The sequence below is a fragment of the Cicer arietinum genome, chromosome 7, assembly GCF_000331145.2.
Source record: "Cicer arietinum cultivar CDC Frontier isolate Library 1 chromosome 7, Cicar.CDCFrontier_v2.0, whole genome shotgun sequence".
Taxonomy (NCBI): Eukaryota; Viridiplantae; Streptophyta; class Magnoliopsida; order Fabales; family Fabaceae; genus Cicer; species Cicer arietinum.
Genome location: NC_021166.2, coordinates 975,741 through 1,030,776, shown reverse-complemented (window position 1 = coordinate 1,030,776; position 55,036 = coordinate 975,741). Strand labels below are relative to the sequence as shown.

The 55,036-nt window shown below is 29.5% G+C and overlaps 5 protein-coding genes and 2 long non-coding RNA genes across 9 annotated transcripts; 2 read left to right on the top strand and 5 right to left on the bottom strand.

Moving 5' to 3' along the window:
• Window positions 1-759: 759 nt before the first annotated feature.
• LOC101494623 (aspartic proteinase-like) lies at window positions 760-6,215 on the bottom strand. Of its 3 annotated transcripts, none has more exons than XM_004507614.4 (14): window positions 6,096-6,215; window positions 5,009-5,338; window positions 4,847-4,907; window positions 4,213-4,307; window positions 3,993-4,105; window positions 3,738-3,906; window positions 3,621-3,660; window positions 3,437-3,501; window positions 2,982-3,095; window positions 2,787-2,851; window positions 2,500-2,656; window positions 2,298-2,417; window positions 1,536-1,624; window positions 760-1,135 (listed from the first exon to the last, which is right to left on the bottom strand). In XM_004507614.4, the coding sequence occupies exons 2-14, from the start codon at window positions 5,330-5,332 to the stop codon at window positions 1,051-1,053; spliced, it is 1,497 nt and encodes a 498-aa protein (XP_004507671.1). In that variant the 5' UTR covers window positions 5,333-5,338; window positions 6,096-6,215; the 3' UTR covers window positions 760-1,050. The 3 variants fall into 3 exon arrangements, with proteins under 3 accessions (XP_004507671.1, XP_004507672.1, XP_004507673.1); XM_004507615.4 differs by having other exon boundaries at window positions 6,113-6,210; XM_004507616.4 differs by having other exon boundaries at window positions 6,006-6,125.
• Window positions 6,216-17,061: 10,846 nt separating this feature from the next.
• On the bottom strand, window positions 17,062-27,607 carry LOC140918944 (uncharacterized). The gene is made up of 4 exons (XR_012161442.1): window positions 19,832-27,607; window positions 19,668-19,740; window positions 17,481-17,630; window positions 17,062-17,402 (listed from the first exon to the last, which is right to left on the bottom strand). It is a non-coding gene; the product is annotated as an uncharacterized lncRNA (long non-coding RNA).
• Window positions 27,608-30,489: 2,882 nt separating this feature from the next.
• LOC105852452 (uncharacterized) lies at window positions 30,490-31,970 on the bottom strand. Its single transcript, XR_001144304.3, has 3 exons — window positions 31,597-31,970; window positions 31,123-31,179; window positions 30,490-30,903 (listed from the first exon to the last, which is right to left on the bottom strand). It is a non-coding gene; the product is annotated as an uncharacterized lncRNA (long non-coding RNA).
• A 3,273-nt stretch (window positions 31,971-35,243) lies between these two features.
• LOC101494311 (probable WRKY transcription factor 31) lies at window positions 35,244-37,739 on the bottom strand. The gene is made up of 4 exons (XM_004507613.4): window positions 37,416-37,739; window positions 36,757-36,855; window positions 36,486-36,647; window positions 35,244-36,408 (listed from the first exon to the last, which is right to left on the bottom strand). The coding sequence occupies exons 1-4, from the start codon at window positions 37,623-37,625 to the stop codon at window positions 35,467-35,469; spliced, it is 1,413 nt and encodes a 470-aa protein (XP_004507670.1). The 5' UTR covers window positions 37,626-37,739; the 3' UTR covers window positions 35,244-35,466.
• A 4,739-nt stretch (window positions 37,740-42,478) lies between these two features.
• Window positions 42,479-44,226, top strand: LOC101493670 (wall-associated receptor kinase 2). Its single transcript, XM_004507611.4, has 3 exons — window positions 42,479-43,404; window positions 43,728-43,772; window positions 43,873-44,226. The coding sequence occupies exons 1-3, from the start codon at window positions 42,570-42,572 to the stop codon at window positions 43,998-44,000; spliced, it is 1,008 nt and encodes a 335-aa protein (XP_004507668.1). The 5' UTR covers window positions 42,479-42,569; the 3' UTR covers window positions 44,001-44,226.
• A 133-nt stretch (window positions 44,227-44,359) lies between these two features.
• LOC101493988 (putative pectate lyase 2) lies at window positions 44,360-46,206 on the bottom strand. The gene is made up of 4 exons (XM_004507612.4): window positions 45,485-46,206; window positions 45,270-45,373; window positions 44,779-44,917; window positions 44,360-44,691 (listed from the first exon to the last, which is right to left on the bottom strand). Exons 1-4 carry the CDS (start codon window positions 46,178-46,180, stop codon window positions 44,473-44,475), a joined length of 1,158 nt encoding a protein of 385 aa, XP_004507669.1. The 5' UTR covers window positions 46,181-46,206; the 3' UTR covers window positions 44,360-44,472.
• Window positions 46,207-51,146: 4,940 nt separating this feature from the next.
• On the top strand, window positions 51,147-53,202 carry LOC101493351 (peroxidase 29). Its single transcript, XM_004507610.4, has 3 exons — window positions 51,147-51,442; window positions 51,695-52,052; window positions 52,578-53,202. The coding sequence occupies exons 1-3, from the start codon at window positions 51,221-51,223 to the stop codon at window positions 52,973-52,975; spliced, it is 978 nt and encodes a 325-aa protein (XP_004507667.1). The 5' UTR covers window positions 51,147-51,220; the 3' UTR covers window positions 52,976-53,202.
• Window positions 53,203-55,036: the final 1,834 nt, after the last annotated feature.

The window sequence follows — 55,036 nt, the reverse complement described above, 5'->3', positions numbered from 1 at the left end:
CCTACAAAATTTTAACTTTAATATGTAAAAATATAACAACAAACTTTCATTTTTTATGTAAACTAAAATTTAACAACATTTCAACTTACCTGTATATACTGGAATTTATGTGAATTTTATTGTTATTTATCTTTATAGAATTAATGGCACTTTGAATCGTTACGAAATCTCCTTTTCCCACTTGTTGGTCAGCATTAATAGTATTTTGAACTTGATTACCACCGCAATCTACGGCTCTACTGAGATGAAAACAAAAACTAATAAACATGGTTAGAAAGAAAAACATTGGTGGTGAAGGAAGCAACCCCATGGTATTTGACCTTGAGTGAATAATTCTAATGCAAACTTCTTATTGTTTCTTATATAAATACACTTGAAAACTTGTAGGAGTATGTCTCTTATCAATAATTTATAATGAAAATATATATATAACCTTCAATAATAATTTTAAATAGTAATTATTTGTTAATTTTTGTATGCTAATTTTTTTAATTATGTATTGGTCCAAATATATAGGAAGCTTGTCTATTAAGCATGTAATCCTATAATTAAAATCCCAGAATTCATTAAAATAAGAGTAATTATTTTTCACCTTAGATGTCTCTAGCCTTGAAAGTTAACATGACTTTTTTAGTAAAAATATATATAGTCGAACTCTTTGATTAAAATATATAACTGAATTTAAAATTCATATTCAATTATAGTTTGCATTAATTTATAATCCATTTTTTACATGAATTAATGAGGTAAACTATGCAATCACTCGAATTCGTGATGTTATTTTGTTGGCTATAACAAGACATTTGATAATGTTTGGTTTGCAAGATATACCATTGTCATACTAAAACGGCATACTAAATAATCTAGGGACCCAATACGGCCATAGTCCCACATAAATCTGTGAAGCTGTTTTGTCCGGACAGCCCTTAGTTTTCTTTTTTTGGTGCAAAGACAACCCTTAGATTATATACATAATTTAGGGTGCATTATGATTGCCAGCATACGCAAATAGATAGCAAATAAGACTGGTCTTTGAGACGAGATCATTCTCTATGCTGCTTCAGCAAATCCAACTCTTGATTTACCAAAATCAAATACTGTGTGGTAACGCCCCATGAAGATATCTCCAAGGATCCTGCATTAAGGTAGATGTGATCAGCTGAGAAATGATAATTAAGTCAGAATTCAGATGCATCATGATCCAAATACAGTACATTAATGGTCATTTTACAACCGTCCATGAGAATTAGAAGGTCAAACTGTTACCACTGAAATAGAGGCAAGTGCCATAATGTGTGGATCTAAATCACTTGTCCCTCAATATATCCTATTCATTTCTATGTTCTTCTAGTGATAAAAAAAATGTCTTCTAAGAAAGAATTTCGGGGAATAATGAAGTATTATGTCTTTTAAAATGAAAGATTATATTTAAGGAAACATGAAAAGGTGATAAGGAGGGAAAGGGTCGTGAGTTTAAGAAGATATCAATTATGCAGGTAAATGTCTCAAAGAAATGGATTATATTCAATCTATACCAGATAGGGCCACGTGGAGGAGCAATGTCTATAGCAGTAAAGCCACTAATGCACTGAGCTGCAGGACCTTCGCCCACCTTGAGTATGTACTGAAAAAACCAAACAGAAAACTGAATGAGGATTGAGTTGAGAATAATAGTGTACAAAACAGTCAAGTTCAAATTATACAACTGCAAACTGTATACTGCTACTGCATAACATTACTCCCTCAATAAAAAATTGAAAACCAGTCAAGTTGAAACTACTTTAGATTAGTATCATGTTTGGATCCACGTTATGTTCGATTTTTTTGCACCCGTGTTTTCTAGATGTGGTTTATACAGAAGCTGGAAACCATAGAATAAGTGCACCAGGCTTCTTCCATTTACCAAACACAGGCTGGATCAAATGGTAAAAATAAGAAAATCAATATGAAAAGACAAGCTCACATAATCACATTTAACCAAATACCAATCTGATTTTGACCACTTAAACTACTTAACCATTATGTGAGTTAAGCATTACCCTACGAATAGGCTCCTATAGGATAAGGCCTTATATGATTGACTTGCATTCACAAAGACATTGGAAACCTTTTTTTCAGCTAATGTAATTAGTTTTTATCTTCAAGTCTGTTTTTCTCTCTCTTCACAATACCAACTTCTCCTATCTACAGAATTATAATTTCCATCCGTCCGCATGAACTTTATTATTATCTTGACATTAAAAAATGTTGTGACTAGCCATTGCAAAAGCAACCAATCAGGAATCGGGACATCATACCTCCTCCGGAGCAAGGTCAAAAGTTCTTCCACCAATTGTGAAGGAAACTACAGGCAACGAAGAGATATCCTCACAGTCAACAGATGATTCTCCCATTGGACTAGGCATTTTATCACAAAGCTGCAACATCATAATGAAGCTGAGAACCAAGAGGTGGTGAAGCAGGAGACTACAAATAGCAAGACAAAAACAACTAACTCACGTTATTGATATAGGTTAGTATCTGATCTTGGGTCTTATTCTGGCTCAGCTGGTTCTGCATCCAAACAACTGCCATCTCACAAGCAGAACAAGAAGCACCATGAAGACCGCCAGAAGATTTTCTTTCACTCTCATCCACCACACTCTCAATAGCCAAACTGGAAGTGCAAAAAAATGAAACAGGTAAAATGTTAACCACAGTGCAATAGTGCGTAAAATGTATTATAATATTTTAGTTTTAATTCAACGACCAAAGATTCAAAGGGTAAAAATATAATTGGGTCTTACTTAACACCATGAGTCCCGTCAAAAGTGCATAATCCAATTTCAGAACAGATCTTCTTTGGCTGTGCCTAAAAGGAGTAATGTGAAAAGCATATAAAAAGTCATTCTAAAAGAACTTTTCTTCTAACATACCACTCGTGGCCATAGGTAATCTAATAAGCCAATATATGCCAAGAACAAATTACAAATGGTACTCACTTCAGCTAAAAGCAAGTTCATTATTGTTTGTCCATACTCTGCAACAATGGTCTTGCACTCTTTGCTTACAACGCCTGATGCTCCAATTGCTTGGTTTATCATGGTAATTACAGTCTACAAAAATAAACCACATTATCATAGAAACAAGCTAGTCAAAAGCATTTCCAAAGACCTTTTTCAGTTGGATATTTAAACAATACAACACAAATTTTCAATATCTAAAGGCCCCAACTAAGCGACAGTGTCTCATCGAAGAACCAATAGAGTGCTGGATATAGTATAACATGTTAAAATTGTGTACAATCTAAAAGTAAAATAGAAAGGAGTAACCACTATCCCATGTGACAGTTGATTTACAATTAACATCAGTGCCAAATCTACCAATCTATCAAATTCCACAGTCAAGAAAAGAAAAGGTTAAATATCAATCTATATCTACAAGCATTTATTCATACCGTTGGACCTGCCAACAAAGAAGTCCCTGAGTCTGCAATGGCCGAACAGCCATCAGCACAATATCCTGAATGACAATAAGAACAGGTCAAACCAATGAAATTTATACTAAGAACTATTTATGAAAATGCTATCATATACTAGGAAAATAGATTGGCATTTCTGCTGACAGTAATCTACACATACCAGTGGATTTACCATCAATAATTACATCTCCCATATCAAACTGAAAAAAAAAACCAGATGAAAAGGTAAAAAAAAACAATATTAAGTACTAACAAATTATATTTGCTGATTAATAACCTGCCAATATCCTTTTCTTGTCACAGGAACATAAGTGTGCTCTCCCTTGTAGTGAGCAGGATCAACACCACCAAAAACAATCTCGCCCCCTTCCTCTTCCTCTGGTTTACGGTTAAGCCAAAATGAAAATACTGGTTCCTGAATAAGACCTTGTTCAACCATATTGTACCTGTGTCACGTGAAATCTGGTGATGACAAGGGGATTCAATAAAATCCTTACAAAATGATGAGCCAAAATTTAAAATGTAAGCATACCACACTGGAACAGCATATCCAACTGATATCTCTTGAAACCCAAGTCCCAATATACCATCAAACTTGGCCACCAGAAAAGTAACACCAGGCTCCTTAGTTGCTTCAATAAATTCCTGATAGGGGTCAAAACTTGCTCTGTGAACTAATAATCGAACATACTATGAAAGAAACAAAGTTGCACCTTTATTGACACAAAAGAGAGACAAATGATCAGCATTACCTGGTTCTTTACAACTATGTCACCAACTTTGACACTGTCATAACTAAAGAAACCAGAAATTGCTCCAGTGCCATATTGAATTGCAGCAGCAGTCCCTAGATAACAGCAAGCCAAGAAAAATCTTACTATAAACAAAGACAGGATTCCCTCTACATGTGCAAAATATTAAGTGGCCCAAAGTAAAATAATATAATAAGAACAAATATGAGTAATAAGTAGATAGAAATATGCCAAAACAAATTAGAATATGTCAAAAACTAGGAATTGGCAGTAACCAAAGGGTAGATGGTGGAATTTCAAACTAATGGTAAAAGCATATGATGTTAAGACCTCACCCTGTTTCACTCTTTGGGAAAAAAAAAATACACGATTGTTCCTATTCAGACACCACAGAGACTGGGAAAAAAAAAGACAATACTTTCAAACTATTCTGATTAATGAAAAAAGAACACTATAGAGAATCAGTTTTTTAATTCATGAAGAGAGGACATTTCATATTTTCAGTTGATCAAAAGAATAAAAGGCTTCCTACAAAGTATTGTCAAATCAAATCAAACAAACTGTAAAAGCTCAACAGACTACAAAAATCTGAGTTAACTATTAAGCCCAATAAGAATATACAAGAAAGACAAACCATTTTTCCTATAAGTATTTGATTGCCTGGACTTGTACTTGGCGTGGAAGTAGCATGCAACCTGCACCAAATTAAAATGTTAAATGACATGAATAAATATGATACACACTCATAAATCACATTAATAGACAAGCATATATATATACTAACTAAAAAGCTCACCGAGAAGGTACATTTAGAGGATGGAACCCACAAATTAGAGCTACCAGTGTCGAAAATGACAGTAAACTTTTGAGGAGAGTTTCCAATTGCTATTTCACCATAGTACTGAGCATCCAAGTAATTCTTTAACGCAACAATATCAGTTTCTTCAGTTTCAACCAGCTTGTTGGATCTGATTCCAGCAGCAAGCTTGTTGTTACGATCCAATTTAATCTTTTTGAGTCCAATTCTTCGCAGTCCATCATTGGATGCAAAAGAAACCGCACAAACCAAAAGAGTTGACAACAACAAACACAACACCACTGCATGAAATTTGTTCCCCATGTTTTCCTGTTCATCCAAATTTATAAGTTCAATTTTAGATACCCAAAATAATTCTAATAGTTGTTGAGAAACATGGTAGAGTCCAACAAAAAGAGAAATAATTGAGAGAAAGATAGAATTATTTGAAATTGATTCAATGAAAAAAGTTGATTACAATATGAGCATGAAACACTTTATACATTCATCCTAATTATACTTACAAATCTTAACTAATTTGTAACTAATACTAATCAACTTAACAAACTTCAACAACATATAACTAACTTAACAATATTAACAACCTAACAATAGGAATAATAATAATAATTATAAAGCAAATGCACCAAACAAAGATAATTAAACCACAATCTCAATTCCACCAAACAAATGCGGACAAAACATTGAAAATTGGATTTATCGACAATATATAGAAGCGAAGTAAAATATTCATATATCCATATATAGCTAAGAAGAATTACGCTCGATTATAGTAATAAGGATGACTAAAATAGAAAAATAAAATGAAATTGATATATAGATGCATTCATTCATAAAAATTGAGTCCTAAAGTATAGGGATCATTTTCATGATCCAAAAATAAAAACAAAAAAGTTAAAATGATCTAAGCAGTTAATGAAAGAAAGAAATGTAGTTTAAATGAAAATGTGGAGAAATGCAATTGCAGGAACAAAACCTTGGCAATAGAGAGGGTAGTAAAGTAGAAGAATGCGTGAATATACAAAAAGAAAGAAAGTAGAATGGAGGTTAAGAAGAAATAACTAACACAACACACTGTCACACCTTCCGTTCCTTCCTTCAGTTCCTACGGCCCTACCTCCTCAACTCAACTGTTATTTATTCCTTTCTTCGTGTTGAGTCTAATAACAACGCAAGCCCAATTTTTGTTATTTATTTTGAGGCGGTTTAACTTTTAATCTATACCGTCCATTTACGACATCTCACCCGTTGATCTAAATGGATGAGTCCACAGGCCCCCCACGTCTTCCCGAATCGCGCCTTTTTGATGTATTTGTTCTAACCGTATGATCCACGTAATGGGATATATAATAATAAATATAAATATAAACAAATATTTTATAAATGTTTCAATATAAATATTAATTTCTGAACATTTTCATTTTATTTTAAATTTTTGTAGATATACATTTTTATTTTTATTGTTTTGTTTAGGTGAGAAAAAATTTCATAAAGTCATTGCAAAGTAGGGATGGACAGCAGGTTAGGTCGGGTCCAAAAACTTGATCTGGCCCAAACTGTGCATGGCCCAATGCCCAATTATGTCCAATTTTAAATTCGGTTCTGACGAGGTGGAATTGGGTGGATCACACTTGAACAAGACGAGATGTGATTATCCAGTATGTGGCAATACTATTTTTTTTTTAATAATATCAATGAAGTAAGAAAGATTTGACTTTCCATTTAATACACAGTCATTTGTGTTATCAAAAAAGTAAATTTTTCGCATTTCAATAAAGCAATCAAATTCTTTGAAATAAGACAAACTAAACTAAGTAAACAAATTTAAACTAAAAATATTCGAAATTATAGAAAATATAATTAATTTATTCTATAAAGAAATACATGTTGGAGACTTAAGTTATTGAGTAGCATCACGTACATGCATGGACTGACCGAACTAATTTTCCTATTTCAATAATTATATAAAAAATTGTTTAGAATTTTCAGAATTGGTATTCTGAATTTTACTGTTTTAAAAATTCAGAAGTTACAACTTTTTTATTTTAAATATTTTTAATTAAATATCAGAATAATAATCATGTTATAATTTTAATAGATTTATAGTGGTGGGAATACTAGGTGTTAGAACGGGAAGTAGATTCTCCTAAGGTTAATGGTTTGATATCATGTTTAGGCCCAATAACATTTTGATAATTTTTTTGAAAAATTGTTCATTTTATACAATTTGGACCAATATATTTGAAGATTCATTATTGAAAATTTTAGCCTCTACTCCTATATCTATACTCTTATTTTCACATTTTCTACAAACTATCTAGTTTACTTTAAAAAGAAATACAAATTATTCTACTAAATTTAATCAAAGTTCGAAAAAACTTTTCTTTTTTCAAATTTTTTGAAACACATATATTTTTTTTTAAAATTGAACTTTATACTATAATTTTTTTTTGAAGTTTTATGTTACACAAAGGTTAGGGTAAACTATACTAAAACACATTTGTGTACCGAATTTTTTTTGGAAAAAAAAAAGAAGTATATTTCTGTGTCGGAAAACTTTTTTCAAGTTTTCCAATACACAATCAGAAACTTTTTTTATGTTTTTCGGTACAAAGTTTATTTATTTTTTTTTAAAAACATATATTTCTTGAAATTTTTTAAAAAGTTTTTCGGAACTCCAATTAAATTTAGTAGAGTAAATTTTTTTTAAAAATAAATAAATAAATAAAGATAAAATAAATAATTTATATAAAAAATATAGAATAAAAATATAAATGTAAGGTTAGAGCGTAAAATTTTCTTCATTGTTTTTCACATCTAAACATACAAATTGGGTCATTATTTCTATTGTTTTACTTACTCTCAGTTGCAGAAATCAAACATCAATAATTATTTTACACAGGCCCAAATCACATAAATTGAAAATGTAGGGGACCGTATTTATTGTAAAAATATTTTATGTGCGTTTACTATCTTGACGAGTGATCCTTGAAGTAAATTACTATAATGAAAATAAAATAAAATACTAATTAATAAAGATACATTTTTAAAACTATTTTAAAAATTGTAGATAATTGTTCACTTTAAAAAGCTCTTAACTCTTTATTAACAAATAAATTTAATACAAACTTTTTAAAATAAAAATAGAAAATATTTTCACAAAATAAACATTCAATATTTTGTAATTTACTATTCCTTCTAAAAAAAAACATTCAATATTTTTGAATTAAAATATAACCGTTCATCAAGTATCAATGGTTTTGATAATGTTGAAACTTAAACTATCAAACCCAATCCAAATAACTCAGATAAAACTATCCACACAATTTTGAATGATATCCATATTAAAACTACAAATGAGAACCAATTTTTGGTTCATATGGCCTTGCACATGGAAAAAAAATATAAATAATTAGAAATTAAACAAATTAAGGTTGAAACAGATTAATTAAGGTTGAGAAAGTTAAAGGAAAACTTTTGTGATTGAACCTCCCAAAAAAATCAATACAACAGCACCTAAGTTTGCTCCAAACCTTTCTAACCCAAACCAATTTTGCAGGTCTGTTAAAAAAATCCTCCTACTTCCACCAAATTCTGCAGCAACCTTCAATTAGTTCCAACAAGTACTTCAAATCATGACTTTAAGCTCATCTATCTCCAATGCACCCCTCCTTGGAACTGCTTTGCATTTTTCTCAAAAACTATCTATTCTACTCTTTGTGCTTACATATAAGACATTAGTACCGCAATAGAGAACCTAAAATCACCAAAAGCCATTCTCCGTCATAAATTAGTAGCAATCACCATCTAACAGAAGGCATGTGTAGAATCACAAAAACAACTAAGCTACAAATTTGTAGCAGACAATCCTTGCTTCAAAACAAACCTAAAGGTCTAAAACATTCAACAACAAGGCAAATCAGCTACAAATTTTACTGAAACTTAAAATAAGGTAGCATAAAATTTATGCAAGCAAAATTTTCTCCTAAAATTTCACATAAAACACGTGTCTAATTATCTTGTTTTAAAAAAATACTAGGAACAGATTCTGTTTCAGGAACTAAAAATGAAAAAAGCCATTGGTAAAGGAGGGTTGTTACTCATGCATGCTTCAAATATACACATATGGGGTCATATAAACCTCACTCTAACCAGTGTGATGTTTTTACATTGGCTTGACTTGGATGTTATCATGGTTAACATTACTGATAGTATTAAGAAGTTTCATGTTTCTGTTATTGAATTGAAAATGATGAGCTCAAGAGCTCTATGATGGTGGAAATGATAAACCAAAGTCAAAGGAATCCCAACCACAGGACAGTGGCTCCTATCCAGAGAATCCCACCACCTAGCCTCACTCCTTCATATATTCTGCCAAATCCTTATGTTCTGGATATGGAGCTCTGTAATCCATGTGAATCAAATAGTAATTCTTTGGATAATACAACACTCTCAGGGACCTTTTGAGCTTCACAATATCTCCTTTGGATGTAAGATCAAGTATCATCACAATCTATCATATTTAAAATCATCTAGATTCAAATATCAGATTTTGCATCCAATGTCATTGAAGCGCAACACCATTATCCTAATTTTAGGAATTTAGGATCACCTAGGGTCAACTATCAAATTTCATATCCAAGATCATCAAGGCACAATACTATCTTCTCAATTTATCAAATATAGGATCATTTAGGCTCAAATATCATATTTGGCTTCCATTGTCACCAAGGCACAAAACCATCATCTCAATTTATCAAGTTAAGGTAACTTAAGTTCAAATATCAAATTAAAGATCCAATATCTTCAATGCATACTATCATAATCCCAATTTATTAATTTTTTTTATCATGTAAGCGTAAAAGTCGAATTCACATCTAATATCGTCTAGGCACAAAACTATCATCACAATTTATTACATTTAGACTCATTTAAGCTCAAATATCATATTTTGCATCTAATGTCATCGAGGCGCAATGTCGTCGTTCTAATTTATCAAATATAGGACCATCTAAATCAAAAATCAAATTTTGCATACAACTTTATCGAGACAATTCAATATCATAGCAATTTATTGAATTTAAGAGCATCTAGACTCATATCAATTTTGTATTCGAAGTCATCGAGACACAACTATGTCATTCTAAATGATTGAATTTAGAACCATCTTGGCACAAGTATCAATGTCATCAAAGTACAATACCATTACTCTAACTCATCGCATTTATGCTCTAAATATAAAATTTTGCATCAAAAGGGCAACATCGTCATCCCAATTTTTCGAATTTAGGATCATATATGTTCATATATAAATTTTCCATCCAAGTTTATCACGGCAAAATATCATCATCCTAATCAAAGTTCACATCTAAGGTGATCGAAGAACAATATCATCATTTTGACTTATCGAAGACAATCTACTAGTCTCAAATATCAAATTTAGCATCCATGGTCGTCAAGGGGTAAAATAGTCATTCCAATTTATCGAATTTAGGGTCATTTAAGCTCAAATGTCAACTTTGACGTCTAAAATCATCAAAGCTCAATACTATCATCCAAGGAAAACTTGCTATTGTCATTCCATTTTGGGTCATCATTACATGCATGCCATTTCAAATTACGAATAAATATTCGTATTGAAGTTGCGTTTAGATCATCAATTGATATCCATATTATCCTAATTTCATATGAATAAATGATTCATATTGCAAGCAACATTTTGGGTCAAGTGTCATTCTCATGGTTAAATTTAGATTCATCCAAACATACTATCCAAATTCATATGATTACAAAATTCATATAGCAAAGCCACATTTTGGGTCAAAAATTCACCATCTCGTGATTAAATTTAAGGTCATCCAAGCATATTATCGCAATTTCATATGAATACAAAATCCATATATCAAGCCACATTTTGAGTCAAGAATCCATCATCTCATGATTAAATTTAGGGTCATCCAAGCTTACTATCACAATTTAATATGAATACACAATCCATATATCAAGCCACATTTTGAATCAAGAATGCATCTCGTGATTGAATTTAGGGTTGTCCAACCATACAATCTCAATTTCATATGAATAAAAAACTCATTGCAAACCACATTTTGAGTCTAGAATTCATCTCGTGATTAACTTTAGGGTCATCCAAGCATAGCCTTCCAATTTCATATTAATAAAAATTCATATTTCAAATTTTTTGGGTCATTAGTCCATCTTGGTATGAAATTTAGGGTCGTCCAAGCATACAATCCCAATTTTATATGAATAAAAAACTCATTGCAAACCACATTTTGAGTCTAGAATTCATCTCGTGATTAACTTGAGGGTCATGCAAGCATACCATTCCAATTTCATATGAATAAAAATTCATTTAGGTCAATAATCTATCTCCCGATTAAATTAGAGTCATCCAAGCATAATATCTCAATTTCATATGAATATACAATTCATATTACAAGCCTAATTGTATGCCAAAAGTCTATGTCGTGAATAAGTTTAGGGTCAACCAATTCCACTACCCCAATTTCATATGAAAAAAAAAAAATTCTTATAGCTAACCATATTTTTTATCAAGAATCCATCTTGTGACTAAATTTAGGGCACAACTCTGTCATTCTAAATGATTGAATTAAGAACCATCTTGGCACAATTATCAATGTCATCAAAGTACAATACCATTACTCTAATTCATCGAATTTATGCTCTAAATATAAAATTTTGCATCAAAAGGGCAACATCGTAATCCCAATTTTTCGAATTTAGGATCATATATGTTCATATATAAATTTTCCATCCAAGTTTATCAAGGCAAAATATCACCGTCCTAATCAAAGTTCACATCTAAGGTGATCGAAGAACAATATCATCATTTTGACTTATCGAAGACAATCTACTAGTCTCAAATAGCAAATTTAGCATCCATGGTCGTCAAGGGGCAAAATAGTCATCCCAATTTATCGAATTTAGGGTCATCTAAGCTCAAATGTCAACTTTGACGTCTAAAATCATCAAAGCTCAATACTATCATCCAAGGCAAACTTGCTATTGTCATTCCATTTTGGGTCATCATTACATGCATGCCATTTCAAATTACAAATAAATATTCGTATTGAAGTTGCGTTTAGATCATCAATTGATATCCATATTATCCTAATTTCATATGAATAAATGATTCATATTTCAAGCAACATTTTGGGTCAAGAGTCATTCTCGTGGTTAAATTTAGATTCATCCAAACATACTATCCAAATTCATATGATTACAAAATTCATATAGCAAAGCCACATTTTGGGTCAAGAATTCACCATCTCGTGATTAAATTTAAGGTCATCCAAGCATATTATTGCAATTTCATATGAATACAAAATCCATATATCAAGCCACATTTTGAGTCAAGAATCCACCATCTCATGATTAAATTTAGGGTCATCCAAGCTTACTATCACAATTTCATATGAATACACAATCCATATATCAAACCACATTTTGAGTCAAGAATGCATCTCGTGATTGAATTTAGGGTCGTCCAACCATACAATCCCAATTTCATATGAATAAAAAACTCATTGCAAACCACATTTTGAGTCAAGAATGCATCTCGTGATTGAATTTAGGGTCGTCCAACCATACAATCCCAATTTCATATGAATAAAAAACTCATTGCAAACCACATTTTGAGTCTAGAATTCATCCCGTGATTAACTTTAGGGTCATCCAAGCATAACCTTCCAATTTCATATTAATAAAAATTCATATTTCAAATTTTTTGGGTCAATAGTCCATCTTGTTATGAAATTTAGGGTCGTCCAAGCATACAATCCCAATTTTATATGAATAAAAAACTCATTGCAAGCCACATTTTGGGTCAAGAGTTTATCTCGTGATTAACTTGAGGGTCATGCAAGCATACCATTCCAATTTCATATGAATAAAAATTCATATTTCAATTTTTTTTAGGTCAATAATCTATCTCTCGATTAAATTAGAGTAATCCAAGTATAATATCCCAATTTCATATGAATATACAATTCATATTGCAAGCCACATTGTATGCCAAAAGTCTATGTCGTGAATAAGTTTAGGGTCAACCAAGTCCACTACCCCAATTTCATATGAAAAAAAAAATTCTTATAGCAAACCATATTTTTTATCAAGAATCCATCTTGTGACTAAATTTAGGGCACAACTCTGTCATTCTAAATGATTGAATTTAGAACCATCTTGGCACAAGTATCAATGTCATCAAAGTACAATACTATTACTCTAATTCATCGCATTTATGCTCTAAATATAAAATTTTGCATCAAAAGGGCAACATCATCATCCCAATTATTCGCATTTAGGATCATATATGTTCATATATAAATTTTCCATCCAAGTTTATCAAGGCAAAATATCACCGTCCTAATCAAAGTTCACATCTAAGGTGGTCGAAGAACAATATCATCATTTTCACTTATCGAAGACAATCTACTAGTCTCAAATAGCAAATTTAGCATCCATGGTCGTCAAGGGGCAAAATAGTCATCCCAATTTATCGAATTTAGGGTCATCTAAGCTCAAATGTCAACTTTGACGTCTAAAATCATCAAAGCTCAATACTATCATCCAAGACAAACTTGTTATTGTCATTCCATTTTGGGTCATCATTACATGCATGTCATTTCAAATTACAAATAAATATTCGTATTGAAGTTGCGTTTAGATCATCAATTGATATCCATATTATCCTAATTTCATATGAATAAATGATTCATATTGCAAACAACATTTTGAGTCAAGAGTCATTCTCGTTGTTAAATTTAGATTCATCCAAACATACTATCCAAATTCATATGATTACAAAATTCATATAGCAAAGCAACATTTTGGGTCAAGAATTCACCATCTCGTGATTAAATTTAAGGTCATCCAAGCATATTATCGCAATTTCATATGAATACAAAATCCATATATCAAGCCACATTTTGAGTCAAGAATCCACCATCTCATGATTAAATTTAGGGTCATCCAAGCTTACTATCACAATTTCATATGAATACACAATCCATATATCAAGCCACATTTTGAGTCAAAAATGCATCTCGTGATTGAATTTAGGGTCGTCCAACCATACAATCCCAATTTCATATGAATAAAAAACTCATTGCAAACCACATTTTGAGTCTAGAATTCTTCTCGTGATTAACTTTAGGGTCATCCAAGCATAGCCTCCCAACTTCATATTAATAAAATTCATATTTCAAATTTTTTGGGTCAATAGTCCATCTTGTTATGAAATTTAGGGTCGTCCAAGCATACAATCCCAATTTCATATGAATAAAAAACTCATTGCAAACCACATTTTGAGTCTAGAATTCTTCTCGTGATTAACTTGAGGGTCATGCAAGCATACCATTCCAATTTCATATGAATAAAACTTCATATTTCAATTTTTTTTAGGTCAATAATCTATCTCCCGATTAAATTAGAGTCATCCAAGCATAATATCTCAATTTTATATGAATATACAATTCATATTGCAAGCCACATTGTATGCCAAAAGTCTATGTCGTGAATAAGTTTAGGGTCAACCAAGTCCACTACCCCAATTTCATATGAAAAAAAAAAAATCTTATAGCAAACCATATTTTTTATCAAGAATCCATCTTGTGACTAAATTTAGGGCACAACTCTGTCATTCTAAATGATTGAATTTAGAACCATCTTGGCACAAGTATCAATGTCATCAAAGTACAATACCATTACTCAAATTCATCGCATTTATGCTCTAAATATAAAATTTTGCATCAAAAGGGCAACATCGTCATCCCAATTTTTCGAATTTAGGATCATATATGTTCATATATAAATTTTCCATCCAAGTTTATCAAGGCAAAATATCACCGTCCTAATCAAAGTTCACATCTAAGGTGATCGAAGAACAATATCATCATTTTGACTCATCGAAGACAATCTACTAGTCTCAAATAGCAAATTTAGCATCCATGGTCGTCAAGGGGCAAAATAGTCATCCCAATTTATCGAATTTAGGGTCATCTAAGCTCAAATGTCAACTTTGACGTCTAAAATCATCAAAGCTCAATACTATCATCCAAGGCAAACTTGTTATTGTCATTCCATTTTGGGTCATCATTACATGCATGCCATTTCAAATTACAAATAAATATTCGTATTGAAGTTGTGTTTAGATCATCAATTGATATCCATATTATCCTAATTTCATATGAATAAATGATTTATATTGGAAACAACATTTTGGGTCAAGGGTCATTCTCGTGGTTAAATTTAGATTCATCCAAACATACTATCCAAATTCATATGATTAAAAAATTCATATAGCAAAGCCACATTTTGGGTCAAGAATTCACCATTTCGTAATTAAATTTAAGGTCATCCAAGCATATTATCGCAATTTCATATGAATACAAAATCCATATATCAAGCCACATTTTGAGTCAAGAATCCACCATCTCATGATTAAATTTAGGGTCATCCAAGCTTACTATCACAATTTCATATGAATACACAATCCATATATCAAGCCACATTTTGAGTCAAAAATGCATCTCGTGATTGAATTTAGGGTCGTCCAACTATACAATCCCAATTTCATATGAATAAAAAACTCATTGCAAACCACATTTTGAGTCTAGAATTCATCTCGTGATTAACTTTAGGGTCATCCAAGCATAGCCTTCCAATTTCATATTAATAAAAATTCATATTTCAAATTTTTTGGGTCTATAGTCCATCTTGTTATGAAATTTAGGGTCGTCCAAGCATACAATCCCAATTTTATATGAATAAAAAACTCATTGCAAACCACATTTTGAGTCTAGAATTCATCTCGTGATTAACTTGAGGGTCATGCAAGCATACCATTCCAATTTCATATGAATAAAAATTCATATTTCAATTTTTTTAGGTCAATAATCTATCTCCCGATTAAATTAGAGTCATCCAAGCATAATATCTCAATTTCATATGAATATACAATTCATATTGCAAGCCACATTGTATGCCAAAAGTCTACGTCGTTAATAAGTTTAGGGTCAACCAATTCCACTACCCCAATTTCATATGAAAAAAATAATCTTATAGCAAACCATATTTTTTATCAAGAATCCATCTTGTGACTAAATTTAGGGCCAACCGAATACACTGTCCCAATTTCATATTGATTAAAATTCATATTACAAGTCACATTTTGATTTCGGATCTAGAATCCATCAAATACTAAATTTAGGATCATCTAGACTTATGATTCCAATTTTATATGAATAAAATATTGATATTGCAAACCACTTTTTTGTCAAGAATCTATCTTTGTTCGACACCATCTCAAATCAAAATTATAATATCTTAGTTTTAACCCTTATTTTTACTCAAATTAAAACATCTTCCAAAAACTCCTTAACATTATAGATAGTAATCAATGTCCAAAAAACATCGGAAAACAAAATGATAGTAACACACCTTCAACAATTTTATGATTCATTTTTGGTTTAGGAGTTCTGTCGTATCCCAATTCATCACCAAAATCATCCACAACACCATCAATCGACTTTTGGCAACGAGCCCATCTTTCCTTTGGTGAGCTTCCATCCTCTGGTGCTTTGTGGCGGCTACAAGGTATAAATTCAAAGTGCTCTAGCAACCCTAAAAATCTAATTTGAAATGGTGCCAAAATAGATTACCGAAAGAGATGAATTATAAATATTTAAGATTCATGTAGTTGAACGTTCTTAGTTGAATTTTAAGAACGAGATGTCACTGTGGCAAACAAAAGAAAAAAATTGCCCCAAAACATTGACACCAAACAAGAAGTTGAAACAATCATAAATAATTTGATTCAAAATTCACTTTAAAATTTATACTATTTTCTGTCAAAAAAAGAATATTTATACTATTTTTTGAAACGAAGTATTAAATTTTTTTAGGTGAAAAGTATTATAATATTTTATTGAATACAAAAATAAATGTATATTTTAATTATTATTTTATAGTATATTATAATTTATGTCACCTATTATATACTCTTTCTATTTTATTTTTATTCATATATTTTATAGTCACATAAACTGATTCGAAAAAAGAAAAACATAACATAAAAGGTAGGAAAACATGCCTGTAATGAAAGGAACAAGAGGAAGCACTATGCGTGTAATGAAAGGAACAAGAGGAAGCACTTGCAAACACATACTACATTAGCAAAATCCAGAATAAGGTGAGAGATTGAAGGGAAATAAAACCTGTGTAGAGTTGAAAAGATGTAGCCAAACTCCAATGCCTAATGACCCACCAAATCCTTGATTTATCGAGGCTATAAAGTCCAGGGTCTACAATCATTGGCTTCCCTCTCTTATTCCTGAAATAAAATAAAATTGGATATAAAAAAGATCATAATAAAGGTCAGAAAATCACGTGATGTAACAATTCCACTCACAGTTTCCAACCCAAGCGACTATTGTGTAGTATGAAATTGATATCCCTTGGCACCTTAGTTCATACCAATTTGAGTCAATCATTAACAAAATCAATCACCATAATCCAGGATCAGAGCCGCTACATTAAGAGTTTTTATGTTTCTGCAATGCTATAACAAATTGAAACTATAATTTTTGTGTTCTAAGAGCTACGATGGTGGAATCATAAACCATGGTAGAATTCTAATTGGAGTTATTTTGTTATATAAAAAAAATATTAATATCATCAATAAAAGAAAGAAAAGTTAGTAATATTTATTTTAAAACTATATCCCAACAAAAGTCACATAAAAAAAATATATATTTATAGTCACTAAAAGAGAGGTTGCATAGTCCCACATGGGAATCTTTGTCAGGTAAGTCAACTACAAATATACAAAGGTAAGTTGGCTTGGAGTAATCAATGAGTAAAGCTTTTATAGGGACTACTGTAAAATTTGTTAATAAACTTAGTGAATAATAGTTTCTAAGGCAGCTTAAAATGTCGCAGAATAATTGTCATTTTGATTATTTTACATACATTAAAAATATATATATATATAAAATATTAATTAGTTAGTTAAAAGATACGGTCGGAAGTTAAAAAATTAATATTGATTAATTATTTATGTGATGAAGGAAGTAGTTTTTACACTTATTTACTGTGCTATCTGAATGTTCAATTAACTAAGATCGTCCAATGCGTGGATTTCTAAGAATTATGTAAGAATTTATGCGAACCAGTACTTAACACTACAAGAAAAGAAGGAATTTGTGAGGGCTAAAAGCTCTCACAAAGGGCAAATAGCAGCCACAAATGGGCTATTTGTGGCGGCCTTAGACATCCACAAATAAGTTGGTCACAAACTTTTGTAAGGCTTTTGCAGCCACAAAGTTTGTAAAACACGTTGCCATTTGTGAGGCCTTTGCGGCCACAAATGGCTGCCTTTGTGAGGGCCTTTGCAGCCATAAAAACCCGCCTTTGTGAGGTCACAGGCCGCCACAAAGGACATACTGATTTTAAAAAATTCAGCCTTTGTGAGGGTTCAGGCCGCCACAAATACTTCCCTTTGTGAGGGTTTAGGCCGCCACAAAGGATCATCCATATTAAAAAATTAATATTTTGTGAGGGCTTAGGCCGCCGCAAAATATTAAGTATATTAAAAAATTAATTTTTTAAATTCAAAATTAATACTTTATTATAATATTATATAATAAATTAATATGAATATATATTGAAAATTTAAATTTAAATTACAATTAAATTAACATTTAAATTAAATTTAAAATATAATATCAATATAAAATAAATTTAATATATAATAAACTAATCTGAATATAAATTAAACATTTAAATTAAAAATATAATATTACAATTTAATTATCATTTAAATTAAATTTAAAATATAATATCAATATAAAATAAATTTAATATATAATAAACTAATCTGAATATAAATTAAACATTTAAATTAAAAATATAATATTACAATTTAATTATCATTTAAATTAAATTTAAAATATAATATTTAAATTATAATTATAATTAAAGATTAATTTAAATTAAAAATAAATTAAAATTAAATTTAAATTTAAAAATTAAAATATGTATTATATATAAAAATATAATTTAATAATAATTAAAGTAATTACTACCAACCCAAATAAATTAAAATCAATAAAGTAATATAGTTTTAAAAAAAATAGTTATATTAAAATCAATAAATTTTACTTTATATGTCAATTAGGGGAGCATTAATTAATTTGCAAACAATATAATAAATTAGTATCAAGACTAGTATAATTATATAAACCGAAATAAAATTTTAAATGATGTTTTTTTAATAATCAAGACTAACAAAAAATATCAAGACTAACAATCAATAAATTATATTAATATGTATCAAGACTTATAACCAAAAATAATAATATCATCAATTTTAATAATGTTTTTTAAAAAATAGTTATATTAAAATCAATAAGTTTTACATGTATTTGAAACTTTTATTTATCATATATTATGTTAACAACATAATTTCTATTTTTTTTTTATAAATAAATCTATAATAACACATATTACTAATCTATATTTTAAAAATAATATAAATATATTTATAATATCACATATATATTTACTAATCTAAATTTAAAATGTATAAAATACTAACTTGATGTCGGATAGTGTCTGGCTTGAAGCTTTCACGTGTAGAGCTTAGAACTCTTCGAAGTAATTAATAACCACTGTTAAAATAAAAATTCAATAATATTAATTACATAAATAACTTCAAATCAAAAATAAAAAAACTAAATATATAATATAATATAAACTTACCAAAATTGAAGCAACGTTGGAGGAATATTTTTTGTAGAGAGAAGGTGGAGAGAAAATTTAGAAGGGAGGTTTAAAGAGAAGTTAGAAGTGAAAAATGATGAGAGGAGTGAAATAATATATATAGGATTTGGTTGATCCTTTGTGGCGGGCAAAGCAGACAGGTATAAAATTTTGTGGCAGCCTGGGCGGCCAAAAAATGTCACGTAACTTTATTTTTTTGTGGCGGCCTTTGCAGCCACAAAATGCAAAGGCTCAGGCTTTTGTGGCGACCGCCACAAAGTGTAATGTCCCTTCAGGCATTTGTGGCGGCCTTTTTACCCTCACAAAATTTAGATTTTGTGGCTGTAAGTGATTTTGTGAGGGCTTAGGCAACCACAAAATCCACCTAAATTTTTAAACATTTGTGAGGGCTTTTTCAGCCACAAATAAAAGACCACTTTCAATTTTTGTATTTGTGAGGGCTTTTTCGGTCACTAATTTGTGAGGGTTTTTTTCGACCACAAAATATTTGTAAAATTGGCCACAAATTAAGGTTTTTCTTGTAGTGTAAATAGTACTGCGAATCGGTACTTGTGAAACAATTCACAGTTTTCTAGAGAAAGCAACAAATTATGTTACTATATCGGAACATTCCCAATTTAATCAAACATAGAATCATTAGTCACATATTCTTCCAAATCCTTATGTTATGCATTTGGAGCTTCATAATCCACGTGAATCAAATAGTAATTCCTAGGGTGATACAACACTCTCAGAAGCTTCACAACATCTCATTTGGATGCAAGATCAAGTATCATTCTAATTTATCATTTAGGACCATATAGACTCAAATATCAAGTTTTACATTTGATGTCATTGAGGTGCAACACTGTTGTCCTAATTTTACGAATTTAGGATCTCCAAGGCTCAAATATCAAATTTCATATCTAAAATCAACGAGGCAGAATACCATTATCTCAATTCATCAGATATAGGATCATTTATGCTCAAATATCATATTTGGCCACCACCACGGTCATTGAGGCATAAAACCATCATCCCAACTTATCTAATAGTTTGGGTAATTTAGGTTCTAGTATTATACTACACATCCAATATTGTCGAGACATAATATCATCATCCCAATTTATTAAATTTCATATTATTAAGGTTCAAAAGTAAAATTCACAATAAATGTCATATAAGAACAAAACCATCATCAAATTTTTCAAATGTAGACTCATTTAAGCTCAAATATCATATTTTGCATCTAATGCCATCGAGGCGCAACCTTGCCATTCTAATTTATCGATTATAGCACCATCTAACTCAAATATGAAAATTTTCATCCAACTTTATCAACACAATGCACCATCATCACAATTAATTGAATTTATGAGCATTTAGGCTCAAATCAATTTTGTATCCAAAGTCTTCAAGCCACAACACTGTCACCCTAATTTAGGAACATCTATGTTCAATTATCAATGTCGTCAAGGTACAATAACATCACTCTAATTTATCGAATTTAGGACCCTTTATACTCTAAATATTAAATTTTACATCTAAGGGACAATACCATCATCTCAAATTTTGGTTTTAAGATCACATGTTCATCAAGGTCCACCATCATCATCACAAGATCAAATTTCAAATCTAAGGTGATTGAAACACAATATCATCATCTTGATTTATCGAAGGCAATCTACTAGTCTCGAATATCAAATTTAACATCCATGGCTATTGAGGCATAATATTGTCAACTTAATTTATTGTATTTAGGGTCATCTAAACTCAAATGTCAAATTTTACATCCAAAATTATCAAAGCACAATTATGTCGTCCAAAGCAAGCTTGTCGTTGTCATTCAATACAAATAAATATTCATATTGAAGTTGCACTTAGAGTGTTTATTGCCATCCATACTATCCCAATTTTATATGAATAAATTATTCATATTGCAAACACATTTTGGGTCAAGAGAGTCATTCTCGTGGTTAAATTTAAGGACATCCAAACATACTATCCAAATTCATACATTTACAAAATCCGTATTGCAACGTCATATTTTGGGTCAAGAATCCACCATCTCATGATTAAACTTAAGGACATCCAAGCATACCATCACAATTTCATATGAATATAAAATTCATATACCAAGCCACATTTTGCGTCAAGAATCCATCCCGTGATTAATTTCAGGGTCGTCGTCAAACATGCTATCCCAATTTCATGTGAATAAAAACTCATTGCAAGCAATATTTTGGGTCAATAATCTATCTCGTGATTAACTTGAGGGTCATCCAAGCATACTATATCAATTTCATATGAATAAAAATTCATATTGCAAAATTTTTTGGGTTAATAATCCATCTCGTGATTAAATATAGAGTCATCCAAGCATATTATCTCAATTTCATATGAATATAAAACTCATATTGTAACCCACATTATGTGTCAAGAGTCTATCTTGTGAATAAATTTAAGGTGTCATCGAAGCCCACTATCTCAATTTCATATGTATAAAAAATCAGCCACACTTTTTTGTAAAAACTTCATTATGTGACTAAAATTAAGATCATCCAAGCATACTATCTCAATTTCATATAGATAAGAATTTCTTATTACAAGCTACATTTTAGTTCAAAAGTTCATCTCGTAACTAAATCTAAGGTCATCAAACATAATATTCCAATTTTATATGAATAAAAAATTCATGTTACAAGCCAATTTTATTTTGTTAAGACAACTACCAAATAAAAAAATTTGATCACCAACACCAAAACCACTAACTGGTCACATTAGTAACCAAATTTTATTCAATTTATCATGAATTCCCATGATGTCCTGCCCGCACACAACGCCTTGACAAGAAACACCCAAAAGTCCCACAAGCTCATCAAGCAGCATTTACCATTTTCACAAAGATGCTCTCCATAAGATCAAAGCTATCAAATTTTTACTCTTGATGAATAAACATTACCAACATATAGATTTCTAATGATACATTTGCATGCATAAAGAAGCATAGCCAACAAGGTGTAAAAAAGTAGGCTTATATTCTTCGTGTCACTTTATTACAAAGACAATAGAACATGGTAAAACTATATATAATTTGAAACATCTAAGTTCAATTATCAATGTCGTCAAAGTACAATACATCACTCTAATCTATCGAATTTAAGACCATTTATGCTCTAAATATTAAATTTTGCATCCAAGGGACAATACCAACGTCTCAATCTTTTACTTTAAGATCATATGTTCATCAAGGTCCAATATCACCATCACAAGATCAAATTTCAAATCTAAGGTGATTGAAACACAATATCATCATCTTCATTTATCGAAGGCAATCTACTAGTCTCAAATATCAAATTTAAAATCAATGGTTATTGAGGCACAATATTATCAACTCAATTTATTGTATTTCAGATCATCTAAGCTCAAATGTCAAATTTGACATCCAAAATCATCGAAGCACAATACTTTCTTCTAAAGGAAAGCTTGCCATTGTCTTTCAATACAAATAAATATTCATATTGAAGTTGCATTTAGAATTTATTGCCATCCATACTATCCCAATTTCATACGAATAAATTATTCATATTGCAAGACACGTTTTGGGTCAAGAGTCGTTCTCATGGTTAAATTTAAGGACATCCAAGCATACTGTTCAAATTCACATGATTACAAAATTCATATTGCAAAGCCACACTTTAGGTCAAGAATCCACCATCTATGATTAAATTTAGGGTCATCCAAGCATACCATCACAATTTCATATGAATATAAAATTCATATATCAAGCCACATTTTGGGTCTAGAATCCATCCCGTGATTAAATTCAGGGTCGTCCAAGCATGCTATCCCAATTTCATATGAATAAAAACTCATTGCAAGCGACATTTTTTGGTCAATCATCTATCTTCTGATTAACTTGAAGGTTATCCAAACATACTATACCAATTTCATATGAATAAAACTCATATTGCAAAATTTTTTTGAGGTCAATAATTCATCTCGTGATTAAATTTAGAGTCATCCAAACCTATTATCTCAATTTCATATAAATATAAAATTCATATTGCAAGCCACATTATGTGTCAAGAGTCTATCTTGTGAATAAATTTAGAGTGTCATTGAAGCTCACTATCCCAATTTCATATGTATAAAAACTATGTCACATGAAATTCACATGATTACAAAATTCATATTGCAAAGCCACACTTTAGGTCAAGAATCCACCATCTATGATTAAATTTAGGGTCATCCAAACATACCATCACAATTTCATATGAATATAAAATTCATATATCAAGCCACATTTTGGGTCTAGAATCCATCCCGTGATTAAACTCAGGGTCGTCCAAGCATGCTATCCCAATTTCATATGAATAAAAACTCATTGCAAGCGACATTTTTTTGTCAATCATCTATCTTGTGATTAACTTGAGGGTTATCCAAACATACTATACCAATTTCATATGAATAAAATTCATATTGCAAAATTTTTATGAGGTCAATAATCTATCTCGTGATTAAATTTAGAGTCATCCAAACCTATTATCTCAATTTCATATAAATATAAAATTCATATTGCAAGCCACATTATGTGTCAAGAGTCTATCTTGTGAATAAATTTAGAGTGTTATTGAGGCTCACTATCCCAATTTCATATGTATAAAAAGTATGTCACATGAAATTCACATGATTACAAAATTCATATTGCAAAACCACACTTTAGGTCAAGAATCCATCATCTATGATTAAATTTAGGGTCATCCAAGCATACCATCACAATTTCATATGAATATAAAATTCATATATCAAGCCACATTTTGGGTCTAGAATCCATCCCGTGATTAAACTCAGGGTTGTCCAAGCATGCTATCCCAATTTCATATGAATAAAAACTCATTGCAAGCGACATTTTTTGGTCAATCATCTATCTTGTGATTAATTTGAGGGTTATCCAAACATACTATACCAATTTCATATGAATAAAATTCATATTGCAAATTTTGTTTGAGGTCAATAATCCATCTCGAGATTAAATTTAGAGTCATCCAAACCTATTATCTCAATTTCATATAAATATAAAATTCATATTGCAAGCCACATTATGTGTCAAGAGTCTATCTTGTGAATAAATTTAGAGTGTCATTGAGGCTCACTATCCCAATTTCATATGTATAAAAACTATGTCACATGAAATTCACATGATTACAAAATTCATATTACAAAACCACACTTTAGGTCAAGAATCCACCATTTATGATTAAATTTAGGGTCATCCAAGCATACCATCACAATTTCATATGAATATAAAATTCATATATCAAGCCACATTTTGGGTCTAGAATCCATCCCGTGATTAAACTCAGGGTTGTCCAAGCATGCTATCCCAATTTCATATGAATAAAAACTCATTGCAAGCGACATTTTTTGGTCAATCATCTATCTTGTGATTAATTTGAGGGTTATCCAAACATACTATACCAATTTCATATGAATAAAATTCATATTGCAAATTTTGTTTGAGGTCAATAATCCATCTCGAGATTAAATTTAGAGTCATCCAAACCTATTATCTCAATTTCATATAAATATAAAATTCATATTGCAAGCCACATTATGTGTCAAGAGTCTATCTTGTGAATAAATTTAGAGTGTCATTGAGGCTCACTATCCCAATTTCATATGTATAAAAACTATGTCACATGAAATTCACATGATTACAAAATTCATATTACAAAACCACACTTTAGGTCAAGAATCCACCATTTATGATTAAATTTAGGGTCATCCAAGCATACCATCACAATTTCATATGAATATAAAATTCATATATCAAGCCACATTTTGGGTCTAGAATCCATCCCGTGATTAAATTCAGGGTTGTCCAAGCATGCTATCCCAATTTCATATGAATAAAAACTCATTGCAAGCGACATTTTTTGGTCAATCATCTATCTTGGGATTAACTTGAGGGTTATCCAAACATACTATACCAATTTCATATCAATAAAATTCATATTGCAAAATTTTTTTGAGGTCAATAATCCATCTCGGGATTAAATTTAGAGTCATCCAAACCTATTATCTCAATTTCATATAAATATAAAATTCATATTGCAAGCCACATTATGTGTCAAGAGTCTATCTTGTGAATAAATTTAGAGGGTCATTGAGGCTCGCTATCCCAATTTCACATGTATAAAAACTATGTCACATGAAATTCACATGATTACAAAATTCATATTGCAAAACCACACTTTAGGTCAAGAATCCACCATCTATGATTAAATTTAGGGTCATCCAAGCATACCATCACAATTTCATATGAATATATAATTCATATATCAAGCCACATTTTGGGTCTAGAATCCATCACATGATTAAATTCAGGGTTGTCCAAGCATGTTATCCCAATTTCATATGAATAAAAACTCATTGCAAGCGACATTTTTTGGTCAATAATCTATCTCGTGATTAACTTGAGGGTCATCCAAACATACTATACCAATTTCATATGAATAAAATTCATATTGCAAAATTTTTGGGGTCAATAATCTATCTCGTGATTACATTTAGAGTCATCCAAGCCTATTATCTCAATATCATATAAATATAAAATTCATATTGCAAGCCACACTATGTGCCAAGAGTCTATCTTGTGAATAAATTTAGACTGTCATCGAAGCCCACTATCCCAATTTTATATGTATAAAAAATATGCCACATTTTTTTGTCAAGGATTCATCCCGTGACTAAATTTAGAATCATCTGAACATCCTATCCCAATTTTATATGGATAAAAAATTAATATTACAAGCTATATTGTGCTTCAAAAATCCATCTCGTAACTAAATCTAAGGTCAGCCAAACATACTATCCCATTTTTTTTTATCAGTAACACCAAAACTACTAACATGTCACATACTTAACCAAATTTTATTCAATTTATCATGAATTCCCATGATGACCCGCCTGCACACAAGACCTTGACTAGGAACACCCCAACAGCCCCACAAGCTCATCAAGCAGCATTTTCCATTTTCACAAAGATGCTACCCATAAGAACAACAAAGCTATCAAATTTTTACTCCTGATGAATAAACACTACCAACATATAGATTTCAAATGATACAATTGCATGCATAAAAAAGCATAGCTAATAAGGTTAAAAAAGTAGGATTATATTCCTAAATGTCCTACCCGGTTTTATTTCTCATGTCACTTTATTACAAAGACAAGTAAAACATGATAAAACTATGTATAATTTGGAAGATTAATGCACATCAGACAAAAAAAAATTGGTGCTTACTTTCATTAGTAAAAGAACTTGATGCTCTACTTGATCTTGCATCTAAGAATTCTACCCCTTGCAAAATACATTCACATGAAATCAACTTGATATTTGTTGCTGGAGTAAAGTGTATAAAAATAGCTATATTATAAAGCAAATAGGTTCGAGATTAGTTGAATTGAACATCTAACATAATTTTTCATTTTCCAAATAGGTTCGAGATTTAATAAGATATCATAAAGCAAGCTATCAAATAACCAATTGCAGGAAATAAAAGAAGAAGAAAAAAAAGACTTTGAGAACAGAGAAAAATGGAAAGTCAATTTCAGATTCAAAGCACAGCAATAAAAAAACTTTGCAAACCAGTATGAAGCCCTAGCACCAATTCAGAATCCATCTCTTTTTGGTAATCTTTTTTTGCACCAATTCAAATTAGATTTCTAGGGTTTGAATAATCAAGATTTACCGAGTTGAACGTTCTTTGAAAAGATGTAGCCAAACTCCAATGCCTAATGACCCACCAAATCTTTGATTTATCGAGGCTATAAAGTCCAGGGTCTACAATCATTGGCTTCCCTCTCTTATTCCTGAAATAAAATAAAATTGGATATAAAAAAGTTCATAATAAAGGTCAGAAAATCAAGTGATGTAACAATTCCACTCACAGTTTCCAACCCAAGCGACTATTGTGTAGTATGAAATTGATATCCCTGGCACCTTAGTTCTTACCAATTTGAGTTAATCATTAACAAAATCAATCACCATAATCCAGGATCAGAGCCGCTACATTAAGAATTTTTATCTTTTTGCGATGCTATAACAAATTGAAACTATAATTTTTGTGTTCTAAGAGCAACGATGGTGGAATGATAAACCATGGTAGAATTCTAATTGGAGTTATTTTGTTATAAATATATATATGTTAATATCATCAATAAAAGAAAGAAAAGTTAGTAATATTTATTTTAAAAACTATATCCCAACAAAAGTCACAAAAAGAGAATATAAATATCTATAGTCACCAAAAGAGAGGTTGCATAGTCCCACATGGGAATTTTTGTCAACTATACAGGTAAGTTAGCTACAAATATACAAAGGTAAGTTGGCTTGGAGTAATCAATCAGTAAAGCTTTTATAGGGACTACTGTAAAATTTGTTAATAATTTTAGCGAATAATAATTTTTAAGGCAGTTTAAAATGTTGCAAAATAATTGTCATTTTAATTATTTTACATACATTAAAAAAATGTATAGATATAAGTAATATTAATTAGTTAGTTAAAGGATACGGGTGGAAGTTAAAAAAATAATTTTGTTTGTTTGTAAATTGATTAATTATTATGAGATGAAGGAAGTAGTTTTTATAGTTAGCTATTGTGCTATCTTAATGTTCAATTAACTAAGATCCTCCTATACGTGGATTTCTAAGAATTATGTAAGAATTTATGCGAACAAATACTTCAAAGTACTGTAAACCGATACCTGTGAAACAATTCACACTTCTCTAGAGAAAGCAACAAATTACATTACTATAACCGGAACATTCCCAACTTAACCAAACATAACATCATTAGTCACATATTCTTTCAAATCCTTATGTTCTGCATTGGAGCTTCATAATCCACGTGAATCAAATAGTAATTCCTAGGATGATATAACACTCTTAGGAGTTTCACAACATCTCCTTTGGATGCAATATAACATTCTCAAGAGCTTCACAACATCTCTTTTAGATGCAGGATCAAGTATCATTCTAATTTATCATTTAGGACCATATAGACTCAAATATCAAGTTTTACATTTAATGTCATTGAGGCGTAATACCGTTGTCCTAATTTTATAAATTTAGGATCTCCAAGGCTCAAATGTCAAATTTCATATCTAAGATCAACGAGACAGAATACCATTTTTTCAATTCATCAAATATAGGATCATTTATGCTCAAATATCATATTTCGCCTCCACGGTCATTGAGGTATAAAACCATCATCCCAATTTATCAAGTTTGGATAATTTAGGTTCAAATATTAAATTACGCATCCAATATTGTCGAGACATAATATCATCATCCTGATTTATTAAATTTCATATTATTATGGCTCAATAGTATAATCCACATCAATTGTCATATAAGAACAAAACCATCATCAAGTTTATCAAATGTAGACTTATTTAAGCTCAAATATCATATTTTGCATCTAATATGATCGAGGCGCAACCTTGCCATTCTAATTTATCAATTATAGGACCATTTAACTCAAATATCAAAATTTGCATCCAACTTTATCAACACAATGCACCATCATCACAATTAATTGAATTTACGAGCATTTAGACTCAAATCAATTTTGTATCCAAAGTTTTCAAGCCACAACACTCTCACCCTAATTTATTGAATTTAGGAACATCTAGGTTCAATTATCAATGTCATCAAGGTACAATAACATCACTCTAATTTATCGAATTTAAGACCATTTATGCTCTAAATATTAAATTTTGCATCCAAGGGACAATACCAACATCTCAATTTTTTACTTTAAGATCATATGTTCATCAAGGTCCAATGTCATCATCACAAGATCAAATTTCAAATCTAAGGTGATTGAAACACAATATCATCATCATCTTCATTTATCGAAGGCAATCTACTAGTCTCAAATATCAAATTTAACATCAATGGTTATCGAGGCACAATATTATCAACCCAATTTATTGTATTTAGGATCATCTAAGCTCAAATGTCAAATTTGACGTCCAAAATCATCGAAGCACGATACTCTCTTCTAAAGGCAAGCTTGCCATTGTCATTCAATACAAATAAATATTCATATTGAAGTTGCGTTTAGAGTTTATTGCCATCCATACTATCCCAATTTCATATGAATAAATTATTCATATTGCAAGACACATTTTAGATCAAGGGTCATTCTCATGGTTAAATTTAAGGACATCCAAGCATACTATTTAAATTTAGGGTCATCTAAGCATACCATCACAATTTGATATGAATATAAAATTCATATATCAAGCCACATTTTATGTCTAGAATCCATCCCGTGATTAAATCCAGGGCCGTCCAAGCATGCTATCCCAATTTCATATGAATAAAAACTCATTACAAGCAACATTTTTTGGTCAATAATCTATCTCGTGATTAACTTGAGGGTCATCCAAACCTACTATACCAATTTCATATGATTAACTTGAGGGTCATCCAAAAGTCATATTGCAAAATTTTTGGGGTCAAAATCTATCTCGTGATTACATTTAGAGTCACCCAAGCCTATTATCTCAATTTCATATAAATATAAAATTCATATTGCAAGCCACACTATGTGCCAAGAGTCTATCTTGAGAAAAATTTAGAGTGTCATCGAAGCCCACTATCCCAATTTTATATGTATAAAAACTATGTCACATTTTCTGTCAAGAATTCATCCCGTGACTAAATTTAGGATCATCTGAGCATCATATCCCAATTTTATATGGATAAAAAATTAATATTACAAGCTACATTGTGCTTCAAAAATCCATCTCGTAACTAAATCTAGGGTCAGCCAAACATACTATCCTATTTTTTTTATCAGCAACACCAAAACTACTAACATGTCACATACTTAACCAAATTTTATTCAATTTATCATGAATTCCCATGATGACCCTCCTGCACACAAGACCTTGACTAGGAACACCCCAACAGCCCCACAAGCTCATCAAGCAGCATTTTCCATTTTCACAAAGATGCTACCCATAAGAACAACAAAGCTATCAAATTTGTACTCCTGATGAATAAACACGACCAACATATAGATTTCAAATGATACAATTGCATGCATAAAACAGCATAACCAATAAGGTTAAAAAAGTAGGATTATATTCCTAAATGTCCTACCCAGTTTTATTTCTCATGTCACTTTATTACAAAGACAAGTAAAACATGATAAAACTATGTATAATTTGGAAGATTAATGCACATCAGACAAAAAAAAATTGGTGCTTACTTTCATTAGTAAAACAACTTGATGCTCTACTTGATCTTGCATCTAAGAATTCCACCCCTTGCAAAATACATTCACATGAAATCAACTTGATATTTGTTGCTGGTGTAAAGTGTATAAAAATAGCTATATTCTAAACCATAAATCAAGGGATCATGCAAATGAAGCACTCTACCTTGATTAGCTGAATTGAACATGTAACATCATTTTTCATTTTCCAAATAGGTTCGAGATTTAATAAGATATCATAAAGCAAGCTATCAAATAACCAATTGCAGGAAATAAAAGAAGAAGAAAAAAAAGACTTTGAGAACAGAGAAAAATGGAAAGTCAATTTCAGATTCAAAGCACAGCAATAAAAAAACTTTGCAAACCAGTATGAAGCCCTAGCACCAATTCAGAATCCATCTCTTTTTGGTAATCTTTTTTTGCACCAATTCAAATTAGATTTCTAGGGTTTGAATAATCAAGATTTACCGAGTTGAACGTTCTTGGTTGAATTTCAAGAACATGATGTCACCGTCGGAAACAAAACAGAGAAGAATTGCCTCCAAACGCCAAACAAATAGAAAGAATCTTGAAACCTGAATGCGAAACTTGAATTCAGAAAAAGAGACCAAGATAGTACGTAGTAAAGGTGAGAATTCGAATTCGGACCACCGATTCAACGATTCAGTGACTACAGATTCCTCCAAATTCACGTTAGTGCCTTTTTTCTCTCCCTCAAATAGAAACTTGAAACGTTAGTGCCTTTAATATTTTTTTAAAAACAAAGTATTAAATTTTATTTTGGTAAAAATTATTATATTTTATTGTAAGCTGAAATTTGGGTGAAAAAGATATTGGCTAGGCAATGGCAAAAATCTTGGTCATGCACTTAGAGCATCTACAACGGGAGTGAAAATGAGTTCGTCCGCCAGCGTGTAATTACTTAACTTCCTGTTTTTTGTGGGTTCACCGTTGGAGTTGTGCCAAGCTGTCATCACGGTACTGTCAGGAAGGAACGGTGCTTCATAGCAGTTACCTTTTTTTTTGTTTTTTTTTCTATCCACTTTCACAATTTAATAATAATATAATTATAACCGATACCTTTTATTAATTTATTAATAATAATAAATTTATCATTTTTTATTAATTTATAGCCGTTAACCTCTTTTTAATTTATTAAATAATAATAATTTTGTAATCATTAGCTTTTTTTTAGTTAATATACCACCGTTAGCCTTTTTTTTCTCCTTTAATTACGACGATTGTTAGCTCATTAATAGAAACAATTTGTTACTCATACTTTTTCTTCACAATTTTTGTTACAAAAGTTTATTAAAGTTTTTATTAACGTACTTTTTTATTTATTTTTTCATTTAAATTAATATTTTAAGTTATAATAAAATTAAATATTAATGTATAAATTAAAGTAATGGAATATAATATGATTTTTTAAAAGTTAAACCATAAAAATGAATGAGTTGATTTAGGGTGATGTGGCATGGTAGAACTTGAATCATGTTGAGTTCACCGTTGGAGTAGAAAATGAGTAAATTGCTTCAAGATGATGTGGCACAGTGGACCCCATCTAAAGAACTCATATTGAGTTCACCGCTGTAGATGCTCTAATGAGGCCTAATTTCAGCTAAACTCTTTCTTATGTTGTTTTACTCATGCCCAAATCACATACATTGTTTCAAGTTGGGCCACTATTTCTATTGTTTCAAGTTGGTTCAATATTTTACAAGGCCCAAACCCCATAATTTGAAATTTTAACATAATGCAATTAAACCATTCAATTCAATGTTTTTGAATTGAAAGAGAACCATGTCATCAAGTATCAATAGCTTTGATAGTGTTGAAACTTAAACTATCGAACCCAAACAAAACCACCCACATAATTTTGAATGATATCTAAATTAAACATGTAAAATGGTCATATTAATAAAATGAAAGCCAAATTAGATGAAGGTTGATCGGTTACTTCAAATTTAGTTCACTTGGCCTTGCACCTAGTAAGGGTGAAACATATTAAATTAAGGTTGAAACATATCAAACAAGCTCAAATAAAATGCATTTCCAACCTATGAAGGTTGATCGGTCACTTCAAATTTAGTTCACTTGACAAGAAAATTATAACAAATTAAACAAGCTGAAATAAAATGCATTTGCAACCTCCATTCAACAATTTAAAAAGCGATTAGTTTCTTTAAAAGTCAATGAAAACTCGCTTCAAGGAAATAAAATGCATTTCCAAACTCCCCTCACAAGACACTTCCAAGTTATTATTCATGGAAGAAATATAAAGAAATCTTACATTATTTGAAAGAATAACTTTATAAAGAATGATTAAAAAATGCTTATTAATCGTATATTTTTAATTTTTAAATTATTATAACAATATTAAAATTTGAAAAATTAATCCAAGTCTTCCAAAATTCTCTAAATTCCTATTTCAATATATTTTTTTAAGTCCCTTAAATTAGGGTCATTTTATATTATGAAAAAGAAAAAACTTATCAAATCCCTCTCGTATTATTGTATTAGGGCTATAATGTTACAAGTCTTATATAAGCAATATTACGGTCCAAATTTTGAAAAATAACGTGGAGGCAATAATATTTATCATGCTCGCTCGTCTCATGTTCACTCGTTACTATCTATGAGTCATAAATGTTTGAGATCTAATACTGTGTGATGCTACTATGATCTGCCTTGTGTTTTCAAAACTATTGGATTACAAATTGATGGCCGAAATTCATTAATATATCAAACTGTGTGAATTCATAAATGCAATGAATCCAAATCCATATTTATTATGTTTGATATAGTAAACTTAAAAAGATAAAGTGGAATGTTACGAAAATTGATCCGACAAAACCAACAAATTATATTATATTTTCCTTCTAATTACTATTTTAACCATGATATGCCTTTTATTTTACCAACATAACCTTGTATGGTTAATTTGTGAACAAGTTATTCACGTTACATATAGCAGAACTCATTTAAAAAAGATGATTGAAGAATTGACTTATTTCCATCTACGGTGTGCTAATTCTGAAAGGAGTTTATAAACCATATTGGCTTCCCCCTCACTCACATGCAAACACATGAATCATTCAAAGAAGTTGGTATATATAATCAACCTCACTCAATTCAAAACATAATTTGGACAAGTCAAATAAAAACTGAAGAAGATCCCGTTAATTTGGACGGTGGATGACGTAAGGTACAACTACGCAAACATATATATTTGCCCCCTATTTTTTTTTTTCTTCTTCTAAATAAATTTGTATACAATTACGAAATCTCAAGTTCGATCATGAATATGGTGTTCGACTTAAATAAATAATATTAGGATACAAAATATCGTATTCAACCTAATTTATCATTTGAATTAAATTCTTAATGTTTTACAGTATAAAAATGTTTCTTTTTACTGAGTTAGTGGTAGAAAAATGTTACCGAGCATGTTAAGCATATGTATTAAACTATAAAAATCCCGGTAGAAAAACTTTTTTAGTAAATATTTATTATAATAAAAATAAAAATTTTCTTTTGTTTATTCTTGAGTAATTAAAATAATTAATAGGCTTGTACAAAAGAAAAATAGTTAATAAGCTTTACTACAGTTTTAATCTCTTTATTTTATGTCATATACAATTTTGGTTTCCACATTTTTCACTTTGTAATTACAATAAAATAGTTTGAAATAAATGATAAAATTAAAAGAAAAAATGTTATATCTAAATTTGTTATCATTTTATATAAATATATAGATAATCTAAACAAAATTTAAACATAATTTTAGTCTCAATAATTATAATATTTTTTGTTTGAATTGAGTCGTACAAATTCAAAAAGTGGAAACCAAAATAGTGGCCCGAAAGGATTGCTTTTTTGTTTGATTTTCCTTGTTTCATCTTTGTTTTAGTTGTTTTGGTTTTTCATTTATCTTTTTCATATTGTGTGTGAAATGTTACAGTTATTTTTGGAGAGTCTTGACATCTGCAAGTAAGAGCAGTGTTTCTTGACCAATTGGGAAAATATGGTCTTTGAAAACATGTTTTTAGGCGCAATTTTAGGGCAACACGGTGTTTTAAAACATAAAAGAATTGCAGACCAAGTTTAAAAAATAAAATAAAAAGAACAAATAAAACGGAAATTACAAAGACATGTCGTCTTTTCCTGTTTGTTTTACTGAGAAAAAATAGAACGGTAATTATTGTGTTTTGAGGGTACATAACCCGAATGATGAAATATGAAACAACGAAAAACCTAGTGAAGAAAAGCAATATATATGAACATCCAAACATTGATTTTACTCTCCCACGCTTGTTATTTTGTGAAAAATGCAACTTAATTATTGTATGTAGCACTATTGATGATATTAGGATTGTTGTTGTTGGAAGTAGAAGCACCAATTATGGAAGTGATAGCGGCTGCAAGTGCTGCCGCAAAGTTTGGATCTGCAGTGATGGCTGCGGCGGCTGCAGGGCTGAGTGATGGTTGTTGCAATTGGGAATCCTGAGACAATTGAAGACCAGAGAATTTTGATTGGTTATAAAGTGCTTGTGCAATGACCTGTGGTAATTGTCCTCCTCCTGAACCACAATTTTGAGGTGGAAAAAATGGGGAATGACAATTATTATTATTATTATTATTATCTGTGTTGTTTTGTGTAAGGTCTAGTGTGACAGTAGGAAATGGTGCTGATGCTGAGAGTGTAGCCATTCCAGAAGGTGAACATTTTGGAAACATAGCTCTGGTTATTAAATTATGATTGATGACACCATCAGCACTTGGCATTGAACCAGATAGTAACATGGTTGCAGCTGCTGAGGTGGTGGATGCCATAGCTAAAGCTGGTGGTGGAAGTGCATGGTTATGTGCTCCTTCATATGTTGTTATCAGTATTGTTCTGTCCTCAGCACAACGCTGCACCTGTTTTCTAACTGGACAACCAGGATTCATTGTGCATCTGTAATATGCCCGTGGACAAGGGTTTCCCTTTGCCATTTTTTGACCATATTTGCGCCATTGACATCCATCACTAATCATGTTGGCTTCTGATCTCGCACGTACTGACACACGTGCTTTTCTCATCGTCGCTTCTACACCTGATTGATCCGTAGCATTTGAAGTACTTAATTTATTAACCTTATTTGACTCCCACATTTGTTGCTGTTCTGATGACTCACGATCACCCTCTTTTTCATCTTTATTATTGTTTTGACCTGTGCTTGATCGAGTTTTTTCATCCGAAAAACAATCATTCTCCTCAGCTTTTCCTTCCACAACCTGATATATATTTCAAATATTTATAAAATTGGAAATTAAATTAAATTAAATTAGAACAAATATTATATATTACGTACCTCATATTGTGAGCTTTCCGTAGGTTGGTTCTGTAGTTGTTGCATTAAGGACGCATAACGCGTTTGCAAGGTTGTGTAGTTAGTGGTCACGTCGTTCAGCATTTCCTTCAGATTTTCGTTCTCTTCATTCCTACGTCGAAGCTTCTCTTGCAATGACTCCACCTATTTCATTATTTTAGTGTATAATACTAACACTTAAATTATATTCATTTTTAATTATTTATACAACCACATCTTTTAAAAAATATATACATAGTAAACTGAATTATACCTCATTCTTCAGACGCTTTTCTTGAGCAATTATTGAAGATCCATCATCCACCGTTGATTCATCACTTCCGGTGTTAGTAATAAGGAGTTGCAAACCAGTCTAGAATTTGCATCAAATAAAAACAAATCAGTATTTGATATTATTATATAAAGAAAAAAAAATACACTTGTACTTATTCATTTAATTTTTATTTACTATGAGAAAATTAAATAAATTCAACTACTTTTTTAAAATAGGTTGTAATTTTTTTTCCCCTTATATACAAAACTAAAAGGAGTAGATGATTTTCCATAACCTACTACTCGAGTTTGTATTATTAACAACAACAAAAAAAAATGTATCAAATCTTGATCACCGGTTTAAACAAAAATTAACTACTTTAAAATTATTTAATGTTATTATTTTTAATATACTATTCATTTAATTTAAAATTATGTAATATAGTTAGGAAGTTGCATATTTAACTTTAAAAATATGACAATTTAGTAAATTTAACTTATATTTGATGTGTTAAATATGAAATCTAAAAGAATGAATTGTAATGAATAGAATTATTTACTAAGCAGTTATTTTGGTCATAATATGGATCCGAGTACTATTGAATTTAATTTTAATTTTGTATCTAAGAGAAGAAAAGAAAGAAAAAGAAATGAGCTTACATTGACATTAGGAGAAATAGGATCAGAAAGAAGCTGGTTCTTGATGGAAACATCATCAAATTGTTCAGGAGAAGATGATTTATCATCATTTCTATCTGAGAAGAAGTCGAGTTCATCCACAATAATACGATTTCCATCAACAGACCATAGTGCACGAGGAGGAGAAGAACAAGTATCGTTGTCAGTATTCATCGGATTAAATCTTAACATCTTGTCGTCGATGGATTTAGTCTAGGGGACAAAGGAAGAATAAATCGCTTCTTGTTTGTTCATAATAATAATAATAATAATAATAATTATTGTATTAAGACAAAAGAATAGGGTAGAATGAAATACAAATATATAAGAAAAGAAAAAATAGAGAGACGTGGAGAAGAAAGAAGAAAAGAGTGACGAAGTCAAAGAGAGAGAAAAATAAAAAAAGAGAGAAGTGTGTGTGTGGATAATTAAGCAAGTCTATAAGAAAGGGTCGGCTATAAGAAAGGAAAAATATTATAAAGATGTTATTTAATAAAATAAATTTTCTGTTGCATCACATAATGCATCATGCTAGAAAATCTCCGTTTACTTGGACACCCATGCTTTCTCCTTCGTCACCATTTGCGCCTCAAATATCAACTCTCCACCCCATCTCTTTATATCAATTCAATTTGACTCAATTATCAAAATACATCTTCTCTTTCACATTTCACTCTCTCTTTGACTTATTATAAATCTCATATCGTAACAATCGGACTCAATCATATCATATGGCCAATAATTACTGCTTTCTCTTCATTTCAATCTTTTATTTATTTTTTTAATTTAAATCTTAAACTAAAATTCTCTCTTTCAAAACTTCCATCTCTATGTGAGAAATTAATTATACATTTTCAAATATTTTTTATATAATAATTAACATATAAGAACCATGCATTTTTTATGGCAATAAAATAATAATTAGATTTTTTTTGACATATAAGAATCATTTTAATATTTTTTCCATTGCTTTTTTTTATGTAATTTTTTCCATTTCTTTACCACTTTAAACACATGTAAGATTAACTTTTATGACTTTAGAAGAAAATAAAGTTTTAGTCGACGTCCTTTTTGTCAACTTAAAACTTTGCACAAGTAATTTGTTTGACCTTTTTTATTTGTGCCATGATTAATCGACATATATAGTATAGATATGTAGAAGAAAATATACGTACAATAAGATTGATTATACTAAAATTAGACTAAAGCTAGTCTTATTTAATTTAATTTTTTTTGGTATATTTAAAAGGGGAGAAGACTAAAGCTATTCTTCCGCGGTTGATAATAGAAATTCGAAATTTATTTGTTAATAAACAAAGAATAGAGAAAGTTATTGTTTTGCAGCTTAATACAGACTGTTATTATTAATATTTTTGAAAAGAAGGGAATGCAGTTTTAAAAGAAAAAGTATGCCGAGTTTCAATTTCTTCTCATCTTAAATTTCAGTTTCTTTGAACGGCCTTAACGATTCTCACGGAAAAAACTAACATTCGGTTTCCTTACCAAACAAAGAAAATGTATTCATTATTTAAAGCTTTATATTCTTCTTTTTTATACAATTGATACCTTGACTAGGAAGAGGTTCTTAGAAACAAAACTTCACCGTCGAACATTGAATATATATAAACCCGTTTTTAAAGGAAAGACAATGTTGGTTGAACATTGACTGTTTAATTTTATTTACACGAGTTTCCCTCGTATGCATAGTTGGTCACATGGCTAATATGTCCACGATTTTTAGTTTCTTTTATTGACTAAATAAATATATTATCATATTTTTATAGGCAATAGTAGTTGGTATAAATGTTAGTAAAAGGGATTATTAAACTACGAACCTCCGCATATATATAATTCATTCGGTGTCTCAACCCAAAATTTCATTAATTACATTTGCATATATATTATAACAATATTTTACATTAATGGAGATTAAGGATGAACAATAGACAGTTTAAATAAGTTATATTGGTTCCTAACCCAACATCAAATTTTGTTAGGCTGTTTTTTATAATCTAATATCTTTACTCTCAAATAAGATAGTAAATGGGTCAAATTAAAAAAACATTTAAATATGTTTTTGGTCCTTGTAAATATAATAGTTTTTAATTTCAGTCTATGTACAAAATTTTGTTTGGATTTCATCTTTATAATATTAGAAAGATTTATTTTGGTTCTCGTAAATAAATCAGTTTTCAATTTTAGTCTGTGAAAAATATTTGTTTGCATTTCATTCATGCAATATCCAAAAAAATTATTTTTGGTATTTCACGTCAAATAGACATTAGAAAACGTGAGTCGAAAAATAGAGAAAAACGTGGACCAATCGTAGCACTTAAATGAGAATTTTAATTTAAATATTAAAATAATTTATATACTTATTTGTATTTGTTATTTAAATATTGTTTCGGTTAAATTTGTTTACAATAATTATTTAAATTTGTATTCCCATTGAAGTTTGTATACTTATTTTATTAGAAATAAATATACAAATTATTTTTATTTGTTATTTAAATATTGTTTCGATAAAATTTATTTAGAATAATTATTTAAATTTGTATTCTATGTTTTCCTTTATTTATCGGTTCACGTTTATAGGGACCAAAAACATATTTAATTGTTTGATTTTTGTTTCCCTTTATCAATTAACTTTTTTGTAATGTCCACTTGACTTGATGTTAAAGACCGAAAATAAATTTTTCTGATATTACAAAGATGAAATTCAAACAAAATTTTACATGACTAAAACTAAAAATTGTTATGTTTACATAGATCAAAGACATAGTCTTAAGGAAATTAGATTATTTGAAGGATGATCAAATAAAATTATAAAGATAATCATTTAATTATAATTAAAAGTGAAAAATGAAAAATAAATTTTTAGTATTTTAACATGTATTGATCAAATTCAAAACATGACTGTTGCAAATAGTTCTTTAGTACAAAATTTCTACTTAGTGTTTAGATCCTAACACCAAAAGAAATACACGAGGAAATGATTCCTCTAGCTACACTTGATCAGGACTACAACTTGCAAATTTTACAAGGCTTGCACTGCATAATTTCCTATTTTGTTACAATATGAGAATGAGTAGAAGAATAACTTATTACCAATTACCGTATACCCTTAGAGTACATACTCTATCCCCACACAAACTCATTTGAACTTCTCATTTTACTCGTAAGTTTTAACAAATAAACTAAAAAATTCTAACTTTTTCATTTCAAATAAAACTTTAAGACTAAAGTAAGGAGGTGTGAATTCAAAACTTCCTAAAATTTCAAACAAAAAAAAAATTTACTACACATTTATGTATTAAAAAATTTCAAAATCTAAAAATTTTCGAAATTCTAACAATTTGTATTTTAAAATTTCCAAAACATAAATTATATATTGGAAAATTCAAAAATAAAATATCTAAAATTTTAAAAGTTTTGATTTTGAAAAATTCAAAACATAAATACTGAATCAGAAATTTCAAAATACAAATTTATGAAATTTTGAACATTTTAATTTATAAAATTTCTGATATGTAAGTGTGTACTAGAAATTTGATTGGTGTGATCGCTAGTCCAGAGTATATTTTCTTTTTCCTTCTAAATATGTTAGGAGCAAAATTGGATTTAATTGGAACTGTAGGGTATGAGTATGAGTACAGATTGTCGAGTATATGGTAAATTATTCTAAGTGGAACTAGAGTTGGGCTTTCTCGATCCAGCACTATTAGAGGATGGAGTCCACATAGCTTTTGTTTTTTGTTACTGTTATTAAGGGTCCTTTTATTACATTTAAAAAATACATTTGTATTTTATCTTTTTTGTTATAACTTTTTTTAAAGAGAATTAAAAAAAATAATAAATGATAAATTGATTTAAATAACTTCTCATAGAATATCATTTTAAATATTTAATCTTTTTGTTACATTTTTTTAATATAATAATTTTTTTAAAATATTTAAAATGAGAAGGTATTTCGAGTAGCTTCTCATTAAAAATATTTTTAAGTATATATATTTTAAAAAAATTATGATTTTTATTATGTAAAATCACTAACAATAAATATCTAAATTATGAAACGTCAGAATTACTATTTTAATTTTTTTTTTATGAAAATGATTTTATTAGTCTGTCATAAATAAGTTAGAAATAGCTTATATTATTTTTGAGTAAATTTTCGTAAATATTATTTATTAAATTATAAAATCAAAAGATTTTTTAATCTATAATAAACAAACTCTAAGTCTGTCAATAAATATGCTGAGAATCTGAAATATAATCTCAAGTATATTGGTTGTGCTAATTACTATCAAGTATACCCTTTGCAACAAAATATAGGGAAAAAAGTATGTGTATAGATTGTATTTCAAATATATGTACTTTTTATTTATATTTTGTTACAAAGAGTAATAACTAATAAAATACTGAGTTAAAATAGATCAATAAAATTAAGATCTCAAGTGTTCTCTGAGTGTAATAACTTATCCGATAGAAACAATTCAAAACAATAAAGTTTTTAAAACTACATGGAAAAATGCAATGTTTGATTATAGTAAATGAAGACAAGCAACATCTTTATTTGTAAAAGTGGTCGAGTTTCTTGACCAAATTTTTCCCTCTCAAAATTTTGTACTTTTAGTTAATTAAAAATATGTGATTTAATTATTAATTAAAATCATTTTTTTATTTCATTTATTTGTATCTTTCCTAAGCTCATTGTAGTAGCATAAGTAAAAGTTCAAGGGAGATAATCCTTTCCTTTTTGATCTAGGAGGTAGTTTAGTTTTTTTTTTTTTTTATCTTAATTCCCTGAGAAAGACTCCTTTATAATTTGAAGTTCAGTCAAAAAAATAAATAAAATTTGATAAAAAAAATATTTTAATTAAAATTCAAAATCAATTATAAAAATAAATTTATGCTTAACTGAAAATGATAAAACTATTTAAATCCAATTATGTGCCGACCTTCATAATTCAAAAAGAAAAAAAGAAAGGTGAAGAGTCCATATAAAGAAACTATATAATAATAATAAAGCAACAACAGTAGCAGATATTATTATTCTCTCTTACTTTGATGTTTAATATACTTTAATTCTTGGCCACTTTAGATTCAGAAACCTTCAATCTTCAATCTTCAATCTTCATGCTTTGGTCTCTGATGATGATGGCTTTCCATGTAAAACAAAAACCAATCTTCTTAATAATAATCCAACTCATAAACTCATTCTCCACGATCACAAATTCTCAATCAACTCTTTGTAGAACTTCATGTGGTTCAATTCCCATTCAATATCCATTTGGCATTGATGATGGTTGTGGAAGTCCATATTACCGTTACATTCTCGCTTGTTCTGATTCACAGAAACTCGAACTCAGAACCCCTTCTGGTAGATACCTTGTTCATAACATTACCTATTATGATCCACACATTGTTGTCACTGATCCATTCATGTGGAATTGTCAAGATGGTGATAATTACCGACCCACAAGACCATTTAGTTTAGACACAAGCAAAAGATTCAAACTTTCAGCTCAAAATGAGTACTTGTTCTTCAATTGTAGTGAAGACAAAGTTATTGTTAAACCAAAGCCTATTTTTTGTGAACATTTTCCTGAAAGATGTGATTCATCTTGTGACAGTGCTAGTTACCTATGCAGACATTTGCCAGTGTGTTCTTTTGCTATGAGTGGTAGTTCTTGTTGTTCTTATTATCCAAAAGCTACTGAATCATTGAGGTTGATGCTTCAGTATTGTACAAGTTATACTAGTGTTTATTGGAGAAATGTTGGAGCTCCTCAGCCTTATGATCAACTTCCTGAATATGGGATTAGAATTGATTTTGATGTTCCTGTTACTACAAGATGTCTTCAATGTCAGGATCAATCCAAAAGTGGTGGTGGTACTTGTGGATTTGATACACAGACTCAGAGTTTTCTGTGTTTATGTAAGGAAGGAAATTTCACTACACATTGTAAAGGTATGTCAAAAACATTAGCCTATTTTATATTGTCATTGACTTATTAGGAAAAAGTCCCAATTTTTAGAAGGTTTTAAATTAAATTAATTGCAGTATAGTTCAAGGTAAATTTGTAATCTGAATCGTAATATTTAAACAAAGTTTTCTACTATGTAACTCTAAGCACTTCATAATAGAAAAACTACAAGAAACATTGTCATCAGAGACAAAGACATAATTGGCCAAACTCCATGATAAATAGTTGTGATCTTGTGGGTTTATTTATATGTTTACTTTAAAATTTGTTTTGTGGTTCTAACAATTGGAAATTATTTGTTTGGCAGATTATGATATTGCAAGGCACAATAGGAATGTCCATGTAATTGCAGGTGATAGAAATGAACTCAATAAGTAATTGACATTCACAATGGCAGAGTTTTTGAAGTTGAAAATTAATCTCATGTTTGTGTGTTGGAATTTTGGCTGCAGGGACAGTGACTGGTATTTCAGCTTTTGGAGCACTTGGAATTGGAGCTGGTATTTGGTACATAAAGAAAGTGAGAGCTAAAGCACCAGTAACATGTGGAGTTCAAAACAATGAAAACAGGCTTTTCTAAAGACAACCAAAATAATGCAAACCAACTACATACATATATTTACCTTTTGTTACTTTTTTGTTTGCCCCCTTAAGATATTTTGTTTATTTATTTGTACAATTATGGGTCCTTTTCTTACTCATAGACTTACTTCACAACTATTCTGTTAATTTCTTGTTGGCATCTTATGTTTGATTAAATTTGTATCTCAAGTTTATTGATAAAAAAGCCACTCTATTACAATGCATGTAATTTAATCCATATACATTTTCAGCGTAAACATCTTTTACATTGTAACTTCATCTATAAATACGTAACATATTTGATTGATATTGATTTGTCCACAAGGTAAAAATTTTTACACTGGCAGGCAGATCGTGTATGCAAGTTAAACGAACATTTAAAATAATGATGAATATGCCAAATGTTACAAACCAATTTTCTACAAAGTAGTTAATTAGTTGTGAACTTGTGATTCTAAGCCATATTATTATTAACATGATATCCCAACAAAACAAGTCAAGGGACCTGCATTGAGAGTTATAGCAGGCACCATATAAGCAGGAACAGCCACAAAAGATTGAGAAGGTGAATAATTTGGAGCACAAGTTCCATATCCAGATGGTACAAAATAAGCACCATTTAAGAATACATCCTTAGAAGACCTCCATTTCCAATTCTTCCAATTTCCATTGGCTCCCCTCTTGGTAACCTGTCACACAAAAATAACCACACTCAAGTTAGAATTTTAAATAAAATTATATTTATAGTTCTTGCTACTGTGTTTGTTTGTTTCTACCTGTTTTGCATTTTGGTCATTTGGTCCTATAAAAAAGTTCCCTTCACTTAAAATGGTTGGGTTAGCACTTCCTCCTATAGCATACATTTTCCACTCATCATATTTGTTGTTCACCACGTGTGCATAACCAAATCTTACTCTGCAATTCATCAACAAGTCAATATTTTTATTTCGTATATATCATCATAAACTCAATCTAACATATACACTACCAAGTATTTAAACTATTTTATTTACATTTTTTACCTTCTATGTCCAATCAAATTACAAAAATTTCATAAATAATTTTATAAATTTTTTGTAATTTTTATTATTTTTATAAAAAAAAAAAACAGACAGACAGATACGTTAGTGCCTATCTGCACACTAATATAATATAATAGATAATTTTATCGAAAAAACATACACATAGACACGTCAGTGCATGTCTACACACTGATATAATATAATAAATAAATATAAATTCAATCTATAAATAGCATTAGTCTAACCGTGGCATCCTTTCGGTTAGTCCACTAGCAAATCTATTGAAAACAATTGTTACTTTCATTATTTTATCTGCTGTGTATCTATCATTGTGTCCTAGCAACATAACCTGCAAACAATTATATATATTAGATCAATCAAAAGACCATTGTAGTCTAAAAAATCACGGCAACACAATGTGATTCTGTCAAACTCAACGTGAATTTAAATATATACTTACTTTGTCATGTTGAGTGAAGTAATTGTTAGAAATGGTAATGGAAGTTGAGGCATGAATAATATCAATTAATCCATCACTACAACTAGCCAAAAAGCAATGATCAATCCAAACATTTGAAGAAGCAAATATACTAATAGCATCACCATCTGAGCCATGACGATGACCAACATGATCAGGACTACTTCTCACAAGACCAGCATTACTTGGCTTACAATCATGAATCCTAATTCCATGTATAATAACATGACTCACACCTTGTATTGTAATACAAGGTCCATTTCCAATTTCAACTTTAACTCCTCTACCATCAATAGTCTTGTAGCTATTCATAATAAGCTCATTTTCTAGTGTAATAACCATGCTTTTTGCAAAAATAATCCAAAGTGGCTTTGTTTGTATTGCACCATAACGAAGTGTACCTTGTTTTGGATTTGAAGGGTCATCAGAAGAATCATTAACTACATATATTTCACCATATTTTCCTCCAATAGCATCTTTTCCAAAACCAATAGCACAATCAGCTAAGGCTTTTCTGTTTAAAGACCAATTTGGTTTGCCCCTCCAACAAGAATCTATCTTATTGAGGAATGGTTTCTTAATGTTATAGTAATTTTCTTTTGAATAAACATTAACTAAGGTTAATGAAAGGGTTAGTAAGAAGCATGAAAGTGTGAGAAGTGAAGTTGAAATGGCCATGTTTGTTATGATGTTGAAGTTACAAAGGGAATGTGTTGATTTAATAGGTGAAATAATGAGAAGAAGGTTGTGCACACATTTTAGGAGCTTGACTTAAAATATTTTTTGACTTTTGTTAATTAAAAAACGTGGCTGCACGAGCTTGGCTTGGTTGACTTATTAATAATTTGTTGAACTTAGATACAAAGGTTATATAGTACATTCATTAATTTACAATTGATGTGTTATGTTAGAATAAAATGATTTATTTTTAGGCAATGTTAGAATAAAAATATGATTGATGAGTTGTAATGAGTTGAGTTTAATTGAATGAAATAAATTTTTACAATATGATGTCGAGTTAAATTTTTTATTAAAAGAAATATTTATATTTAGTGTTCGATACACCTCGAATAAGAATATAAGAATATGTGTGACGGAGAAAATTTATGAAAAGAAAAAAAAATGATGATTGATGATGCAATGGACATGGGATTTAATTCATTAGTTCACAATAGAAATGAAGCTCCACAGAAATTGGACGGCTTTAAAAGTAAACATGAAGCACGTCTTGTTAAATAGTCTTGTAAAATAGTCATGGTTGGGGATTCAATAGAATATAACTAGATAAATTTAAGACAAAAGCTAAGTGATGTCATTGAATTTAATTAGTTCTAAAGTTTTAATTAATTTTTTATGAATCATACAAGTTACACCGAAACTTAGATTACTTAAGGGTGATGTTAACATGTACTTTAAAAATACATGTTAAGAATATCTAAAGTAGAATTTTATTGAAATAATTAATATTTAGAGCTTCAAAAATTAAAATACACAAATTTTAATATAAATTTTTTACATTTAAATTATTAACATGTGCTCAAACACACAAATTAGCATTTGGCTTAATTAGTCTTTGGAAACTTCTCAATTTAGATAAGCATATATTTGGTTGGAGAATTGCAAAGTTGTTATGTATTTAAAAGGGTCAGATACATTTTATCAATAATTTGTAGGTGTAGTTGCATTTTCCACCCTAATTTATTAAATTAAGCACTTTAACCTCTAATTAATATTAAATTTTTGCAACTTCCCCATTTATTATAATTTAATTCTTAACCATGGACTAACACGAGATATTGAGTATATATATATATATATATATATATATATATATTTAGACTAAATATTGCATTTAAGCTATTAACTAAGATGTTCCAATTTAGATATTTTAAAAATAAGAGATTAATAAGATGTTACGTTACATCTCAAATAACTCCAATTTTATTACTTCTTAATTTTAATAGATTTAAAATTGTTAAGATGTTGAAACTCGAATGTCCTAAAATCAAATGAATAAGGTGGTTAACCCTATTTTTAATAAAATATTTGATTTTTGAATTAATTTTATTTACAATTTAATTGAATTTAATCAAAAACTTGATCATCGATATTTTAATATCAACTTAGAATATTTAAAATTAAATATCTAGTTGTTGTATAAACTTTACCGTTGTGATAAATATCTAGTTGATGAATTTGAAACTTTCAAAACGTAATGCTCGAAACTTTCAAATTTTTGAAACACATAAATTTCAAAAGTTTCAAATTTTCGAAGTAATTCAATTTTGAAAATTTAAAAAAATTCAAAACTTTCGAAAGTTTCAATTTATTTCAAAAAATACATGTTGTCTGTTATAATTAAAATTTTATTTTAAAAGATAAATTTATAATATTATTATTAATTAAATTTATTACTATTTTTGAAATTAGATATAAAATTTATTACTATAAACTTATAATTCAAAATTTTGAAATTTATTACTATTAATTAAATTTATTACTAGAAACAAACTCCGAAATAATTTCAGAACTTTCCATGAATTCCAAAGCTTCGAAACTGAAAACTTCATGTCTTTGAATTTTACATTTTGAAACTTTCAGATTGTTAAAAAGTTTCAAAGGTTTATGCATTTCGAAAGTTTCATGTTTATGGAAACTTTCGAAGAATTGGAAAATTAATATTTTAAAAATTTCAAAGTTTTGAAGTTTATCTTATTTTGGATTTTGACGGTTTCAAAGGTTCGAATGCTTGCAAATATGTGATTCGAATAATTCAAAATTTCGAAGAAAATTGATGAAAAAAAAAATAAGGGAAATTTTTTGGAAATTTTTATAGATAATATTAAAAGCAAAGTATTTTTCATGAGAATAGAGGGGTGGGAGTTACGGGTGGGGTACACAAATTTTCCTTATTTAAGCACAAGGTTATGACCCATAATTTTTATAAGATGGGGGGTTCATGTCTAAGTGAGACTAAAATTTAAGTAATTATTCATTTGTCATTAATATTTACTTACATATGTATAAAAATACTACTAAATTAAAATATTTAGTAGTATTTTTTACCTTAAAAACACCGTTAAATTTTAGAATCTAAAAAATTATAATTTTTTTAGAGGTAGAATTGTCATCCTCTAAAATTTAAATTTGAATTTCAAATGTATATAAATTTTATGATAAATATATGTATATGAAGAATATAATTTTAATTTTTAATTATATTTTTATTTTATGACACTTTTAAAAATAATGTCTCATTTTTAAAATTAAACACATTAATTCTTTAAATTTCACACTTATTACAATTTTAACCTCGATTAAGATATTTTACTCTAAAATTGATGATGTGTTGTGTTTTTAAATTACATGGTTTTAAAAAGTTGAATAGTCATAGGTGTACACCCTATATATAGGGGGACACCAATTTGACACCCTACCATTAGTCGTGGTAGATATAAAAATAACTTATATAATAAATAAAATTATTTTTATATATTACATTTTTTATGGTATCAAATGGAGGTACAATAAATACAAAATATATATCAAAAATTACTCTAAACAGTTTGATGCGGTAAAATACAGGTAAATTTACTTTTATCAAACATTAAAATAATACTTTAAAAAATATCAAAAATACTTTTAAAAATTCAAAATAAATTAATATATATATATATATATATAATTTTAAAAGGAATTCATTTTTGTAACTTCACCCTTTTTGTAATTTATTTTAAATTTCCTAAAATATTTTTAGTTTTTTTTTGTTATTTTTAAATGTATTATTTTAATATTAAATGAAGTGGATAAATATAAATCTACTACTGTTTTGTCACATTAATATATTTAACATCATCTTATTTAAATCATGTCTCACACCACTACTTTTGGGGCAAAAAATTTGAATTGAGATTAAAATATGCAACAATAATTCATACAAGGGAGTTACTCCCTCCCTCTCTAATTGTATTGTAAATAAATATAATAATATATAAAAGTATTTGTTTTTATTATAATTACAGTTTAGATTATAAAAGATTGTAATAATATTTAAATTTATTGGCACAAATTCGAAAGGAGAGTTTCGCTAAAAAATAGTGTTTTCTGGATGTATGGATGCACTTTTGGGGTTATATAGATTTTTTCTCTCGGGCTTTAAATGAGCCTCAGTAAAATGCTAGTGTTATATTCTATATACAATTTTTTGACTTGTAAATTGTAACCCATGGACTCCAAAAATAATTAAATTGGAATTCGGTACCATATATGGATATCATTGAGTTTTTTTTTTTTTCTTTTGACATGAGATATCATTGAGTGTAACTATTCTAGAATTGCTATTTAATTTATGTATATCCCATAAATCTTTAACCACTAAAGCCAATCAAGGAATTTAGAAGAAATAATAGTAATAGTGGTAAAATTGAAGCAACGAAATCGATCTCAACGAAACAGTTTAAACAGTCACACTTTTAATGTGAAATATTGAGTCTGCCATTCCATCACTGTGATTTCTTCAATTCACGTAGCAATGACCGATAGATTAGAATTACTTTCACGGAATATACATGCCACAATATCCTCTACTTTTGATATTTCATTGAGTTCCTGTTACCATTATTAAATATGAATTAAATAGCTACACATAAATAATATAACAAGCGGGAATTTAACTGATTAAAGTGAGTAATTTTAACGGTTGGTTTGTTCACTTTAAACATTTTGCATTGTTGGGACAAGACACGTGTAGATGTTTAGTTTATAGTACCTCATTCATGACACATCTCCTATTATTGTTTCCCAACAACGACCAACTAATTTCATTTACTCAATATAATACATATGTATAGCATGCAATGTTTTTGTTTTATCATAGTAATTAATTTCACTTGTTCATAAATAAATAAAAGTAACTTCACATAATTGACTAATCAGGAGATGGCAGAATGTATACATAATTTCCCATTTCATTTCAACAGTATTGTTGAAAGATATATAGCGATTTTAAGTTTATTAAAGGAACTCACTCTTGTTTCGGTGCATATAAATGTGAAATGGGGATAATAAAGTGGTAGTAGTTTCCAAATGCCAATCCATCATATTGCATATGGCTGGTATAACTAGATGCAATGAGTCAATGATTTATTTATTTTTAACTTTTAACAAATTATTTATATATATTTATTTCTCATCCTTTTCAATTGCAGTACCATAACCCGAAAACCCGAAAATATCACCGGTTTGATTTTGGATCTAGTTTTAAAAACATTTGATGAATATTATTCTATTTCATTTCATTTCATTTTACTCCACTTTTTATCATTGATTTAAACATACTCTAACTACAATCAGAATTACTTCTTCTATTTTACATCACTTGTAACTTTTGTCTTTTATAAAGAATAACATGATTGATGTGACTAAATGTTGGGAGCACTTATAAAACATTAGAACTATTTATAATTAACATTAGTAACTATTTCATCAAGTGTAGTTTCAGAATGAAACTGAGATTGAAAACTGTGTTACAGTAAACATAATGGCCCATTTGATAAAGTAATATGATTTTGGCAAACATATGCCAACTCAACTCAATTACTACTCTACCAACCCTATCATTCAAATCACCATATATAATTTACGTACATTTTCTGCAACCAAACAATAATTTTTCATAGTAACACTAACACTTAAACTTCTTCTGCACAAGAATAAATTATGGGAATATCTCTTCCTTTAATTCTGCTTATTATGGCTATGTCACTGCCACTGCCACTTTCATTTGGAATAAAACAAAACCAACTTTCTTACAATTACTACAAACTTTCTTGTCCAAATTTGGAAAGTACAATAAAGAAAGAATTGCTGACCTTATTCTTGACAGATGCTACTGCACCAGCAGCATTTCTCAGGCTCATGTTTCATGACTGCCAAGTTCAGGTATTTAATTACTAGTTTTTTTGTTGCAAAACATTTTTAGACAATTCATATTTTTTGTTTTTATCTCTCTGGTTCTCGGAGTAATGAGACTAATAATCTAGATTTCTGACAAAAGGCCAGTAAAAGTCTGACCAATTATTGTTCCAACTAGGATTCGAACTCGGATTCTTCCAAATAATTCGTTCTTAATTGAAGCTCATTAACCAATTGATTGATGTTTTTTTGCTGTATTAAGGAATTTTCATGCTGCAGGGATGTGATGCCTCCATTTTATTGGATTCAAATTATGATACTCACAGTTCTGAAATGGTATCTGCGAAAAACTTTGGAATCAGAAAAAGAGAAATAATCAGTGACATAAAAGCAATATTAGAAGAAGAATGTCCAGGACAAGTGTCTTGTGCAGATATCATTGTATTAGCTGCTAAGGTATCAGTGTCACTCTCTGGAGGACCACATATTCAGATCCCACTTGGAAGAAAAGATTCAAGAACTTCTAGTTTCAAAGAAGCTGATGCTAAGCTTCCTTCACCTACAATATCAGTTGATCAATTTATATCCATTTTCAAATCTAAAGGAATGAGCATTGAAGAATCTGTTTCCATTTTAGGTAATGCATGCCTACCGTATATAAATAAGTTGAATTCACTTCATTTGGAAAAAACTCAAAATAAAGACACCTTTAAAGTTTAACACCATTCCCACAACCAATATTTTTTCCTCCCTTTTTACCAAAATTGATAGGTGTGAGAACTGTTTCAAAAAAAATGGTAAGTTTGAGAATGACATAAAATTAAGAGACATGATAATACAATCAACTAAAGTAGTTTTAAGAATATTTTTGTACTATAGAAGCATAAAGAGGAGCTGAATTCCTTAGTTATCGTTAGATATAGATCAGATGACTCATGCATTTCATAATTTTGTTAAATTTAAAATCTCAATTGTCTAATTTTGATCCGTAGTCGAGATTACCGACTGTAATAACCATTAACTGCATACAACTGATGGACACTTAATTTATAAATTTCTAACAACATTTCACAAAATAAAATTACTTGTTACTACAATAGTATTGTATTTGATGACATCTATGATAAATCATATTTTGATATGTTATTATTACTATTGACAGGTGCACATACATTAGGTGTTGGACACTGCTTAAATATTGTAGGTAGATTGTATGATCAACGAATAGGAGACAATATGGATTTGAGGTTTGAAGCCTCCCTAAGACTAACATGCCCAACTGAGATTCCTCTGACAAATATCACATTTGTGCCTAATGACATGACCCCTATAATATTTGACAACGAATATTACAGAGACATTATGAATGGGAGAGGTTTATTTGGTATTGACTCAGACATTTCTAGAGATCCAAGAACTGCACCCTTTGTTATGAGGTTTGCTATGGATCATAGATACTTCTTTGAAGTCTTCTCATCTGCATTTGTTAAGCTTTCTTCTACCAATGTCCTCACAAATATGCAGGGTGAAGTCAGAAGGAAATGCAACCAGGTAAACTAACGGAGTGAAAATGTTAGGCAATTAAATTATTTTCTATTTGATTGTATGATATAATGCAAGCACCATGCTTGTCCAATTCATTTGTACTTCTATTGATAATTTATTCACCCAACGATTTATTTGTTATCATGTTACCGCTTTTAATTGATTGATATTTGATTTTATTTTTATTTTGATAAATATTTTGTAAGATGAAAATATGAATAATAGGCAGGAATTAAAAAGAGTAATAACTCTCTGAATCCTAACCGCCTCATCTCAACCTCTTATTTTATTCTTCCTCCACCTTGAATGTTGTTTGGTTTGTCGTCTTGGTGCAATATTCATTTGATTTAGAATTTTATATCAAGTTTGATCTATTACAAATTTAATTCATTCCATAGGTATCGCCAACATTACAGATAAACATCATCAATTTTATAGATTCGGAGACATAAGTATTTCAAACACTTCGATTTTGTTAAATTTGTAAATATTTTAATTTTACTATTTTATACTACTAACTTAAATATTACGAGTTTGTTCACAAATTTTTTTTTCTTCGATTTTCACGACTTTGAATTTATGCTGTTTTTGATGGATTTGGATCCTCTAGTGAGTGAAATGTAAAGTGAAAAAATCAATTATTGTTATTCTAACAAATTCGTGATCGGTTAAGATGTACTCACAATATTTATATTTGATTTATTATTTAAGGTTGATTTTACTCTCTAAAATGAGTCTCACTTTGGATGAATAGAAACTGTTTTTTATATACTCTATCAATTTGATTGAGATTTTTTTGTCAAACAAAAAAAAAAATAAAGCTACTAAAATTTGAATTTGAATTTTCCCTTCGCATTTTTTTCTCCCTCATGTTGGAGTGAAATAGATAAATAATCAATTTTTTACTCATTTTTGTTTTTTTAATAAAGTTCAACAAAATAATTGCTGTGTTGTCTATCTCTATGACACAATGCACATGAAAGATAAATGGCGAAAGCAAAATGAGACAATGCATAATAAATTTACATGGCAGGCCCGCTCACCCTGACTCCGGGACACGTGTGTTTCCCTTTCTTTTATCATTGTCTAGCTATTAATTACGAGATAAATAATGCCTTGACCTTTTTAACAAGGATCATCAAACTCTAGGGCAGGGGTCCACAAAATTTCTAACATGTGGGAATTTATTTTCTCCACCACCCTTATGCTAATCACTAAGGAAGGACAGTGGCGATTGACAAAAAGGGTAAACCATAAACATTGAACAGTTAAGGGGGAAAATATTAAACAGAGTAAACCAGAAAAACATATCGAAATCAACAATTGTGGTTGGATGTTGAAGCATTCTTATAATGTTCTAATTTCACATAATCTTAAGAATGATATAACCAATTAAGCATATATATTATTATGACTCCTAGTAAGCAGAATTTGGGACATTTAACAAACAAAAACAAATAGTATTCTGTTATTCTTAAAAAAAAAATAGCTATCTGTTGAAGCAAACATAACTAACCCTGGTTTGAGTCCGACCAAAGTTGATAGATCAGGACATTCGTACAATGCTTTTTACCTCATTTCGGCTCAACAACAAATCGAGTTAGGGCACGTAAACCAAAGCTCTGGTCAATAGCAACCAAGTCTACCTAGTCGCAAGCATATATGTTATCATGAATCAAAACCAAACGTTAGAGGATGCACTTCGTAAATGCATTTCTTCCATATATGAGATCACTTATACATAAATAATGCATGCTCACGTTTTAGGATTGAAAAAAGGTTAATTTATTTTTTGGAGAACTCATGTGTATATCCTCCATCCATTTAACATTTCATTTTTTTTCTCTATTTGTTTTTCTATCACATCATCATATCTTCCTCTTTATTTCTTTTTCTCTAAAAATGTATAATAGGTGTATGAGTGTCCATGAAAAAAATTTCTTTTTAGAAGAGAAATGCTTCAATTGTACACAGAAAATTTCGAACGAAGCCCCAACCTCACAAATGACTTAGAAAATTTTCTTCAGTTTCCCTCTCCGAGTTTCAAATAAAATCAAATCGTTGCCTATGTTGCCT

Excerpts from the sequence above, each read along its gene's own strand:
- LOC101494623 (XM_004507614.4), bottom strand. The coding sequence starts at position 5,332 with ATGGGGAACAAATTTCATGCAGTGGTGTTGTGTTTGTTGTTGTCAACT. Across the intron at positions 3,907-3,992 it reads GGATATGCTGTTCCAGTGTG|GTACAATATGGTTGAACAAG; the intron begins GTATGCTTACAT and ends CACGTGACACAG. Across the intron at positions 1,625-2,297 it reads TTGACCTTGCTCCGGAGGAG|TACATACTCAAGGTGGGCGA; the intron begins GTATGATGTCCC and ends TGGTTTTTTCAG.
- LOC101494311 (XM_004507613.4), bottom strand. The coding sequence starts at position 37,625 with ATGTTAAGATTTAATCCGATGAATACTGACAACGATACTTGTTCTTCT. Across the intron at positions 36,648-36,756 it reads AAAAGCGTCTGAAGAATGAG|GTGGAGTCATTGCAAGAGAA; the intron begins GTATAATTCAGT and ends ATAATGAAATAG. Across the intron at positions 36,409-36,485 it reads CGGAAAGCTCACAATATGAG|GTTGTGGAAGGAAAAGCTGA; the intron begins GTACGTAATATA and ends AATATATATCAG.
- LOC101493670 (XM_004507611.4), top strand. The coding sequence starts at position 42,570 with ATGCTTTGGTCTCTGATGATGATGGCTTTCCATGTAAAACAAAAACCA. Across the intron at positions 43,405-43,727 it reads TTTCACTACACATTGTAAAG|ATTATGATATTGCAAGGCAC; the intron begins GTATGTCAAAAA and ends TTTGTTTGGCAG. Across the intron at positions 43,773-43,872 it reads GAATGTCCATGTAATTGCAG|GGACAGTGACTGGTATTTCA; the intron begins GTGATAGAAATG and ends TTTTGGCTGCAG.
- LOC101493988 (XM_004507612.4), bottom strand. The coding sequence starts at position 46,180 with ATGGCCATTTCAACTTCACTTCTCACACTTTCATGCTTCTTACTAACC. Across the intron at positions 45,374-45,484 it reads ACTTCACTCAACATGACAAA|GTTATGTTGCTAGGACACAA; the intron begins GTAAGTATATAT and ends AATTGTTTGCAG. Across the intron at positions 44,918-45,269 it reads CTAACCGAAAGGATGCCACG|AGTAAGATTTGGTTATGCAC; the intron begins GTTAGACTAATG and ends GATGAATTGCAG.
- LOC101493351 (XM_004507610.4), top strand. The coding sequence starts at position 51,221 with ATGGGAATATCTCTTCCTTTAATTCTGCTTATTATGGCTATGTCACTG. Across the intron at positions 51,443-51,694 it reads TTCATGACTGCCAAGTTCAG|GGATGTGATGCCTCCATTTT; the intron begins GTATTTAATTAC and ends TTCATGCTGCAG. Across the intron at positions 52,053-52,577 it reads AGAATCTGTTTCCATTTTAG|GTGCACATACATTAGGTGTT; the intron begins GTAATGCATGCC and ends TACTATTGACAG.